The following is a 72,089-nucleotide window of genomic DNA, read 5'->3' on the forward strand; positions in this document are numbered from 1 at the left end:
CCCTAATTCTTCCTTGCTGGTGAAAAGGTATTAGTTTTGGTATCTTCGTCTTGTACTCAGCTGAAGTCTCTTATTATATATCATAGATTATAAAGTTGAGTCTCTTGGATTTTACTAGATAAAAATCACAATATCTCTTCAAAAGGACACTTTTATCTTTTCCTTTCCAGTGTTTACATCTCGTTTACTTTTTTCTTGTAATAATGAAATGACTTGTCTCTCTGGGAAAATAATGAGTTGTGTTGGTTGCACAAACTATCCTTGATTTTTGCTCTGGGCTTTAGCATATTATTTACCTGACATCTCGCCATTAAGTGTAATGCTTCCAAGAGTTTTCATTAAATTTCCTTTATCAAGTAAAAGATATTTATTTCTATTCCTATATTGACCTATATTTTGTATTGTTTTATTTTAATCATGAATTCGTGTTGAATTTTGCGAGTTTTTAAAATTGTGCTCATATGACTTTACTCATTAATTTGTTAATATATTGAATTACACTTATAGACTTTCTGTTATACCATTCATGCATTCTTGGTATCTTTTTAATACAATGATAAGTTTATATAGTATTTTATTCAAGAATGTTAAATCTCCTACATATATGAAATTGGAGAACCTTAATTTTCTGGTACGATGCTGTTTAATATTCTTATGCTGTACCAATGTCCAGTTTGGATATCAGGGTTATGCTGGCCTTATAAAAATGATTGTACCCTGTGTATCTTTTTTTGAAAAAGCATTTAAATAATATGTTTTTCTTTGTATTGTTAACAAAATGCAACAAAATGGATATTTTTTCCTCATTTGAACATAATATAAATTTCAGAAAATTATAATTTCAGGCATTTTAATATACCTATCATGGAAATTGACATGGGTTTTCAGGTTTTGGTGTACATTTAAATATGACTTTTCATGCTTTGTTCTTTACAAATCGAACTGTAGGGTTAAAAAAATGAATTGCAAATGAAATAAGTCATTCACAAAAGACCACATGACCTATAATCCCATTTATATGAAGTGTCCAGAATGGGCAAATCCATGGAAACAGAAAGTAAATTCTTAGTTGCTTAGAGCTCAGGGAGAGGTCAAGGAGGTGATAGCTAAAGGATATGGTGTTTCTTTATGTGGTGACAAAAATGTTCTAAAATTCATTCTGCTGCTGGTTGCACATATCTATGAATATATTAAAAGCATTGAATTGTTGATGTTAAATGGGTGAATTTTACAGTGTATGAATGTATGGTGCATGGTGCATAACCTCAATAAAGCTATTATTTTAGAAAATTACAATTTAGAAAATGTTGCAGAGCTTTCCATATTTTCCTATGTTCTGAGTTGTAGAAAATACCCAAGCTTCCTTGAAAACCTTAATACAATTTGCTTGAAAACACAGCTGGGCCTGATGGCACTGGGATCTATCCAGGTTTTCTACTCCTTAAGTCAAGTTTGTTATTTTATGCTTTCTTAGAAAATTATCTACTTGTTCTGTTTCATGTCACATTAGTTTTCTTTTTTCTAGAATGTCAGATAAGGGGAATTGTATTAGTAACTTTTTGAGACTGTCTTCTTTCATTCAAATGATGCCTTAAGACTCATCCAAGTTGCTGCATGTGTTAATAGCTCATTTTTTTTCTGTTGGTGAGTAATATTCAATTGAATGGATATACCACAGTTGTTTATTCATTTAGCCATTGAATGATATTTGTATTCTTTCCACATTTTCTGCAATTATGAGTAAAGCCACAATAAATATTTATGTACAGTTTTTTACATGAACATACATTTTCATTTCTTTAAGATAAAAATACCAGGAATAGGATTGCTGTGTCACATGGCAAATGTGTTTTATAGAGTGGCTATATGGCTTTGCATTCCTTCCAGCAATGTCAGAGTTCCAATTACTCTGCATCTTCACCAACATGAAATATTGTGAGTAACCTTTCTGGTAAGTGATATTTTGTCATGGTTTTAATTTGCATTTGCCTAATGCCACTTCAACTTTCTTTTGATTGGTGTTTACATAGAAAATCTCTTCCATCCTCCAACTGTCAACCTATTTATATCATTATATTCAAAGTGAATATTTTGTAGATAGCATATGTTTCTGAATCCATTTTTACTATTTTTGTCTTTTTTTTTAACATGAGCAGGCACTGGGAATCAAACCCGGGTCTCCAGCATGGCAGGTGAGAACTCTGCCATGTACCACCATTGCCCATCCTGTCTTTGTCTTTTAATTGATGCATTTAGACCATTTACATTTAATGTGATAGTGTTGTACATATACAATAATATTATGTTGACATTAAAATGTATCATTTTATTATTTGCTTTCTGTGTTTGTTCTCATGTTTTTTTTGTTCCTGTTTCCCTTTTCTGTCTTCTTTGGGTTATTTAGACACCTGTTAGTATCATTCTTTAATTTATCTATTGTGTTTTGAATACATTTCATTGTGCTTGCTTTTGGAGGCTGCTGTCAGGATTGCAATAAACATACTTAACTTTTCATAGTCTTTTTAGAATGAATGTCTTATTGCTTTAAATGGAATATAGAAACATTACCACCATATATGTCACTTTACCATTAGCCCTTTATGTTTTTAGCTATCTTATTATCACATCTAAACATATTTAAAACCCTATCTGAATGGAAAAACACAATAATTTAGATTAAAAATTCATGAGATACATTTATGAGTAGATTGAGCAAGTGTACACTAAAAAATAGATCAGTAGAAAAAGTCTGAATTGAAGAGAGTGTGCCAGTTTGAAGCTATTATGTACCCCTAGAAAACTCATATCTTTTAATCCTCATTCAATATTGCTAGGTGGGATCTTTTTTACTGTTTCCATGGAGATGTGACCCACCTAGTTGTGGGTGGTAACTTTTGACTAGATGGTTTCCATGAAGATGTGTCTCCACCCATTCAAGGTGGGGTTGCTTACTGGAGGCCTTTAAGAGGGAACCATTTTGGAAAAAGCTTTAGAGTCACCAGAGCCAGCTGAGCCCACACAGCTACAGACTAAGTAGTTGTGTGAAGAAAAGAAATGCCCCCAGGGAAGCAACTGAAGAAGCCTGGAGAGAAAGCTAACAGATGTCATCATGTGCCTTTCTAGCTGAGAGAGAAAAACCTGAATATCATTGGCCTTCTTGAACCAAGTTTTTTCCCCTGGATGCCTTAATTTGAACATTTTTTATAACCTTGCCTTGATTTGGACATTTTCATGGTCTTAGAACATGTAAACTTGCAACTTAATAAATTTCCCTTTTTAAGAGCCACTCTGTTTCTGGTATATCTCATTCCAGAAGCTTACAAACTAGAACAGATTTGTAAAAAAGTATAGAAAATACAAAAAATAACATAAGGTAAATATAGGGACATAGAGAAAAGATGTAACATGCTTGTAATTAGAGTTCCAGAAAGGGAGGAGAAAGAAAATGGAGCAGAGGCAATATGTGATGAGAAAATGACTGAGAATTTTCCAAAACTGATGAAAGACATCAAACTAAAAAATCACGACTCTCCATGAGTGCCAAGAATAACTACAAAGAGAAAACACGCCTGTGTCTATCACAGCAATACTGCCAAAAATGAAATTCAAAGAAAAAGTCTTAAAGGCTCCAAATTAGAAAGACACATTACCTCAAAGGACTAAAAGACTGACAGATAGGGTTGCCAGATTTAGCAAATAGAAATATGAAACATCCAATTCAATTTGAATTTTGGGTAAACCATGAATATGGGGCATACTTATACTAAATAATATTTATCGTTCTTCTGAAATTCAAGTGTAACTGGGCATCCTGTGTTTTATCTGTTAACCCTATAAACAAGTGACTTTGCAACAGAAATTGCATTATTTTTACTATCTAGAAGACAGCAGGGTGGCATATTTGTTTAAAGTGCTAAGAGAGATAATGATCACCTTGGAGTCTTAAGTGAATATTCTTCAAATTAAATTTCCTTCAACACGGAAGCAAAATTAAGAGTTTTTCAGACAAACAGAAACTGAGAATTCATCACCAGCAGAACCAAGCTAAAAGCAAAATTTTAAAAAGTTCTTCAGGAGGAAGGAAAATGATTCCTAGGAGAATCACAGGAATAACAACAGAAAGAATAAATATGGGGGTTGATCTAAAGACATATTGACTATATAACAGTCATAATAAAATCTTGTGGGGGTATAAAATGTATGTGAAGTTAAGACACCTGAAAACAGCGAGACAAAAGCCTGAAGTGGAGATCTTTAGGGTCCTTGCATTGCCTGGACTAGATTAATAATATACGTGGCAATCTCCAGTAAGAATAATAAAAGAATGTATACTTCAAGCTAATAAAGAGAAATTGGAATAAATGCAAAAGAAGACAATAAAGTTGAGTAAATGAGAGAAGCCCAAAAAGGATTAATAGAAAACAAATGGTAGCATAGTAGACATACCCCCAATATATCAGAAATTAGATGAACTGTAACTTGCATGAAAACTTAAATTGAAAATCAAATATTGTAAGACCAAATTAAAACAATAACAGCACAAACACCTATGCATGTTGCTCACAAGAGACAGAACCTTATGTTTAAGAACGCAGGTGCACTGAAGGTAAAAGGATGGAAAATGATATTCCATGCAAGTTAACTGAATGAAAGTTAGTGTGGTTATGTTAATAACATAAAAAATAGACTTAAAAGCAACAAGTATGTGCTGGTTTGAAGCTGTTATGGACTCCAGAAAAGATCCTGTTCTTAAAGCTAACAGTGGGTATAAACCGATTGTAGGTGGGACCTTTTGATTAGGTTGTTTCAGGTGACGCTTGCCCCGCGTGGGTCAGAATTCTCTTACTGCAGTCCTTCCTGATGAGAGAGGAGAGCCAGAGAGGCTGAAAGAGACGCACAGAGAACAGAAAGAAACCACGGAAACAGAGGGGAAGCCGCTGAAGCCGGAAGCTGGAAGCAACGAAACCCGGGAGCGAAAGGCCAGCAGACGTGCCACGGCCTTGGCATGTGACGGTGAGGCTGAGGACGCCTGGCAGGCAGTCTTCCGGGACGAAGCCCCACCTGTTGGTGCCCTGGTGTGGGCATTCTCACAGTCCACAAACCGCAAGCTTGGAAGTTAATAGCAACTCCTTGATAAAGGCAAGTTTCTGGTCTACTGCATTTCGTCAACTTCAGCAAACTAAATAGAGCATTCCTGGAGAGACATTTCCTAATAATTAAAGTGTCAATATAAAAAGAAGAGATAAGAATTCGAAGTTTGTAAATATCTAACAATTAGCCTCAAAATATGTAAGGCAGAAATCGACAAAACCAAAATGAAAACTGAAGAGTTCCAACTATGAGTTAGAACTTTTAACAGACTCCTCTCAGGAGCTGATGGAATAGCAGGCAAAAATCAATAATAGAAAAAATGTGATTAACAGACATGGCCTAATTGAGTTATTGAGTTCACTGTGTCAGACAATTTAGAATTCACATTTTTAAAAAGGCCATGTGGAATATTTTCCAAAAAGTCTGGGCATAAAGCAAGTATCAACAAATATCAAAAGGTGGAATAAAATAAAGTGTGTTCTTGACCATAGTGGAGTTAGGTTAAAAATAAGTAACAGATAAACAGAGAGATCAATCAAATGTTGGTAAATTAAGATATACGCATCTGAATAACTCCCGGATCAAGAAAGAATTAACAATGAAAATTACGGGAAATTTTTCACTGTGTAGTGAAAATATAAAATGTCAGAAATTGGGGACTGCAACTAAAATTGTGCTTCAAGGAAAATTGATAATATCAAACGCATATGTTAACAAGAAAGAAGGCTGAAAATTAAATGACCAAGTACCTAGCTCAAGAATTTAGAAAAAAGAAAAGAAAATTTAAAAAAAAGCAAAAGGAGGGAAACAATAAAGACAAGAGCAGAAATCAATGAAATATAAAGTGAATGTACAATAAAGAAAATAAACAGGAGTGGGTTCTTTGAAAGTCTATTAAAATTTGATAACTCCCTAACAAGACTATTTAGAGAAGAGTGAAGAACATAAATTACTAATTTAGGAGTTAAAAGAAGACTTCATGACAGTTCCAATAGTCATTGAAAAGATGAGACCATATTATGAACAACTTTATGCCCCCAAAATTTTAATTTCAACTAAACAGGCAAATTGTTGGGTAAATATGTCATAGAATGGATGCAAGAAAAAATAGTACTGCCTGTGTTTTAAATTTTGAATCTGTAAATTTGAAATCTTCTCACAAAAATAACTCTAGTCCAGAGTCTTCACCAAACATTGAAGGAGGAAATAACACCAACATTACACAAAGTCTCCAAAGAATGAAAAAAGAGTAAGCATTTCCTAACTTGTTTTATGAGGCCAGTATCACCTTGATACCAAAACCCGATAAGAAAATTATGCACATGAGTACATGCACGCACACATGCACAATTATAGGCCAAGCTCTCTCATGAAGATAGATGAAAAAATAAAATAAAAAGATAAATAAACAAAGAAAATATGAGCCAAGTGAGTCCAGCAACAAATATGAAGAACCAGTTTGCTTTATTCCAAGAATGTAAAGTGAAAGCTTAGCTTAGCATTCAAAATGTAATCAATTACATTAATTGCAATTGCGGAAAAAAGTCATATGATCTCAAAACAGATGCAGAAAAAATTGTTATAACTAATAGATGGATTTAGTAAAATAATAGGAAACCAAAATCAATATAGAGAAATCAATCGCATCTCTATAAACCAGCAGCATACAAAAAAAAAGAATGAAATGATACCACTTATAACAAATTTCAAAAAAATACCTAGGACTTAATAAAATATGTACAAGACTGCTAAAAGAAGAATAACCAACATCATTGAAATGTAAAAATTCTTAAATAAATGTAAGTACATACTATCTTCAAGAATTAGAAAACTCAAGAAAGTAAACGTATCAATTGTCCCCCAATTGATCTGTAGATTCAGTGCAGTCCCAGGAGATTGTTTGGTGGAAATCAACATGCTTTTTCTAAAATGTGTGTGAAAATACAAAGGCTCAAGTTTGTAATGAAAAACTTGAAGAAGAAAAAAGGTGGAGGACTTATACTAAGCAATAATAAAACTTATTATAACGCCACAGTAATTAAGACAGTGGCACAGAGAAGTATATAAATAAATGGAATGGAATGGCAAGGCCAGGTAGAGACCTTCACACATACACCTCTGTGATCTGGACAAAGGTGACACTACAGTGCAGTGGAGAGAGGATGATCTTTTCAGTAAGCAATATGGGTGAGTTGGAAATCTATATGGAATTTAAAAAACAGAAGCCTTTGCCTTTATATCATAGCAGAACATAAATTTCAGGTGGATTGTAGATCTAAATGTGAAAGGGGAAACCATAAGACTTCTGTAAAGGGCCAGAGAATAAATACTTCAGGACCACCAGGTCTCCATAGCAGCTGCTCAATTTGGCTGTTGCAGCATGAAAGCTTTATTTACAAAAAATAAGTGGCCGGCCTTAATTTCCCAACCCCATTCTAGAGTATGCATTCTCAAGAGAGGTGATACTGCCTCCAAGGGAGGGAAATTGGTTCTTAAGAAATGAAAAATATCTTATTCTTTTCATGTTTAAACTCAGATATACCTACAGTACATAAATAGAGATACACTTTACTTTAGTATTAAAGATTCACAATGGGGAAATGTTTTGGTAGAAAAAAGGTTAATGAATTCTCCTTGAGGGACATGATGTTTTAGTTATCATTTGCTTCGTAACAGTATGATCAGGGCTGGGTCATCGGAAAGCTCAACTGGAGAAGCATCCACTTGTGAGTTCATGTGGTTATTGGCAGCGTTCAGTTCCTTGCAGGGTTTGGACTGAGGACCTCAGTTTCTTGCTGGCTGTTGCACAGAGCCTGTGCTCAATTCCTTGCATATGACCTTCTCCACAGACACCTAACGACATGGGAGCTTACTTCTCCCAAACCAGCAAGGGAGAGAGTCTACCAGCAAGAAACACGTTACAGTCTTACGTGACATAATCATGGAAGTAAGACCCCATCATTTTTGTCATATTTTACTTGCTAGGAAGGAGGCCACAGGCCCCACTCAAACTCAAGAGGAGGGAATTACACAAGGGAACGAATACCAAGAGACAGGAATTATGGGGTCTGGCCATAGGCGATAATGCAAAAAAGGTGAAGAAATTTTGACCTAGAGTAGAGGAGAATGTCTTTATAACCTTGGGGGAGGCAAAAGTCACCTAAACATATTTGTGTGACACCTGAGACTTGGAGTTAGAGCTCTGAAGCTATGAAAGTCAGCATTACTCTAAACAGAAACTGTTAAAGAAGGTGAAGAAGTGATCAGGCTTCAACCAGAGAGATGAATGAAGCAGATCTAAATAGGACTACGATAATCAGAATACAGGGTAAAAGATTCAAACACTATAGTTATACGGAATCATGAATAGGAAGTGAGATCTTGATGGTTTGTACAGATTTGTGTGATCCCCCAATACATCCAAGTATAATTTAGGCAGAGAATAAAGTAGTATTTGCAAAGTCCCCTTGGTAAATGATACCAGTTACATTAGATTCCCAGGGGGCTAGGGAGAAAGGAGGAAATATTAAACTTTCCAACCTGGGGAATTCCTGATATTCTCACAAGCATTGGGTACAATCAGTTTAATAGGCTGAACCCTCAATCTTGGGCTCACCCCTATGAAACTTATTCCTGCAAAGGAGAAGTTACGCTTACTTATAATTATGCCTAAGAATCACCCCCAGAGAATCTCCTTTGTTGCTCGGATGTGGCTTCTCTCTCTAATCCAACCCTGCAAGTGAATTCACTGTCCTCCCCACTACATGGGACATGACTCCCAGGGGTGTAAATCTCCCTGGCAACGTGGGACAGAACTCCCGGGGATGAGCCGGGACCAGGCATCATGGGATTTAGAAAGCCTTCTTGACCAAAAAGGGAAAGAGAGATTGAGACAAAATAAAATTTCAATGGCTGAGAGATTTCAAACAGTTGAGAGGTTATCCTAGAAATTATTTTTTATGCATTGTATAGATATCCATTTTTAGTTTATGGTGTATTGTAGTAGCTAGAGGAAAGTATCTGGAACTGTTGAGCTGTGTCCCAGTAGCCTTGATTCTTGAAGATGGTTGTATTACTTTATAGCTTTTATAATGTGACTTTGTGTAATGGTGAAAACCTTGTGTCTGATGTTTCCTTTATCCAGGGTATGGACAGATGAGAAAAAAAAAAAAAGGGCAAAAATAAATAAATAATGTGGGAAGGATAAGGGGTTAAAAAATTAGGTAAATTAAAATTACTAGTGGTCAATTAGAGGGAAGGGCAAGAAGTATGGGATGTATGGGGTTTTTTTTGTTCTTTTTACTTCTTTTCCTGTAGTGATTCAAACGTTCTAAAAATGAGCATGGTGATGATTACACAACCATGTGCGATGATATTGTGAGCTAATGATTGCATACTCTGGATGAACTGTATAATACATGAAGATATCTCGATAAAAATATTGAAAAGGAAAAAAAAAACCTTACCTAAACGGTACACAAAAAAGCCTAATCACAATGGAAAAGAATTAAAGTAGGCTACATTAACATTTAGAATTTATTTTCTGAAAAGGCAAGCAACGGAGTGGGAAGAAATATTTACAAGATATATGTGTCATGAAGGAAGTGTCTCCAGAATATAGAAAGAACTCTTATAAATCATGAAAAGACAGATACTCCAATAGAGAAATGAGAAAAATACTTGACTAGGCATATCACAAAAGAGAATATCTATATGATCAATAAACACATGAAAAGGCATTCTACATTATTAGTCATCAGGGAAATGCAAATTTAAAACCCAATGATGTAAACACTGAGGGTCACGCATGCACTGGTGCACCATGGGTATCTGCTGCCATATGCCAGACTCTCCACTTTTTCTTTCTAAAATTTAACCCTTCTCCATTCTTGTCATGTTTGTATCCTTGGAAATAAATACCATAAGAGAAAAGCATTGGGGGGGGGACAGTATAAAGATTTATCTGTGCAGGATGAACATTTTCTAAAAATGAGATTGTTCCCTCCTTCCTCCCCAAAATCAGGGACTTGGCAAAGTGTGGTACATTGAATGTTTAGGATTTTACATAAATTATTTGATGAATTTTTTTGCATTGCAGTTGTGACATCTCAGAAAGGAGCAGGAGATAGAACAGGTGAAATACTTGGCAAATCAATCGAGCGAGGTGACCTCAGGAAGACTGCATTCTTCTATAGTGGTGTTGGGCCATTCAGGATCTCCAGCTCTCACTCTTTAAATCCACTTTCTTGAAACATGTTAAATAGTATAATCAATGCATACTCTGTTGTTGGGCCCAGACATTGTTTTATATCTATTGATTCAGATACTGGAGACCAACAGACTAAAAACCAAAACAAACAAGCAAAAAGCACTAAAATGATAAGGCAGTCAGGCCAACTCACCTGGGACAGAACAGTCTCTTCAATAGATGGTGCCTAGAGAACTGGATATCCATATGCAAAAGAATGAAAGAGGACCCGTATCTCACACCCTATACAAAAGTTAACTCAAAATGGATCAAAGATCTAAACATTAGGTCTAAGACCATAAAACAGTTCGAGGAAAATGTAGGGAGATATCTCATGAAACTTACAATTGGAGGCGGTTTTATGGACCTTAAACCTAAAGCAAGAGCACTGAAGAAGGAAATAAATGAATGGGAGCTCCTCAAAATTAAACACTTTTGTGCATTAAAGAACTTCATCATGAAAGTAGAAAGACAGCCTACACAATGGGAGCCAATATTTGGAAATGACTTATCAGATAAAGGTCTAGTATCCAGAATTTATAAAGAGATTGTTCAACTCAACAACAACAAAAAGACAGCCAACCCAATTACAAAATGGGAAAAAGACTTGAACAGACACCTATCAGAAGAGGAAATACAAATGGCCAAAAGGCACATGAAGAGATGCTCAATGTCCCTGGCCATTAGAGAAATGCAAATCAAAACCACAATGAGATATCATCTCATACCCACCAGAATGGCCATTATCAACAAAACAGAAAATGACAAGTGCTGGAGAGGATGCGGAGAAAGAGGCACACTTATCCACTCTTGGTGGGAATGTCAAAGGGTGCAACCACTGTGGAAGGCAGTTTGGCGGTTCCTCAAAAAGCTGAATATAGAATTGCCATACGACCCAGCAATACCATTGCTGGGTATCTGCTCAAAGGACTTAAGGGCAAAGACACAAACGGACATTTGCACACCAATGTTTATAGCAGCGTTATTTACAATTGCAAAGAGATGGAAACAGCCAAAATCTCCATCAACAGAAGAGTGGCTAAACAAACTGTGGTATATACATACGATGGAATATTATGCAGCTTTAAGACAGGATAAACTTATGAAGCATGTAATAACATGGATGGACCTAGAGAACATTATGCTGAGTGAGTCTAGCCAAAAACTAAAGGACAAATACTGTATGGTGCCACTGATGTGAATGGACATTCGAGAATAAACTTGGAATATGTCATTGGTAACAGAGTCCAGCAGGAGTTAGAAACAGGGTAAGATAATGGGTAATTGGAGCTGAAGGGATACAGACTATGCAACAGGACTAGATACAAAAACTCAAAAATGGACAGCACAATAATACCTAATTGTAAAGTAATCATGTTAAAATACTGAATGAAGCTGCATCTGAGCTATAGGTTTTTTTTTTTTTTACTATTATTATTACTTTTATTTCTTTTCTCTATATTAACATTCTATATCTTTTCCTGTTGTGTTGCTAGTTCTTCTAAACCGATGCAAATGTACTAAGAAACGATGATCATGCATCTATGTGATGATGTTAAGAATTACTGATTGCATATGTAGAATGGTATGATTTCTAAATGTTGGGTTAATTTCTTTTTTTCCGTTAATTAATAAAAAAAAAAGCACTAAAATATTTTATGCTGCGAGAACCAGGACACACATTTCCCCAATCAGCACTTGAAATAACCTTAAATCCTGCTTCTCGACTCTTCTCCCATCATTTTTTCCCCAGAAATCATCTCTCATCTTTTCTCCAAAGAAAAAGGAAAACCAGTTGCACCTTAAACCGTGGGTATTTTTCCTCAATGGCTTCAAATAGTTTCCTGTGCAACGTGTCTTGTAGCACAAATTAAATCCTTTTGATTTAAATCAAATTGAAAGTTGCAGTACATTTTATTCAGATATTTTAACCTGTTAAAGTGTAGTGTGTGTTTTCTGTACCCAAGCAAACTTTGAATAAAACAAAAATAAAAAATAAACTCAGTGAGATGTATGTACATCCAACAGGATGGCAAAAGTCACAGAGATGAAAAATGCCTAGTGCTGCAAGGATATAGAGCAACTGGAATCCTCAGGCGCTGCTGAGGAAGTATACATCAGACAAGTTTCTACTAAGTAGACAGTTTCTACTAAGGGTGAACATTTGGCTACCCCAAGACCTAGCAGCCCAGAGCTAGGTGTATACTTACCAGGTGTGCATACCTGTATGAAACTGAAAGATGTGTACAAAAATGCTCAGACTAAATACAAAAAAAGTAAAAGAAACCTAAATTTAAAAAAATAATAAAAATGCTCAGAGCAGCACTACTCATATAGTCCAAACTGCAAGCAACCCAAATGTTCAACAAGGAAACAGATAAATACTTATACATTCATACAGTTGTTTGGGTTTGTTAAACGCTGTCAGAATGCAATATACCCGAAATGGAATGGCTTTTAGAAAGGGAATTTATTAAATTACAAGTTTACAGTTCTAAGGCCATAAAAATATCCAAACCAAGGCATCCAAAGAAAGGTACCTTGACTCAAGAAAGACTGATCTGGGAAGCATGTGGCTGGCATCTGCTGGTCCTTGCTCCTGGTTTTGTTGCTTCCAGCTTCTGATGCCAGTGGTTTCCTCTCTAAGCATCTGTGGACCTTCACTTAGCTCTTCTGGGACACAACTCTGGGTTTGGCTTGCTTAGCATCTCATGGAAAGGCACATGGCAATGTCTACCCTCTCTGTCAGTACTCCAAGCATCTCCAGATAGCTGCATCTCTGTCAGTTCTGAAGTACCTTTCTCCAAGCATCTGCATCTGAGGTTTCTCCAAAATGTTTCCCCTTTGAAAGGACTCTAGTAAACTAATCAAGACCCACCTTGAATGGTGGGGTCACATCTCAATCTAATCAAAAGAACACACCTACATTTGGGAGTGCCACTTCTCCATGGAAGTAATCTAACCAAAAGGTCACACCCACAATTGAGTGGGTCAAACTCCATGGAAACAATCTAATCAAAGGTTTCCACCCTAAACAATAGGTCTGGCTCTACAGGATTAGATCAGGATTAAAGCATGACTTTTCTGGGGTACTGAGCTGATTTGAAACTATTATATACCCCAGAAAAGCCATGTCTTAATCCTAATCCAATCTTGTGGGGGCAAATGTTTATCTTGATCCTGATTCAACTTTTGATTAGATTATCTCAGATGGGGGCACAGGAACAGACATTTGAAAATGCAGATGCAGACGCTTGGAAAGCAGTTACTTCAGAGTTGACGGAGACATGGATGTTTTGAGATGCTTAGAGTACTGACAGATAGAGCAGATGCCTAGACATGACCAGAGCCCAGAAGATGGTGTCACCATGTGCCTTCCCAGCTGACAGAGGTGTCCAGACAACATCAGTCTTTCTTGAGTGAAGGTAACTTCTTGTTGTTGCCTTAATTTGGACATTTTTATGGCCTTAGAATTGTAACTTATAACCTAATAAATGCCCTTTTAAAAATCATTCCATTTCTGGTACACTGCATTCCAGCAGCTTTAGCAAGCTAGTACGGGCATACAATAGTTTCAAACTGGCACAACAATGTAAATCTGTATAACAATGAGAGAGAAAGGATTACTGCCTCATGCAAGGACACAGATGAATCTCCCAAATTAACATTGGGCAAAAGAGCATAGACTGTGGTTCCATTTACATAGATTTCAAAAATAGGCAAAATTAATTTTTGGTAATAGAGACAGAGTCACCTTGAGAGGGGCCAGTGACTAGGAGGGATCACGAAGGGACTTTGCTTTCAGGTGCTGGAAGTCCTATTCCTCGATCTGAGTGCTGGTTATAGAGCAGTGTTCCCCGATCTCTACACATAAGAATGTGCAATGGACAGCCACGGTGGCTCAGTGCAAAGTTCTCGCCTGCCATGCCAGAGACCTGGGTTCGATTCCTGGTACCTGCTCATGCAAAAAAAAAAGATCTGTGCACTTCCCTGTATATATGTTATGCTTCTATAAAAAGTTTACTTAAAAATTGTATTCCTTGAATTGCTGAATTTCCAATATAAAATCTAATTCACTCGTGGACAGGGAAATGCAGATTAAAGTAATAATGAAATGTCACTTCATTTAGAAACACCTATTCCTAGAGGAGACATGGAGGGGAAGGAACACTAACATACTGTTTGTGGCAGTGTGAAATGTTGCAGCTTTTATGAAAAGCAACTTGCAAATGCCTATAAAATTAAACCATGTATATACCTACAACCTAATAATTTCACTGCTGGGAATGCAGCCATAGCGTCAAAAGCACTAGTCTATAAGGATATAAGTTCAAGAACATTTATTGCAGCATTGTTATTGTGGCCAAAAACTGGAAGCAAAATTAAAGCCTATAAATCAGGGAATGGCTGAGAAAAAAAAATTATGGTTCAGCCATCCCATGGAATATTATGCAGCTGTTGTGTGTGTGGTTTTTTAAAATGAGACTAGAAATATATCTTTCGCCTTAAAGGGCTTTCCATGGGAGCAAGATGTGGGAAAGGATAAAGAATAGTCTCTCCTTATATGTCTATCAAAAATGGCAAAGAAATACAAAATTCTCATTATATATATAAGTATATACATGTGGGGGGTGCACACTCAGTAAACGCTCATACTAGTTGGAGAAAACCACGTAAGTTTACACACAGTTCATTAACATGGGTTAGAGCACCACTGGAGATGAGAAAAGGAAAGAGAAGCTGAAGAAAAAGCAGAAAGCCAACACATTGAAATCAGGGCTTGCTGTGTGCCCCCCCCCGATGCCACAGGAAGCTGGAAAGAGCTGGAGCGGGGGCAGGAAGGAAGGGCTGGGAATGGCTTCAGGTCAGTGTGAAGCTGGGGGCTGTGTTGTCGCAGTGCAGGCATGGCTGTTTACTGAGGGAGCCAAATGGAATTATGGTTAAAATCTCATCCTCTTGCCTCTGCCAGAGTTGAGCTTGATGCTCAGTCCTCAACACCCACTTCTGATGGAGTTTGCTGGGTCAACCATCTCCTTGGAGTCATCTCCAGGTTCTGCAAATGGAGTTTTGTCAACGTGGTTCTGCTGAGGGAAAGTGAGATTCGAGACCTTGTGATGCTGCCAGCAGGCCCCAGTACTGATGTTTGCAGAGGGAAAGGCTGGCCAAGAGCTCCCCGAAGGCCCGTCAATACCTAAGATTCCCAGGTCAGGGCGTTTCTGAGTCTTTCGTGGGCTGAGAATTCCTCTTCCGTCTTCTCTACACACCTTGTGTGACTTTTCCTGGCAATTAGTTGCCTTTTTCTTTTCTTTTTTTTCTTCTTCTTTTGCTTAGTGAACTAATCCCTCTTTCCCAGCACTCCTCAAACTAGTAATAATAATATAGTTGTCATTTGCTGGGTTATTACTGTGGCCCATTTCGTGGTCATGTACCGCATTTCCCAGATGGAGAAACTGAGGTTTGGAAGCATAATGAACACAAAGCCATGCTGCTGGAGGGGGCACAGCCCCATAGTCTGCATGCCATACTTCTCTTTAATCCCGAGCTGCTCAAGGCTGACTCCCACTCTAGGGAATAGCATGTGTTCACCTCCTGTGTCCTCGCCATCCCTCAGCACCTGGCTCTGGACCACTGCCTACTCTTCAGAGTGTTGCCTTTGATTGGCTCAAGATCCCTGCCCTCCCTGTCCTGACTCTTCCCAGGTGTGGGACCACAGCTGCCCAGCCGTTCCTCTGATGACTGGAGCCTGAGAGACAGCCCTGAACACAACCTGGCTTTAGCACAGGCTTTGAGAGGGGGGACGACCTGCAGGTGCTTTCACACTGACCATTAGGATGGCTCCCCAGAGTCCCCAAGCCTGAGCCCCTTCATAGGGACCCACTGCTGCCCTCCTGTCTCCCTGGATCTGGCCTGCCTCACGGGGGAAGAAGTCTGTAGCTTGTCATAAGGAAGTGTCCTTGAGTGTGACACCCCAGCCCGAGATCCCATCAAGTCATTCCCAGGCCTATAGACAAGAGGCAGTGTAGCTCACTCAATTCTGAGGTCCACCTTCAAGTTCTCATTTTCCAGTCCTTTGGTTGACCTTTTGCCAGTAGGAAATCAGCTTCCTCAGTGAAATCCCAGCCCCACCCACAGGAGTTACAGCCTTGCCCTTTGGCCCTTAAAGGATACTTGAGCCTGAAATTACAAATCAACACACTTCCCCAAGTCTACCTTATTTAGTCTTGAAAAATGCCATCTGTGAACCCTCAGTAGTCCACCCCAGCCAGAACGATTCTTTTTCCTCCAGCAGTGGTGTTGGCCAGACCTGCACAGACTCTCTGTCATCTTCAGGGTCTCTTCCAAGATGTTGACGAGTAACATAGAAACACCTCCCAAGAACAAGAGATATTATACCAAGTAAAACAGCCTATTCCAGTAGTTGTGAAAGAAGCATTTCTTTGAAGGAATGCCTCCCCACCCCCACCACTCTCATTCAAGATAACCTGTTACATTATCATGCAGAGACATTTTGCTCTTTGGAAATCCACTGCCTGTGCTTTGCCTAACCAGAAGGACCACTGCTCAAGAACCAATCCAAGGACCCATCACTAACAACAAAGAAAATCACTTAAACCTTTGAAATCATGGTTCTTTTTCAGCTTCAGCCTTCCTTACTAAGACAAGGCAAACCCCAGGACCAAACCCCAGCCTTCTTTTCCCTCAACAGCCTCTGCAAGAAGGAAATTTCTGCAGCGGGGAGTTCAGAGTGATAAGACCATGCAAAGAAACCTCACCAAAGACTCTGTATATTTTCTCTCATTTTTCCCTTAGGAAATGAAACTCAGAGGTTAAGGGATTTCCTTGAAGTCCTATAGCTCATAAGTGGAAGAGCCACTATTTGAACCCAATCAGTTTGGCTCCAGCCCTCTTAATTGTGATCTTCACTGTCTCCCAGGCTGGGAATGACAACCTAACTTAGGGATGAGAGCAACTGCAGACCTGTTCACCTTCCACGGCAGACCCAGGGGCACTAAGGCATTCCCCTGGCACAGCCTGAGAAGTCAGTAATCCTCCATGGTACATCTAACTGACGTTCAGTGTTTAGCCTGCAAATAGACACTAAAACTTCTTGATCAGCCTCAACCTGCAAAACCTCTCTCCTGCCTCCACCCTAAACCTGGAGGAGAATGGGGCTCTATGATACAGCCTCCATTTCCCCCACTCTCAAGGAGAACAATCAAGTGCGGTTACTTTGGTCTTCTGTTCAGCATTGTTATTTCTGCTGGCTTTGGCTCATCTCCCTGGGGCTGGCAGCTGCTGCAGAGGCTGACTTCCAACGCTTCAGTGGGCCCTGCAGTCACTGAGGGCTCCTTACCTCAGTTCCCTATCAACAAGGTTTCTCTGAATGGTGAGTGGAGGAGTGGGGCGGGGGGGAAGGCACTGGTCAAGGGCAAGCAAGAGTGGAACTCAACCCCAACTCAGTGGGGGACCCCAGCTTCTAAGCTCACCTCTCTAATTTTCTCTTTCAACAGAGGAAAGAAGATTCTCTAAAGGTTCTCTTTCCCCTTTAGTTCCCCCTTAGTTTGCCAAAGGCCTGGGCGATTTGTTTTGGATCCAGAAGTGGAGACTGACAGCTGTTTATGGTGTTTCTTGATCCAGGCCCTGCAGCACCCTCTGTTCAGTAAACACTCCTTTAGGTCTGTGATGTTGGCTTGAGTAAGTGTACAGGCCCTTTGTTTATATTCTCTTACACAGGAGGCAGTCTTACTTGAGTTCAGGTCTTGAATGAATAAAGTCTCAGAGCACCAAAAATTATGGCAAATGTGATTACCAAACCAATGTTGATAATGATCAAGAGGTCACAGGGAACTAGGGAAGAACCACAAAACAGGAGATTGACAAATGCTGAATATTTTTCACATGGATGATACAGAATTGGGAATTGGATTATAATGAGGAAATTGTAGACCGATGAGTGTGCCGTCTCCCCATCAAGGTGCTCCAATGGATTAATAAGCAGATGGCTTTGCACACTAAATCACCATGTATAGACATGGGGCCACAAGGAGGAACTCGTGCCAGATGACCTCATCTCTTTCCACTTGGTTATTTGACTTATGGATCATGGGCGTGGCTCCTCCTGGATTTAGTTAGCCATTTGACAGAATCTCTCTCGAAATAGATATGGTGGAGAAATGTGAGTTGGTTGCCGGTAAATTAGATGAATTTGTAACGGCTGAACAACTATACCTAAAAGTTGTTGATACAACATGTTTTAATCAATAACTCAAAGTATTTATGACATGCTTATCAGATTTACAAATTATGCCAACTGGAGGGACAACTAATAATTTAGATGACAAAACTGGAATTCCAAATTCTCTTAATAGACTGGAACTTGGGCTGAAACTCACAATAACAAAATGAATGGGGCAATAAGGTTTTTAAATTTTAGGTTCAAAAAAACAACAATATAAAGCACGGAAAGGTAGATGTGAGTTAGCAGTAACTCTTTGTTTTAGATAGGGAAGATTTGGGCTGCAAGTAACAAGACCACTTAATTCAAGATGGATACAGCAATCTATCATCTCTTATACAATGGAGATGGGGGAAAGCAGCTGCAGGTGTGAAAGCTTCACTTTTCAGAAATAATCTAGGCTTGAAGTTCTCAATTGAAGAAGAGGTTTTACCTTCAGGAACATTTGACAATGTCAAGGTTGTCTTCCCATACTGGTATTTGGTGGGTAGAGAGAGGCTGGAGAGGGTGCTCCCTACCCAAAGTTACATGGTGGAACAGTAAATATCTGAACAAAAGAAAGGCTCTCTTAGGAAGGAAGAAGGGGAGAGATGGATATTGTAGAGTCTACCATCAAGACCAGTAAGTATTACCCTTAAAAATATTGAGTCCTTTAGCTGACTATGAGCCAGGGTCACTGCTAGCCCACAGAAGGTCTTTGTTTGAATTAGAAAAGGCACCCCCTTCATCAGACACTTTACTGCCATCTGCTGGAAATTATTATAGAAATATGTAAATCTATGATTTGTTGTAAATAGAGCCCCCTAGAGTTGTGCAGTACATAACCTCACAATAATTCAGAGTATCTCTGCTGTGAGACTAATTTGACCCAGCTATGTAAAATGGCTGTCAAAAAAGTGGCCTAAGCCTGCAGACACAGAACTGTATATCCTGAGTAAGGAAAGTTGAAATCTCACTGTATCCTACATTGGTCAGCCCACAGGTGGAATTAAATGATGGATTCCATAGTTTAAGGTAAAGAGTGACCAAAGGAAGTAGGACTGGAGGAGGAAGAATCAAAAGGACATATTATATGAGAATTGGCTTATAAGAAAAAGGCACTGGTGATATGGAACTTGAAGAGGAAAACATTAGAAGTGAACTGGAGGGTTCTTTCCAAATATCTAAAGGATGTCAAGGAGAAGAGAGGCCAGGCTAAATCTGTTTCCCCAAAGGTCAAATCTGGATCCAATGAGTTGAACCACAGAATCATTAGATCTAAGACTAGAAATGACTTTGATAATCAAGTAGCCAAACCCTACAAACAACTCCTCCCTTCCTTCTACAGTACTTCCCAAGCCGTCATCATGCTAAGGCAGTTTTGGTAAAAGGGTAGCCTTGTCCATCTTTAGGAAATCCTGAAGGTTTTCTTCATTACATTGAGCTCTGCCTCCTTTGACTCCCATCCAACATTTCCTGTCTAATCAGCTGCTGTCAAGAAATGAGTAGTTTTCAAAGTCAGAACTTGGCTTTATCTAGGGAAGAAAGTTTTATGCCAGTTTCCACCTGGGGCTTCTAAAAGAAAGTGGATAACGTTGCCAGGGACCAGATTCCTCATGTATAAAGTGAAAGGGTTAACTTAGAAGATCTCCACATTCTTTTTTTCCTACTATAAAAGTGGAGCATAGCATCTGGGCTATAAAATTAGGAGTGTGGTGATATTCAGAGACAGACATGTTGACTGCCCAGATTTTTCCTCTCAATCCCTCACCCTCTTTGTACACATTTGCACAATTTGGTATATTTGAATTTTAGCATAATTAATTTAATCAATCCCCCAATGAATGGATTTTTGGATTGTTACCGATTTTTTACTATTTCAATACTGCTTCAATATACATCCTTATATATAACTTGTGGGCACTGATGCAAGTATTTTTATAGGATGAGTTCCCAAGGATGGAATTGCTGAGTAAAAGGGATAGACATGACAACTTATCCTGCTTACGATTTGCATCTGTTTATACTTGTACCTACACCAACACTGGGCAGTTACACTCTTGATCATCTCCATCAGCCTGATAAATCTCTATTTCGATTTGAATTTCTTTGATTATTAGTGAGGTTTTAGTTTCTTTGTTAGTAAGGTTGAACATCTTTTCTTATGTTTATTCATGAATTGTTCTTCATAATATTTGCCTGTTTTTCTGTGACTTACCAATAAAGTTCTTTATATATTGTGGATATTAATAATTTATCAGATATATATTACAAATATTATTTGTTTTGCATTTGTCTTTTTTAAGTCTGTTTAGATCTTTTGCTGGACACAACTTTCTAACAAAATCAGTTAAGTTATGCTTAGAAAGGTGTTCCAAATGCAAAGATTATGCAAACATCCTCCAATACTTTAATAAGATATTTTACATTTAATTATTTAATCTACTGGAAAGTAATCTTTGTGTATGGTATCCTGTGGCTATTGAACTTAATTTTTTTCAAATGAATTACCTGGTTCAGCTTCCACACTGCTAAAATAAATACTTTACAATGGGTTGGCTTAACAAAAGGAATTTATTGGCTCAGGTTTCAGAGGTTAGAAGTCTTGCCTTCTCCGAGGGTTGGTATCTTCTGGCTGGCTGGCAATCTTTGGGGTTCCTTGGCTTTTCTATCATGTGGCAATGCATGAGGTGGCATCTCCTTTCTCTTCTGTGTTCCGTTGGTGGTGCATTGGCTGCTACCAGTGGTTTCTCTTTCTGTGTATCTTTTGCTTATCAAGACTTTAGACATATTGGATTGAGGCCCCCTTATTCAGATTGCACACACCTTAAGTAATAACATCTTCAAAGGCTCCATTTACAAGGTCCCATTTACAGGCCCGGGGTGGGGAACTGAGAAATGCTTTTTGTAGGGGACAGGATTCAATTCCTTACAATATTCACATATTCTGATACCACTTATTTAAAAATTATTTCTCTACTGATATGATTACCACCTTTTCACATACTTAGTTCCCATTTGTACATGTGTCTATTTTTGCACTCTCTATTCTATTCCCTCAAGCAATTTTTTTCTCCTACCTCTGTTTATACAATTTATATTAGTATGGCTACATAGCAGTTTTTGACAGCTGGTAGAACAAATTCCCCCTTATTATTCTTCTTTTACAAAATTAGAATTGGTTTGACATGTTCAAATGTTTAAATCCATTGGGACTTTTATCAGAGTTAAATTGAATTAACAGAGCAATTTGGGAAGAACTGACATTCTTATGCAATTAAATCTACCCATCCAGGAATTTATGTCTCTCTGCTTATTAATTCCAATGTTCTTCTATATCTTTTAAGAAAACTGCATAATATTTTTAATCTGCATCTTAAACATTTCTACCTAAATTTGTTACTAGCTATTTTGTAGTTAAGCACGCTCTTATGAATGAGATTTTTTTTTTCACATTCTATTTTCTAACAAGCTATTATTGCTGAAGGAAAGCTAATGATTTCTACATTTTTATGGCATTTTAATCTGGTCACCTCCCAGAACTCGCTTTATGGTTGACTCTCTTGGATATTCCAGTTACATCATCCATACTAATGACAATTTTCCCCTTTCTATTTATCATGTGTGTTCTTTTATTGGTGTTCTTATCTCATTGTGTTGGCTAGAACTTTCAGAACAACGATAAATAATAGCAGTGACGTCATGTGTCTATATTTTGTTCTTGATTTGAATGGTTGCAGATGCTTCTTATGTTTTACTGTTGAGGATGATGGTTACAGTTGTTTTAGGAAAAATCATCTTTATCAAGTTAATAAGCTTTCCTTATTTTTCTGGCTTCTTAGGAGTTTTCATCAAGGATGGAATTCGAATTCTGTCAAATAACATTTTGGCATCTAATGATATGATTATATATATATATATTTAACCTATTAATAAAACAGATAAATGGGTCATCTAATATGGAACCAGCTTTGAACTTAGGAATGCTTGGTCATGGCATTTTTTAATCCTTTAACAAATTACTGTATTGAACTTTCCAATAATTCATTTAGGACTTTTATACGTCTACAAATTAGTCTATATTTTGGTGCTATCTTTGTCAGAATTTGGTATAAGGGCTTCAGGAGTCCCATAAAATTATTTAAAAGGAATTTGTCTCTAAGTTACAAAATTTATTTGCTCTTTGGAGATCTGATGGAAGTCAGTGATAAAATCATCTGGCCTAAAGATCTTTTGGATGGTAAACATTTTATTACTTTTGCACCTTTTTCTGTGGTTATTGATTATTTTAGGTCTTCTGCCTCTTCTTGAATTTTACGTACGTTTTTCATGAAATAGACCGACCTGAACCTATACATGGTATTACATTTTTTAAATTCCCCTCCATATCTGTATTTTTATCCTCTTTCTTATTTAGAAAATTGTGTATTTATTTTATTCACTCTTTTCTTTTCCTTGCCAGTCTTGAAAGATATTCGTCTACTTTTTCAAATGTTTTCAAAGAAATTTCCCCAGTACAAGAATCCCATCTACCATGTCCACCTGTGTACGCCTCTTGGTTTTGTGCAGTTCTTGGCACGTGTGAGACACACAATAAATATTTATTGACAGGGTAAATCAATAGAGCATTGCTTTTGTTTTGTTTTGTTTTGTTTTGCTATTTTTTATTTCTATAAGTCAATTTCTTCTTCCTACTTTCTCATGGTATGTTCTGTTGCTTCTTTTCTCATTGCTAAGGTAAAAGTCTTAGCCAGGGTGGGCCACAATGGCTCAGCAGGTAGAGTTCTTGCCTGCCATGCTGGACACCCAGCTTCAATTCCCCGTGCCTGCCCATGCAAACAAAAAGTCTCAGCCGGTTCTTTCTGATCATTTATCTTTATTTTAGAAAAATTAAAACAATGAATTCTACTTTAAGTGCAGCTTTGGCTTCACTCCATAAGTTTTGCCATATTCCGCTTCCTTCGTTGTCAATTTTTAATTAGAAATATTTTTAAACAATCGTTCCCATCTTTAGATATCTTTTTGTTTTCATTTATTATTTCTAGTTTTATTTCACCGTGCTCAGTTTGGAAAATTTTTGAGAATTTGTTTATATACTTGTACATGGTCAATTTTTGCAAGTAATTCATAAGTATTTGAAAAGAATTTTTTTCTATTTCTTTTTCTAATACATGCATGAAGTCAAACCTAGCAGGTATATTATTTGACTCCTTTTGATTGTCTTATGGTCTTTCCAATTCTGAAAGGGATGTGTTAAAATCTCCCACAATAATTGTGGTTTCCTTAAGTGCTTCCATTTCTAGCAGTATTTACCTTTCTATACCTAAATTGACACCTAATACTTCATTAATATTGTATATTTTAATGGATTATAGCATTTACAAATGAAAATAATTCCATTTTTTCCCAATCTAGTTTTTGCCTTGAGTTCTACTTATTCTGATATCAATTTTGTCATCTCTGCTTCCGTTCTTTTTTCTCTTCCCACCTACATATACACACTCACTTTCAAATATATCATTATTTGTGTCATTATTTTCCATTTTTTTTATCAATTCAGCTAAGTCATTTCCCTTAAATACAGCACAATACTGGCTTTGGCTTTTATAGCCAGTCTGAGTTTCTTTTCTTCTAAAAAGAGAACTCAGCATTCTCACACTCTCACTTTTATGTTTGATCTTATTCCTAACACTTTATTTTCTGGATTTTGTTTGTTTGTTTGTTTAATAAATTCCTTCTTTTCTCTTTCTGTAGTTTTACTGGCTAAATTCTTTGTTCTTTTTATTCTCCAGCCATTTCAAAGTCCTACATTCTATTTCTATCATACTGTTGGTTATCCTTAAATTTTTAACAGATCCTCTGAACAAAATATGCACATTAGTGAATGGTATCTCAAAAAGCAAGCAAAAGATTTAATATGCTTTCTGATTGTCCTCTCTCCATCTCTCCCCACCTCTCAGATTTTTGCATTTACGTTTTTCTTCTTTATTATAATCTTTCCATAATGGCTGCGTTAAATTTCAAAATCCTATTCCTAATACATTTATTTAGACTAAACTATTTCTTATGTCCTTGATCTTCCCTTTTAGCTGAATTTATTTTTCTCTGATTCATTTACCTCTTTGCTTTAAATCCATTTGCTTTACCCCTCCTTGTCCTTTCAGAAAGGGTATGTCGAATTTTTTTTAGAGAAGTCTTGAATTTAAAGAACGATCATGCATAAAATACAGGATTCCCATCTATCCTCCTATTATTAACACCTTGCTTTGGTGTGGAATATTTGTTACAATTGATAAAAGCACATTTGTATAATTGTACTATTAACTCTAGTCCATGATTTAACATAAGGTTCACTGTTTGTGTAGTGCAGTTTCATGATTTTTTTAAAAAATGTTATTCTATTACCATCTATAAGAAAGGGTATGTAGACATTTTCAATTGTGTGTCCTTGAAACGTCTTTCTTTGTTTCTCACGTGAACAGCTGGGCAGCTGTGGACTTCTAAGCTCACGTCGCTTCCTCTAGAAAAGATAGGAGAGTAATGGCCCCCAAGCTCCCGGGCTGGGGTCAGACTGGGGTGGAGATTGGGTGGGAACTGACTGACTTGGAGGATGGGAGGGCTTGGGGTACATCAGCAGGCCAGCGGCCCCAGCGAAGGCCTGTGGCTGTGAGGACTTGTGGCCTCAGCTGGTATGGACACCCCTCTGGGCGGTGGCTGAAGAGACCAGAGAGCACTGTGGCTAACAGCTGGGGTGAGCAGCTCTGAGCAAGCCTGGAGGACCATTTGATTGTTCCCTGCTGGTGGCTTCTTGACATCCTACTCAGGGTGTTTAGGAGCACGTGTGCCTCTAACAAAGTCGCTGATGTCAACAGGAAGAAGGAAAGGAGTTGCCGTGGGTGCCGAGGGCCTAAGGGAATTTCACCACCCTAGGGATTCCTTCAGTTCTCTTTGTTGTTGTAATGCTCAGAGTTGTCCACATCACGAGTCAGTAAGGAACACACGCAAAATGAACCTGCCACTCTAAGTGTGGGGAAGTGACCCAGTTTCTAATTCATGTTCTTTCAATTTGACAACTAAGACTGTCCCAGTGCACATCCTTGTTAGCAGTTCCTGTTGCTACAAGCATTGGCTCCTTTGGGGTTTTGCGGGGTGGCCTCTCTCCACTTTCAGGGCATCCTCTTACTTATGTTGCATGCCCAGCTGTGGGTCAAACAGCTTTTCCTTCATCCTGGCCCTATATACTTCTTTCTTCCAGAAATTCCTACTAATGTCTCCTCTTTCCGCAGCAGCCTCCCCTGTTTGTCAGTGCTGCTATAGACTTTTTCTAACTTTTGTCTTTGTCATTTTAGTGGATCTTCAAGGGGCTGAAAACACTCAACTTGTTATCTTGAGTCTGGGCATCCAGGAGGGGCATCCTGAAGGTCAAGAAGCACCTGTCCTGTGGGGCAAGGCAGGGAGTGGGAAATGGGCACCCAGCCCAGGAGAACAGGATGTCCAAAGGCAAGTGCTATGGAAGTGCATGGCCTGTGAGGACAGAGACAGGCATAGCTGGGCCATCAGCATCTTCTGAGGGAGGAGGGGTGTGGCCTGGGTGAGGGGCAGGAGAGGCTGGCAGGCAGGGATCAGATCAGGAAGGGCTGGCCTGCAATGCCACAGTTTGAGCTTTGTTCTGTAGGCTTTGAGAGTCTTAGAAATGGGAGTGAAGTAATTGGGTCTTGCATTTTAGAAACATCACTCCAGCGACAGGGTGGAGGAGGTTGGGTGGGTACTGGGGAAACCAGAGGTGGAGAGAAGGAGAAAACTTCCCAAATGAAGCAGGAGCTTCTGAGCACCTGAACTAGGGTAGTGGCTGGGGGCACGGAGAGGAGGAGACAGATCCCAGATCTATTGGATATGGGGGATAAAGCGAGGGAAGAGTCAGGGATGACTCAGGTTTCTGGTTTGGGCAACTCAGAGGATTATGTTGCCATTCATCAAAATAGAGAATACAGGAGGAAAAGCAGGTTTGGGGGAAGAGAATGAGTTTGGTCTTGAACTTATTGCTTTTAAGTTGCGTGCAAAACAACAAAGTATTGATGTCAATAGATAGTCGGGGTTCCAGAAGGAAGGTGCATTTGGGAGTCATTAGTATGTGTGGAAACTATTGCCAATATGGATGAGGTTGTCCTGGGAGCATGTAGAGTGAGCAAGGCCAGCTTCATGGGTGTGCAGTGTGTGTAGTCACACCTGAACTCCATGTTTAGAAGGGCTCCACACTTGGTTTAATGCTCTGCTCTTGCCATCTTGACATTCTTGATACTTTTTGAACAAGGGGCTCTGCATTTTCATTTTGCACTGGGCTCCACAAATCAGGTACCCCGTTCTGAGACTGAGAGGACAAAGACAAGATGTTCCGAAACACCTAGCTGAAAGGGATAGTTAGTGCAAGAGAAGCCTGGTCAGACTACGATGGAGTCCTGGACCAGGTGCAGGGGGTGCGGGGGGTGGAAGTGAAAGAAGTGAGGGTCCCGTGAGCATGCAGAGAAGTTGTTGATGGCCTTTGAAGGTGCAGATGAAGAAATGGGGGCAGGAGCCAGGTTGTACTGCTTGAGGTATTTATAGGGGGGAAACATGGAGATAAGAGGTAGGACTCGGAATCCAATGAGCTCTTACCTCCTCAGCTGCTGCTGTTGTGATTCAGCCCCTCATCAGCTCTCATCTGGGCTATTGCAGTATGGTCACAATTCATGCCCAAGCTGGCCCCTGATGGAAGCAGTCACAATGCTGACACTTCAGTCAGAACCTGTCATGAGGCTCCCCAAAACCCACTCAATGGCTTTCCAGCTCAGAAGAACATCAGGTCTTCACCATGGTGTCTGAGGTCCCATGTGATCTACTCCCTCTCTAACTTCCTCACCCACCACTCTCCTCTTCTCTCACTCAGCTCCAACAGCCCAGCCTCCTGAAGGTCCTCCAACATCCCAAACCTACCTCAGAGCTTCGCCCCAGCCAGTCCCTCTGCCTCCTCCTCCAGCTCAGATGCCCTGAAAGCTCCTTCCTTCCTTCAGGGCTCTGTTCCAATCACCTCCCCGTGAGGTCTTCCTGACCAGGCCATGCCACTCTCTCCCCCTTACCCTGCTTTATTTTCTTTATAACCCATAATAGCACCTAGTTTATTGTATTGTTATTTCTTTGTTTTTGCACCCTACCCCTTTGTGCAGCATTTATTTACCTGTCTGGTCTATAGGAGAATGGTGGCCCTGGGGACATCAGGCGCTATATGGACCATATTTCCGAAGCCAAAATGATGATTTATTGTCTAGTGATGGAACAGAATATTCATTTGTTTGTCTGTTTGTGTATATACCTCTTTGTGGCAAAAAAGGATTTAAGGCAGCTCATAAGAATGCATAAAATTCAGCAAGATGACATAAATTAGAAGCAGGTGAGAAAGAAAAAAGCAAAAAAACAAAACAAAACAGGGTAAAGTCATAAAATGGAGCCAAGGATGGGACTAATACAAAATAAACATACCATAAACTTTGATCCATTTGTTAAGGGTGGGCCACAAATTTGGCTCTAGAATTTCTAGCAGCCAGTGCCAAGATGAAACATGAGCAGCCACACAATTCCCAGGGTCTTCGAGATGAAAGCAAACCACTGGCTGAGGAGAAGCACGAGCATTTCTGGTGTCCCAGAGAATGGAGAGGAATGCCTCCTTAACTCCTCACAAAGATGTCAACATCTAAAACAATGAACCGAGTTTCTCTCGGTTCCTTGGCCAGGCTGATGGGAACTGGATCCATGGGAAGGGCAGGCGGGCGTTCGTCCGGAGCTTAGGATGGGAAGTTCATGCAGCTGCTGGAGCAGCTTAGTCTCGAGGTGGACGTTAGCACCAATGGCCTAACGTCGACAATGTACATCCCTCCGTAAGCCTTTGTGACGTCACGTGGATGTTGGGGGACTGTAGGTTCTTATGACCGGCCCCTTGACCGAGGCCATTCTAGGTAGTAAGGTTTGCTGGGAGACCCCAGTGCCCACCAGATGTCAATCTGGGGAGAGCTTTGGCATCTTTTTGCGAAAGCCAAGGAAGCCTCACAAGGACTTGTCCCATGTCTCTCAGAGATGACACAGGTACCGAGATTCTTCTCGGAAAGCAGTGACTGACCCAGTAAAATATATTGCAAGCAGCTTTAGCCTGGGAACATTTTAGAACCAATCCAGACAAACACATACCCGGCTTTTTAAAAAAGTGACATTAAGTCTCCTGGGATGCCTAGCTTGGAGCAGCCTCCTTCCTGTTGTACCTTCCAAAATAAACCGTTTGTGAAATGCACCCCAAGGTAACTGTGAGGAGACCTTCTGTGTGGGGTGATTAACTGCTGTTAAAAGCCAAAGGACAGCTCCCCAAAATAATGACTTCACTGATAGAAAGCTTGATCTGAAGTCTTCCTTTCTGGCAATAATTAAATAGCAGGGCCAATCATCTCCTGGGACCAAATACTGAATTCGAGCTGCCCCAGAAAATGCAGCGCGCAGGCTGGCAGCGGGCGGAGCAGAGCAAGACCGGCCCCTCCCTGCTCTGCTCTGATAAGGATCCCAGCCACCTCCCTCCCTCCTCAGGGTGTTGAAAGGCCCCAAGATAACACAGCGCCCCACCCCTGAGTCCCTGGGAAGGAAGACGCTAGGCAAATAAATACCACGAGATGGGACAAAGCGCCCCAGGAGGATTTGAATGGCAGGGCAGACTCGGGCCTCAAGGCAACCGCCTGCCCTAGCTCCCTTGGGCGCTCTCTCATCTCAGTGCCCAAGTCAGAGAAATGGGTTGGCGGCCCTTCTGGGAATTTTCCCTAAATCCTTCTTGGTGCAGATAGAAAACACCTCGTCAAATCCACAAATCCTGCTGGGCACATTCAGTGACCCAAGCACCGTTCACGGAAAGCCCTAAGGCAGCCTCTGCCTTGTAGGCGGTAACTTAATTGACTTCCTTGCTCTGCCGGAGTGGTTTTTGACCTCCTTACTTGGCCCCTCCATTCCTTGCACCTGCTTCTTTTCCCAAGCTGTCCTGCAGCACATCAGCCCACCTAGAGTGGCACAACTTTGCCCTCTCCCATGACTTCCGTCAGCCTCCTTGGTCAGTGTTCATCCAGCTTTGTGCTCTCCAAGTTCTCCCAGCCCCTCTTATGAGTCAGCCATCATAATCCTCCCATTGGCAGGACAAGAGGTCTCCTGAGACTGCACAGCTCCCGTGAAGAGATGGGCAGCTGCATGCTAATTGTTATATCAAGTTTACAAAGAATCTTTCCATGATTTTCCCACAGCCAGGCCATAAGTGAGTATCCAGGCAGGGAGCAGAATTCAAGCCTCCAGGCCCCCAACCTATAACTCACCATGCCTGCCCCATCCCCACAACCAGCCAAAGGAGGAGAAGCAGAGGGGAGGGCAAGCAGGTGGTGAGGGGGGCAGGAGGCAGGGATATAGAGGGATTTCTCTGGAATGCCATTGCTGCCATATTGCTTGTTTCATGGTACCAGAGACTGACCCATCCAGAGCTCTTCATGCCAAACCTTCACTTTGCAAATGGGAAACTGAAGCTCAGAGAGAGGAAGGAGATACAAACTTAGTTCTCTCTGTAGATTGCCCTCGCCATAATCAGAGCTGGGGTTGGTTAAGGTATGGGGTCCTATTCTTATTCGTCCCCGCACGAATAAGAATAAGCACATCTGTGCTCACATCTCCCCCTCTACCTCCTGAACATCTAAGACAGCCAATACAAGGCCTGGCCTCGTGGTCTTCTGGAAAGAACATGAGATTGGCCATCAGCAGCTCTTTCTTCCTGGCCCAGTTTGGCAGCTGACCATCTGGTTGGCCTTGGGCCTCTCCCTTAAACTTCGAGAGGCTGTTCTCAGCTCTCACCACAAAGAGTTAACCTGAAGGAGCCCCCAGGTCTTTCCAGTTTCAATGTTCATTCTAAGATTCTAGGACTTCCTTTGAGAAAGTAGCAGTCTCCCGGAGGTATCAGATGCAGTTGCACGAAGCGGAAACTCACGGAAGGTCAGAATTAAGGCAGTTAACTATTGGGTCGTGGTTGGGGCAGGGGTAGGAAGGCTGCCTTGAGGAAGGGGTGGAATTGAGAAGCAGGAGGAGGCAGGACACTGAGAAGGAACAAGAGCAGGGTCCCTCAGGCTAAGGTGAGACCCAGAGCCCATTGGGTCAAGGTCCACTGGGGGCACCACAGTCTTTAACATTGCAGCCCAAGGACCTGGACTCTCTGGATGTCCAGTCCCTTCTTCCTACAGATGGCAAAGCCAAGGCCCACCTTTAACTTGAATCAACCTTGAATGGCTCTTGCCAGACACTTTTACATGCACAGTCTCATTGCCACTTCACAGCCTACAGGTGCAATTATTAATATCACCATTTTGCCCAGAAGAAAACTGAGGCCAGAGATGCAAAGTCAAGAGAGAAGCAGGGATTGGGGAATCTGAGCCAGTGCCCTTTATTCTGTGTGTCCCTTGGTCCTAACATACCCTACACTTGTGACCAGATGCCCTTGTCTCTGAACTGATGAATGCAAACTCTTAGCTCAAGAAGAAAGGCTCGAAATCTAAGCCCAATTCTAGTTTGGGAACCAGAAATGTCCTTCCCCAAACATCAGTACTTTGTGCTCAGTATTAAACTCACCCATCCGTTAATTTTTATATTCATTTCACTCAATAACCAAGCAGTTTTTGAGGTCCTTTTGTGCTATACTGCACTATACAGTAGTTTTATATTCAGGGGTATGTGCTTTGGAATTATTGTGCATGTTATTTTATGCTGCATTTGTGCATAACTAGAATATTTGGGGCAAAGGGCTCCATTTGTATCCCAAAGCCCTCCTGAAAAGCTGCATCCTCTGACCCGTCTCTATCCTTAAGGAGCGGAGACTGTGGGAGTCGAGGAGGAGGCAGAGAAAAGGAGCCTGAGAGTGTTGTAAAAGTGAGGAGGTAATCTCCAGTGAAGCTCCTTTCCATCATTAAAGAGGATCTTAATTAAGGTCCCTGAAATAGATACTCAAAACAAGCAGCCACTGTGGGAACCAGATCTGGTGGGATAGCGCAGCCGCCCAGAGGTGCTGGGTGTTAGCTGGCCAGCCTCTCGCCTGTCATTAGGGAGTGCAAAATTGCCCCACATCAAAGCCAACTAGGAAGGAATGTGACAAATGCCATTCACCTGAAAAATGGTGATGAAAATAAAATGCCAAAGTCTGCCAACCATTGTGTGCGAAAACTCCCTGGGTTGGAGGATGATCCCCAGGGAGAGAGAAAGAGGCAAGGTGTGTCTGGCAGGGAAGCAAAGACAAGGTGCCTGGACCTGGGAACAGAGTCCTCCCTCGGCTGAGGCGGTCGCACTCTGGACACACCTGTACCTCTCCTGACCTCTGGCCTCCCTTTACCTAGGTGAGGCCCAGGGCAATCTGGGAGAGGGAGAAGACCCTGGGCGGCCCCCTCCTCCAGCCGTCCCACCACCCTACCCGATTGGCTATCGTGGTTCCTTCACTCCCACGGCTGCCTGGGAGGTCTTTCCCTGTCTTAGACACCCCAAATTCCCCTCTTATGGGAAGCAGTTATTTCCTCTTTCTTTCACTTGTGATGATGACCCCAGACCAAAAAAAAAACCCAAACTCTGAGCCGGTGGTACTTCATTAAAGCATAATCCAAAATGGTAGGGGTGGGGTGGGGTGGGGAGTGGCAGCAGGTTGGCACTTGAAGAGCAGTTCACGGCTGATGTAGCAGGAATTTGCCAGTGACGACCTGGGAAATGGATACCTGGGAGTCAGCTGAACAAAGCTTTTCCCCGGAGATGAGCTGGTACGGTCTTAGATGGAAGCCTGGAGACACAGGCCCAGAGATGCTGTACAATAAGGCCGTGTGCACACACTCGTCTGGCTAATACGGGGAAATTGCTAATCCAGTGTCCCTTGTGAGCCTATATCAAGAGGAAAGCAGGAAGTAATGGCAGAGAAACCACAGGACAAAAGAAGCACAAAGAGGGCCTGAAGAGAATTGGGCAGGTAGGTTGTGGCACACCAGCCACAGAGCGGTCTTCACTGAGACTTAGGCATTCACCAACTAGATTCTCTTTTGACCTCCAAATCCTACACCGAGAGAGGCAGCATCCTGTCCCAGCCTTTAACTCTGAATCCTGTAAGCATCCAGTGGCAAGTTCAAAGTGCAGTCCAACAACTCTTCCCATCCCTCCCTAAGCCAAGCATGGCCAAGGCTCCACCTCGCCTTCCACAAGGATGAACCCTGAACTGCCTAAGGTCTGTTTCTTGGTCCCTAAAGAGACCTCTTCCCACTCTGTCACTGCACTGTGGTCTCAGACTTCCGGCATCACAGGGGAATGGGGTGGGAGGAAGGAGAAACCCCGATTAACCTTTGGCCTACTTCATACACCAAAGGCTAGAGGAACTCACAGAGGGAGAGAGCAGTATTGGCTGAGGGGTCGGAGGGCTTCCCGGTGGAGGTGAGCTTTGAAGGATAGATAGGAGTTGGCCCAGAGGAAGGAAGGCACCCTTTGTATGGAATGAATTGGCAGTTGGGAGGACACGTAACTCTTGAGCCATAGTTGACAGGATGCGAGCCATGGTGGAGAATCATCTGCATGATCCTTGTAATCAGGGGCTGCTAAGGAGCAGGGATGGGTTCAGTGAGGATTTACATGCAGAGCTTTTATGGGCACTCCCTTTGGGTTTTTGAGTGCCTGCTCCTATTCCAAGGGGCTGGGTCTAAGGAATTGGCACCATAGGTATGTGGCTGTGCTAGCAGTCTGGCATGCCCAGGGACGGCCCTGGTACGGTCCCCATCTTTTGGGTTCTGGCCACTGGGATGCCTCGTACCCTGGGAAACCAGACCAGCCTCTTGCTCTGCATTAAGCATAAGGGCGGTGCAGAGGTGTGATTTGGCTGCAGCATGCAGGCTAGAAGTCTGGCCTAAAGAGGAACTTCCTGCAAGGGAAAATTTCAAGCTCCCACAAGAGTTAAGGATCATCTTGGAGTCCTCTGTCTTGACGGTTTTTCACCCTGTCCATGGAACCCTGGACTCTTGGGATGGGAGCTGGAAAGGTCAGAGTTTAGTCCCGCGGCTTTCACAGGCGCCATTCTAAATGCTTTTCAGGCATTATTCATTATCCCGTTCTCGAGTCGAAGAAACCAAAGAACAAAGGCAAGTAACGTGCCCCAAATCGCACGGCAGCTAAGTGGTAGAGCTGGATATTGAGGCCACGTTCCTAAGCTCGCTACAAACCTGCCCTCTTCATTTCCCAGGAGCCCTTTTGGTGCCCAGTTCTGTGTAAACGGAATAGAACTTAACCCGAAAAAAGTTTGCAGAGATTTCGTGAATATCTAAGGTGCTGCTGCATGGCATCTATGTATGTGGGGAAGTTTAGTGTCGAACAAAATCAAAGGGCCAATTTGTCAAGTCCCAAATACGACAAAGGGTTGAACACTGAATGCCGAGACCGGCGGGCAAGCCCAGGGTTTGTGGTTTCCGCTGGGCTCACATGGAAGGCTGCAGACGCTGAGCAAGGGGAGGGGGCTGGGGACCGGAGATCCCAGAGGTACCTTTGTGGCGGGGTGAGGAGGGGGGCCTGGCCACACCTGAGGGCTGGGAGGAGGGGGCCAAATGTGGGCCAGGCAGCTTCAAAGAGGGCCACAGCAGGAGCAGAGCAGAGACGAACACTATGTCTCCCAAACCAGGTGGCCCTAAGAGAGGAAAACTCCTGTGCGGGAGGATTCGGCAGGGAGGAGGGAGGAGCGTGGCTAGTCTACGGTGGACACGCCAAGGGCCTTGGCACCCTGCTGGAACCACCTTAAGCCTAGCCTTCATCTGCTAGCCCAGTCAGGTGGGCACTGTTAGGGCCAGCAGCAAAGAGATGTTAGAGTTGTGTCAACTATTCAATTGTCAAGACAAAACTGTTGGCTTTCTAAGCATAGACACACTTGTGGCAGAGAATAAAATAAATCAGCATGCATTTCTTGGTCACTCATCCAATAAATAAATCACAGAATACACTGTAAACTACAAGTTTGTGTGTGGGGCAAGGAAGGAACACCTTGCCAATACATGGAGCCAGGTTTCCTGGCAGAAGGTTCTAGAACCTACTTGACAAGTGGCATTCCCACTCTCATCCTGGAAGAATGGGGCACACAGACAGGATTAGCTCACCTTGTTTTAACAATCCTGAAGTTTTCCCAACAACCGGGCAAATCCCCAGCTGGGTGAGCACGAGGGAGAGGGCGTTTTGCGGGTGGGTGGAGGCCCTGTCCTTTCTCTGGTCGAGAAAGCCATTTATGACCTCACAGGATGAAAGGAACCAACCCAGGCCCGCTGAGCTGTTATTATAACAATTATCAAGACCTATCGCCTCCCTTTGGGAAATGTTCCCTTTCAAGTTGCAGTGCCCTCGTGTACCCTGGCTCGCAGCCGCACACGATCATTAGCGGGTGCCCAGGGCAACTGATTAATGCTTTCTTTCTGAGTCGGACGGACAGGATTCTGTTTAAAGGGCTGCAGCTTTGCGAGGGCTCGTTAAAGCCGCTGCACGGTGGTGGTGAGACAGCGTGTGCACCGTGCCCGCGCGAGGGCTGGGATTGCCGCGGCCAGCGTAGATGGCCCCCAGATCGTCCGGGTGACTCAAAACGCCAGCGTCCGGAGGTGTGTACGGCTTTCATCCTGCTCAGCCTCCCTGCTCGTGAGCGCCAGCAGGAAAGAGGGAGGAGGACAAGGGGAATGCTTTCCCAATTCTTTTCCCTGCTAGGTGACTCACCCTCACCGCACCCCAGCTGCAGAAACCTCCAAATACTTGAGTTCGGGGCTGGAGGGCATGCCCGACCCTATTTCCTTCTAGATGTTAACTCAGGGTCACAACTTTCCTACCTGGGATCTCTTTTCCCTGCGTCCCAGACCCCTTGGGAGGAGGAAGAGGAGGCCTTCTCCCTAGCAAGGAAATAATGTCAAAGGTGCATTATTTAGAAACATCTGCTACATGTTATCTCATGTTACAGAGGGGACGCAGAGGCTCAGAGAGGTGGACATCTTGTCCCAGGACACACAGCAGGCCAGCAGCAGAGACACAGCAGAACCCAGGGTTTCCATCTTCTGGAAGGGCCAGACTCCGGGTAACCACGTGGGAGGCTGTTCATGGTGTACTTAAAAATATTTTTGAGAAATAAAGACAAAAATAAATAAGTGTAAAGATGCAGATATAGGTAAAGGATGTACTTACATCTAATTATGTCTCTGGGTGATGTTAAATTTCTTCTCTTTCCCAAGCTGCATTTTCTCTTTTGTAATAAACATGTATTGCTTTGGTAATAAAAAACAAAAAAAAAAAACAAGAGTTTTTGAAATGGAGCACGTTTTAGAAATGCCCTTTTTATTATTCTTTAAAAATGTTTTTATTGAGAAATCTTAGCACCCATTCAGTCCATCCACAGTATACAATCAATGGCACATGATATCGTCACACAGTTGTGTATTCATCACCATGATCATTTTTAGAACATTTGCATCACTCCAGAAAAAGAAATAAAAAGAAAAAACTCATACATCCCATACCTCTTACCCATCCCTCTCACTGACCACTAGTATTTCCATCTACCCAATTTTTTTAACCCCTTATCCCCTACCCCATTATTTATGTATTTACTTCTCCTTATTTTTTACTCATCTGTTCAGACCCTGGATAAAAAGAGCATCAGACACAAGGTTTTTACAATCACACAGTAACACTGTAAAAGCTATATGGTTATACAATTACCTTCAAGAATCAAGGCTACTGGAACACAGCACAACAGTTTTAAGTTCTTCCCTCCAGCCACTCCAATGCACCATGAACTAAAAAAAGGATATTTATATAAGGCATAAGAATAACCTCCAGGATAACCTCTTAACAGTTTGAAATCTCTCAGCCACTGAAACTTTACTTTGTAACATTTCTCTTTTCCCCTTTTGGTCAAGAAGGCTTTCTCAGTCCTATCATGCCGGGTCCTGGCTCATCCTGGGAGTCCCGGCGGAGTTCCACGTAGAGGGGGAGGGAAATGCATTTTGAATTTACTGTGCATTGAGTCCTTTTGGATCCTGTCATTCACGCTTCACAATTGGTATGGAAGCTATCTCCATTTTAAAGATGAGAAAGCCAAGCCCCAAAGAGTTCCATGTTCAGGGTTACACAGCTAGAAAGTGGTGGGGTCAGAATTCAAACCCAGTGGGCCCCAGGCCTGCTCTCTGTACCATGATGTGGCGGCTCCCAGTTCTTCATGTCCCAGCCCACAGACAACTCCCCAAGGAGCCCCACATCTCAACCGCCCACCCCACCCCCACCCCCAACGGGAATTGCACTCTTCTCCCTCATCTTCCAGAGCTTCTTCACGGCCCTCCAGGTGTCCGGGCACCCCTGCCCCTGGCCCAGGTGGCTGGAGAACTGGCCGGCAGGCCGTGGCACTCCCCTCGCCCGAGCCCGGCGGGGCGCTTTGCACGTCACGATCCCTGACAGGTGTTTACAGAGCAGCAGGAGCTGGACCGAGACCCAGGCACGTCCTCCCTCGTAGCCATGCCCTTCCTCAAGCCCTAAATTGTCCTCTCTAATTCACCTCACACACTCTCTGCCTCACAATGACGTTGTGCTTTTGTTTGTAAAGATCAATTATTTCCCCAAAGAAGGAGCAAGAAGGGAGATTTGTCTTAGAAGGACACGCCCAAGAAAGCTCTACAGGCTCTGCTGGGGTGTCTGAAAACACTCTCCTCTGTCGGGCTCATCTGGCTTCCCGGGACTGTCAGAACTAGCAGCTCCTGCCCTGCCTGGTCCAGGCCCTCAGCTGGCTCCTGTGTGGAGTCCAGAAACTTCTGTCTCTTGCAGGTGCAGAGGCTGACCTGTCTCAGGTCTGGGGCGGGGTGCATTGCAGTGGGGGCCCAGGGCAAGGGCTAAGGGCCGAAGGGGGCAGTTAGGCCTGAGAGAAGACGGAAGGAGATAGTCACCCAGAGACAAGTTTTGGGGAAGGAGAGTGTGGTGTGGAGGTAAGGGAGAGAGGGGTGGTGGGGTCATAGTTGCTTCCTGTGGGAAAGAATTCCTATACGGTAGGAAGGTGGGAAGGGACAGGAGGAGATAGTGGAGAAGGAAGAGAAGGAAGGAAAAAAAAAGAGGCAAGAGAAATGGCCTGAAGTCCTGGGAGGGGACAGGGTCATCCAGAGGGCCGTGGTGGACCAGGTCTCTTGTACATGAGGCTGCCACTTTTGCCCTTGGAAAGGGCAACTTCCCAGGAAGTTTACCCTGAGTGAGGCCTGGGATGGGTAACGCTGAGACTGGGTGCGGAGAGACAGTGGGGAGAGGACGAAGCAGGATGAAGGTGGGGGGGCATGGAGAGAGCAGGAGAGGCTGGGCAAGGCTAAGAGGAGACTCCCCCCTCCAGGCTACCGGCCCCACGCCTGACCCCAGCCCTGCCTTTGTGAAAGGGCCCTCCCTTCCTCCTGGCCGGAGCAGGACCCCCGGGCAGACTCCCTCCCTCCTTTCCATCACAACCCAGGAGGAAGTGAGGGTGTGCTCAAGGGCCAGGAAATGCAACCACAGAGCTTTGGGGCATCACGGTCAAGAGACCCTGTGGTTGCCTTCCAGTGTCCCATAAGGGCAGGTGCCAGGATTGTCAGAGCACCTCGTGTGGTAGGTGAGGCAGGGATTCTTCTATCCATTGCATAGACAGAGAAACTGAAGCTTGGAGAGGCGAGGCCCTTGCTGTCAGTACCGGAGTGCTTAGAAGAGAGCCTAGGCATGCGGCTGGGAGGTGGGCAGCCTCAGCAGTGGAGGGGGTCTCCTGCACCTCACTGGAGAGGGAACGTGGCCCTCCTTCCAGCTGCGCTATCTGCACCTCCTCCTGGGGCCCCGGTACACCGAAGGGCAGAGGGGCAGGTGGCAGGCCCAAGCCGCGCCCAGGCAGAGCGTGCCAGTGGACCCAGCACCCTGGAGTCTTAGTCCAGGCATGAGAGAGCTCCAGAGTAGGCCACCGGGGAGAATCCCCGGGTGGGGAAGGGAGGGTGGGGCAGTCTTCTGTTGAGGCCCCAGAACGCACAACCAGGAGGCTTTTCAGGGCTCAGGCGCCTCCCGGGGCCAGGCCAGGTCCTGGGGACCCAGGAAATCACTGAGTGGCAGGAGGCGGTGCGGGTCCTCAGCCAGGGGCAGGACAGTCTGGGCCTGTTCTTCCCTGAGGGGGTGGCGACCTGGCGTCAGGCCCCGGGACCCAGGAGCCGGGAGGGGCGAGGGGCGGAAGATGACGGGGTGGAAGCCACACAGGCTTGGGATGCAGACCCGGCTGGCCACCCGCTTCCTGGCCGGGTGAGCTTGGCTGAATCAGCTACCACGAACCTGGGCGCACTGCCTGCTGAATGGATGCGCCAGTACGTTCCTGGAGACGTTCAAGGGGCAGCCGTGGCACCAGCATCCAGTGCCTGCGGGTTCCCTCCCCCTTCCTGAAGGGGTCCCTGCCACCCTCTGCCTGGTTCCTGGTGAACGTGTTGACCGTGGGCGCCGCTGAGAGCCTGTGTTGAGACCCAGCCGCCCGTGCAAGACGCTCAGTTAGGCTCGGGGCACCTAGAGGTGCCGGAACAGGTTACCAGGCTGACCTTAGTTCAAGAGACTGTTTGGACACCAGCAGCGGCAGGTGACAGGGGCCAGGATGTGGCTGGGGCAGAGGATGGCCAGTCTTGCCTTGTTCCCCACTGTCCCCCAGCTCCTGGCACAGTTCCCAGGCCAAGGCGGTCAGCTCAGACGGGCTGTGCACTGGAGTGGACAAGGCAGAGTCTGGGCACAGGCCTCCTGGAAGTTCAAGTTGTGAAATGTCAACATAATTATGAAGATGCAAACGCAGGAACATTTACTTATGGGAGTTAATGGTTTTTAATGAAGGTAATCAGATAAATCAAATCATTAACTTCTCCTACAATAGATGTATAAACAGGAACGTAATGAATTTGTTGATTGCTCTCTCCTGCTAAAAAGACATTAGAGTAGTCTGTGTAGTGTGAATACACACTTATCTGGGCTCCCTCCTTTGCTTGGGCAACACCACACACACACACACACACACACACACACACACACACACACACACACACACACACACACACACACTGGGACCGCTCCAAGCAGAGAATGTACCTCTCCCATCAGCTCAGAGGATCTCACAGGGTGGGACCCGTGTGCTTTGACTTCTTGTGTTTTGGGTTTTCCTCTCACATGCTCTGCCCAGCAGACAGTCCTGGGGAACAGGACAGAGGGACAGAGACAGGAAGAGGACGGAAGGACATTGAGTGCTGTGTACCTGCACCTCTGCAGCTGTGATCTCATTTAACCCCACAAGGAATTCTATTCCCGTTTCACGGAGTGGGGCACTCGGGCTCGGTGGGCACGGGGTGGTGGTCAGCGACCCCCCGTGCTCGCACAGCTGGTTGTTGAGGGGCAGCCAGGCCTGGAACCAAGCTCTGTCTGAAGCCAGAGTGAGGCCCGACTGAGCTGGAGGGAGCAGAGAGGAGATTCCCCAGAGGGAGGAGTGAGGGGCCACTGCGGCAGAACAGGGCAGCAGGGGAGCCAGCCAGGCTGATGGCCTATTGCCAGATTCTTTGTAAGCCAGAAGAGAAGATGGACAGTGGTGGTGGTGGGGGTGGGTAGCGTCCAGCCTTCCAACTCCCCTCTCCTGATTCACGCTGACGGCAACACTGGCCCCCGGTGCTTCTACTTAGGAAAGCGACAGAGGAGAAAACCCCAGGGCTAGTTCGAGAGGGGTGCTGTCTGCACCCCCTGTCCTGAAACACACACCCACACCAGTGCCAGTCAGGCCAGTGTCTCTCACAGGCCTGGGGCCAAGTGGGCTGGCCTTACAGTTCTATGAATAATGCAAAGAACAAGGGCAGGGGCTGGGGTGGGGGCCAGGTGGGAGCTGAGGTAAATAACGAGCAGACACTCCCAAGAGACAGCTCACCCAAACACCCTCCGAGATACCATCAGGCAGTTACACCGCAAACACAGCCGCTGGTTGGGGCAGCAGCAGGAGACGCTGCCATCTCTCACCCAGGCTTGCAGATGGGAACATTAGTCAGACAAAGGGAGGGAGGGATTGTGAGCTGAAACCACCTCAGGCCTTGGCCAGATTCTCCTGGTAAACAGACCAGCCGGAGAGGCTCTATGGTTTCATTCGTTGAGTGGCGCTGGGGAGGGACAGAGGGAGAGGTCCCGGCCTCTGCCCTAGGCTCATGGAGGAGACGCTGCCCCTGCCATCTGACTCCTGAGCCAGGGGAAGAGACAGCCCCACAATCCAACAGTCTTGGAGAACCAGGTTTATTTGGGGAACCACACTCCCTGCACTCTGACCCTTGGAGCCCACATTAGAGAGGCAATGTTCCCCATTAAGACATCCGAGGTTGGGAGCCATAGCTAAGAGACAGAAAGGGGGGGCCAAGAGGTGGCAGGAAGGGATTAGCAACACAGAAGGGTGTAAGAGGACCTTCTGGCCCACGGCCCCCCACCCCAAGTGAAAGGGAGGAGAGGCAGCCCCAGCCAGGGGACAGAGAGCTGACTCCATGGGCCTTGCCTCCACTGGCGAATGGCGGTTGCCTGGACTGTGTGTCCACGATTCCCTAATACAGTCTTCATGAGGAGGAGAGCCTGCTTCTAGAGAACTTGGTCATGACCTCAGGGTGCCTGGGCAGGCACGGTGGAGCTCTTTGGTAACTCCGGAATTCCTTCCCAGAAGGAACAGTTCTCTTCCCAAGTTGAACCTCATGATGTAGAACCAGGAAACTGAAAAACACGCATGTCGTGGGCCCAGCCCCAGGACAAGGTTTGCCACCAGGGCAGCAGAGTCAGGTCTGAAGAAGAAGAGTGAGGCCTCCTTCCCCGTCTCTGACCCCAGCCAAAAAGAGTTCCACCCTCTCTGGAACTCACATCACATATTGTACATTCCTCTACTGGCACAGTGTGTAGTAATTAAACATGAACCTCCTGTACGACATAATGAGCTGCTTGAGTGCAGGGATGGGGTGTCTGACTCAGAGCGAATGCCCAGAATTTGTTGTAGAGATGGATAGAAGAACAGATGAACAAGCAGATGGACGGACGGATGGATGGATGGGTGGGTGGGTGGATGGATGGGTGGGTCAGTGGGTGGGTGGTAGGTCGGGTGGGTGGGTGGATGGGTGGGTGGTGGGTCGGTGGATGGATGGGTGGATGGTGGGTCGGTGGATGGTGGGTCGGTGGATGGATGGGTGGATGGTGGGTCGGTGGATGGATGGGTGGGTGGATGGGTAGATGGGTGGATGGTGGGTCGGTGGATGGATAGGTGAGTGGATGAGTGGAAGGATAAGTGGGTAGATGAGTGGCTGTATATCCACATCCACCAGCATCCCAGTGGCCACAGTGTGGTTTACCAGATTCTTCCATTCAAGTTGCATCAGCGGCACTTCATTCTAGCTCCAAGCAGCTGATTCACATACCCATTCAGGTATCCTCACCCTGCAAAAGTCCCTCCTCAGACGTGAGTTAGACCAGTCCCCGAACCCACCCTCCCCAGGCTGGGCCCAAGCAGCATCTATTCAAGTTCCCAGACCCCTTACTGTCACTGCAGGCTCTTTCAGGCCTGCACATCTGCTGTTTCTGGCACTCTTAGAGGTTAGAAAAAAAAGAGACAACTTTCTCAGAATCTTTTCAGGACAGGGCAAAGAGGGAAAATCTCAGCGTGGAAAAACTCTACCATGATAACAAAATAAAACTTGAAAACAAGGGAAGATGGAAAATGAAGAAGAGCCACAGGACCGGGGAAAGCCAGAAGCAGCTTGTACTCTGAAAGGCAAGGAAATGTTAGAAAATGAGGGAAAGACAGAAAATAGGAAAAAGAAGGTAAGGAAATGCTAAAGGACAAGGAAAACCCAGAGAAGAGGGAAAGTGAGAGAACACAGGGAAGCCAAAAGAAGGAAATCCAGAGAGCAAAACAAGGGCTGCAGGAAAGTACCCGGCCGAGGATGATGTACCAGGAAAAGCAAAAAGAAAACCCAATAAAGGGCTGGCTGAATACCTCAAACACAAACAGTATGTATTGGAGCAATGAGGAGATAAGAGAATTTGATGAGATGGCTAGGGTAGAGGATGAGGTGAAAAAAAAGAAGAAATTGGTAGTGGGGGGGGGGCGGCGGGTTAAGTGGATGCAAAAAAGTATATAGAACCCTTTCCATGCAAGGGGTCAACAGGAGCTCAGGGGTGGTTGCAGGGCCCCACAAAGGGGCTTTGAAGACATTCCTCTCGTGTACTACCGTCGGGCTTCACTAATGTTTTGACTGATTAGAACATTGCCAACTCTGCTTTCTTATTCCTTGCATTTTCCAAGCAGTCATTTGCTATCCTCTGTGCTTTAACCTTATACTGGTACTTTGCCTTTAGATGCCCTCCCATTACCAGCAGCCTTGTGGCCCCACTGCAGCTGTCTGTTTCAGTAGGGGATTTTCATCCATTCCATGGAAAAAATGCTTACGATGCATTGTTAATTTAAAAATAACAAAACAAAACTAGTTTGTAGAACCATATACACAGCATCAGACCATTTTTATAAAACTCCGGATATTTACCTAGCGAACTATGCAAAGAAAAAACTCTGAAAAACAACAAAGGAAATGAATTAGAGGCCAGAGCCTATTTCCACTCTGCTAAAAACCTATTTGGGTTGTGGTCGCATCAGAGAACTTCCCCAGCCCTATAGGCATATGGGCAAGGAAGTGGAAAGACCAGAGTCAGGACAGGTAGAGGAATGGGGAGGATTCCAAAGGAAAGTGAGACACAGCCTCGCTGTCCCCCCACCCCCATTCAATGCTGACCTGACCTCCAGAGAGGGAGAGAAAGGCCATTTCAAGACAGGGGTCAGTGCTTCAAAGCTCCCGGCACTGCCCACACCCAGACCCCTGTAACCACGAGCTGGAACCACCAGTCAGGGGTGGAATCATGAACTAGAGTTACCCCAAAGCTAACCCAGAACCAACCCCAATAACAATAGATTAGCAAACACTTTCATAGCAATTATGTGCCAGGCACCAGTCCAAGTGCTTGACGTATGTTAATTCATTGAAACCTCACAACAGCCCTGTGAGGCAAGACCTCTTGTTATCCTCATTTTACAAATGAGGATGCTAAGGCCCAAGGAGGGTGTAGAACTTGCTCAAGGTCACACGGCTAATAAGTGGTAGAGCCGCGGTTTGAACTCAGAAAACCTGGCTCCCCAGTCTTTTCCTCCTGGCCACTATATCATATTGTCAAATGCAGCTCTGCTCTGGATTCAAACCCCAGCCTAACCCTAATGTCACCCTCCTCCTTGTATTCCTAACTCCATCGCCTCTAATTCACCTGTATGCCCTGACCCCATCAGTAACAGAATCCTCTAAAGATAAACCCCATTGTCAGGAATTATAAGGGATAGAGGACCAAAGTCAACGATGCCTGCGAGAGGCAAACCAATAAACCTAGAGCGTGGCACATTGCACGGAGCTACTGGCCCAGTGTCTGCAACAAATCAGTGGCATGAAAAACAAATAAATAGATAAAAGGGGAGGAAGAGATGCTTCAGATTCAGAAACCTAAGAATTATTGCAAGCAAATGAGCTGCTTGGTGCTTTTTTGGATCTTGTCCGGTTTGAATAAATTAATCACAAAAATACTTTTTCTTTTTTTTTTTTTAGACAATTGAGGTTGTTTGAGAATAAGCTGAGTATTGGATGACAAACCATAAGGAACTGGTGTCAAGTTTGTTGGGTGGGATAATGGCACTGTGGTTGGATAAGGAAATGCTCCCAACACTGAAGTATTCAGGAGTGAAATGGCACACAGTGCCTGGAATTTGCTTTAAATCACTTTGGCAGAGAGAGAGAGAGAGAGAAAAAAAAGATGAATAAAGGATGGAAGCAGCGAACGCGGGGAGATACTGGCCATTAGTCCAGGTCGTCCGTGCAGCAGACACTGGGGCGCGGTTAGAGGTGAAGGATTTTATTGGAGGAAACAGCTGCGAGAAAGGAGCTGGAGAAGGAGCCGACCGGCTAGGAGGGGCGTCAGTCTGGGTGCCAGGAGGGAGAGAAGGTCGAGTTCCAGCGTCGCCAGGGCCGTGCAGCCCCAGGAGTGTAGGGAGAAGTCGCGGGGGGCATCCTCGGATTCAGTGGGGAGAGTCCCCACTACCCAACCCGCCTGCCTCAGTGTCCCCACCCCCGCCCCACCCCCTGCCCCTAACTCTGGGAGCCCCACAGCTGGGCCCAAGGGCAGCCCTGCCCTCCGGGAGGAGGTCCACCAGTTCCCTTCCTTCACTAATCTCTACTTTGGGGTATGTTCGACATTTTTCCCTATGAAAAGTAAAAGAAAAAGGAATGGACGGAGCAGAAAAGTCTAGGGAAGGAGAAAACATAACTATTCACAGCAAGGTTTGGACGAGCCCAACTGGGACCAACGGGCAGCCGCAGTCCGTGGCGCGACCTCCCGCTCCAGTCCCCGGAGCGCGAAGAGCAGCGCTGCGTGGCCTCCGCGTGGCTCCCACGTGGCTTCCACCTGGCTCCCGCGTGACCTCCGCTCCTCGGGTTCAACTCAGGCACCCCGCAGAGGGGGGGACGGCAGGGCCTCCGCGGCATCATGCCTGCGGGACAGACAAGGAAATCCTTCTGCGTACCTGGCCTCACTCCGGTTAGGAAGCTTGCCCGCGTCTTCCAGCTGCTGGGGAGCAGGTGAGGGACTGGGCTCAGCTCTCAGGTCCGGGGCTCCCCAGGCTCTTCCGTGTCCAGGCCGAGAGCTGGGTCTCTCTGGCCCCCCGTGGAACTGCCCGCACTGCTGTGCCAAAGACCCCGGGGAAGGGAGAGGGCTTCTTTTGTAAGAAGACAGGTAGGGTTCAAAGGTCAGCCTGTGGAGGGGAAGAGTTAAAGCTCTGTCTGAGGTCAGGACAGGGTCGCCCTGAGGTCAGGGTGAAGGAGCTGACCTGGACCTGGGAGTGAGGTTCCTGGAAGCCATTCGGGCCGCAGTGCTAAGGAGCAGGTCCCTGTTGGCCAGACTCACGCAGCCTCCTAACCCCGCTCTAGATGGTCCCTCAAGAGCCGCCTGACCGGGTTTGAGGCCATTGACAGCAGACTACTGTGCCCTGCCCATTGCTGCAGATGTAAGTCAGAGCCCTGCAGCAGCAAGGGCCACCTTCCACCTCCACCCAGGGCCAGGAGGGGCCAGGCTTGGGCCCCAAGAGGAAGTTTCAGAGAGGCTGTAGCCTGGGAGGGTTGTTGGCCTCAGGCTAAACTGACCAGGGGAACCATTTTCTCAGACTGCCTCTCACTCCCCTTTCTGTGGCTGACCCCTGCAGCAGTATTCCCCCAGCACCACCACAGGCCGATTCCCCCATTCACCCTGAAAGGGAAGGTCTGGATGTCCCACCACTTTGCGAAAGGAAGCTGGAGGAGGCAATGCTTAATCCCAAGAGAGAACGCTGCTGTGCAACTGGCAAATCTGGAGCCCATTTCTGAACATGGGGTTCTCCTGGTGCCCCAAATAAGCCAGGTCCGGCCAAACTAGAGCTAGATCTTCTTCTACCTTCCTACCTCGGCACCTGCCCAAGGCCAAAGTTAAGGTGCTGCTGAATCGGCTGGCAGGGACTGCACTTCTTCAAGCCACGCTGAGCCCACCACCCACAGTCTGTGGTGCCCTCTCCTTCCCTCCCTCACCCATCCACCGGCCCTGGGAACACACCCCGGGAGAGCCCAGCAAGGCCAGGTTGCTTGGCCACCACACTGCCCTGGCCTTGGGGTGAACCCTTCTCTCTCTCCCGAGCATTGCTGCCTGCTTCTTCTTCAGCTGGTCACCCCAGCGCCTTGAGATTGTCATGAGAAATTGTACCCATTTATCCAGTATTTGAACTTTAGAGCTTGGGATCATTCAAGACAGACTCTAATGTTTATTAATGAAGGGTCCTGGGTCAATCCACAACTAACCTGCACCAAGTCCAAAGTTATCTTGATAACTGACATTGGATCTAACCAAAATGGGCCCGCCTGGCATGCGCACTGGCTTAGACTTTAACCTGTAAGTCACCTGCACCTCATTGTAATACAAAAACCCACGCCCACCAGCATACTAAGGCCACCATTTTCTTTCATATGTTCTGTGACTAATGTAATCGACCTGTGCGTGCTCAACAACTAGTTAACTTCTAATTATATCACCTGGGTCCATTGTGCCCATTATCCCAAACCCTGCCCCCCCATTTTTTTTTGGTGGTGGGGGGAGTGCATGGTCCAGGAATCAACCCACATGGAAAGTGAGCATTCTATGAACCACCCATGCACCCCTCTTTGCCCATCTTTTGAGACTATAAAACTATCAGAATTATTGCATTTCAGGGAGACAGATTTGGGGGCCCATAGACCATCTGATCTGCTACATGCCTAGTAATAAACTCTTTCTTTGAAGCCCTAGTGTCTCAGGAAAGGTCATTTGAGCGCATGGGGCAAAACAATCTCTGGCCTTTCTCCTGAAGCTGTCCTCCTCACAAGTCTAACGGAGTGGAAGAGGCAGCCATGGGCCAATCCAGACCACGTGATTTTCCTGAGGCCCCCCCACAAGCTGAGAACAGTTTTTACAGGTGAGCATTTGCAATCAATTTGTTGATAGGGTTTGCTAACTTTGAATCTTAATTAAGCAAAACCTTATCCCCTCCTCCCAATTCTATTCTTTGCCTTAGTCGACCTGTATTATTTTTTATGGATTATGGTTTATAGTGAAATTATATTTCTTCATCAATTTTTAACAAATGTGCCACACTAATGCAAGGTGTTAATAATGGGAGAGGGGTGGTATATATAGGAACTCTGTATTTTCTGCATGATTTTCTATAAACCTGCAATTTCTCTAAAAAAACAGGACCAGTTTCACAGTTGTTTTATTTAATCTTTAAAGAACATATAATTTCAAGTTTCTTAAACAATACTGGACCAGAGAAAAATGGGGTAAACTCCCCCAATTTATTTTATGAAGCCAGAATAACTATAATATGAAAGCAAATAAACATAGTACAAATAAACCCATAAACTGTCTCTCATTTATAACCATAGATACAAAAATTCTAAATAAAATAACAAAAATAATGTAGCAAACATTGAAAATCAGACTAAACAGTTTGACCAAGTAGGGTATATTCCAGGAATACAAAGGTGATTTGACATTAGGAAATGTTAGCACAATCCATTTCATCAAAATATTAAAAGAGCAACAAACTAAGAGTTGCTGAAATTGTTCTGTTAAAATACAGCAGTTACTCCCAATAAAAAGTCTAAATGAAATAGCCATAGAAGAAAACAAAAGAAGGTACTCGATATTATTATTCTATTTAAAATTTTGTCAATAAAAATTTGTGGAAATTTATTTTCCTTCTTGTTTTATAAGTACCCATAATATTTTCAATTTTCCCCCTTGGCTTGCAAAGTCTAAAATATTTACTGTTTTGCCCTTTATAGAAAGTTTGCAGACTACTGATCTAAAACAGCTGATTTAAAGGGTGTTCAAGTCACTTGGCCCTAAGCTCCCCCTGCTCCCCCCAATCCAACCAGACTACCTGGGTTCAAATCCTGGCCCTTCCATCTCCACCTTAGATGGTGGAAAAGTCTTTGTGCCTCAGTTTCCTCGTCTGTAAAATGGGAATAATAATAGTTTCCTATTCAATATTATGAGGTTTGAATGAGTCAATATTTATAAAGCACTTAAAAAATAATGCCTAGCACATGGTAAATGTATGTGTTTGATAAATAAACAAAGCCTCTTCCAATCTAGGGGCACTTCGAATACTCTGTTTACTCGCATCTCCTGCAGGCAGTTTCCTTCTCCTTCCAGGGAACCCTATCTGTATATCTTATCTCTGGAACACAATGAAAGCCCTGACAACACATGCACGCTATTCTCTGGGCTCTGTTCCCTGCAAGCTCCTTGAGGCCAGGAATAATGTCACCATGTCTTCTTTATTTCCCATGTGAGTCTAGAGCTGAGTATAAAATGAAATTTCACAAACACACCAAGGAAGAAAAGAGAAGTGATATTCAACAACTACTTGAATCAAGAAGAGCTTTAACTTAAAAGTGAAAAGAGTCATCGTAAAGGAAAATATTTTTGGTTTGATTGCTTAGAGTATGTCTTCTCTATGTCAAAAAACAACATAAGTCAAAATAAAATTAAACAGAAAAACAATATTTGAAACAAATGTGGCCAGTAAAGGGAGGGTTAATGTCCTCAATATACAAAGAGCTTTTGCAAATTAATAAGAAAAAAAAAACAAACCTAAACATACCCATTTAGCTATCTAAATATATCTATCCAGAAATAGATAAATGGGAAAGTGATTTAAATTTTAAAAAGTAGAAATATAAATGGCTAACAAGTCAAAATTTTTCAAATCATTAATAAACCATAGATGCAATTCATATGAATAAAAAAGATAAGTTTGCACATCAAATTAATAAGTGGTTTTTACAATAAGAGTTTCCAGGTTTGGCAACAAAACAGAAAAATTAACACTGCCAATAAAAGTGTAAATTAATCATCTCTATAAATTTGGCAATATGTATCAAAGGCCTTTTTAAAAATTCTTAACTTTGACCCAGTAGTATGACTTCTGGGAATTTTCCCCAAGGAAATCATCTGATAGGTGATAAAGATTTATGCACAGTGTTGTGGAAAATTGGAAATCACTTACATGTCCTACAATAGGGGATTGGTTTAATAAATTATGGTCTACCTATCTGCCAGGAGATTATGTAATCTTTTAAAATAATGTTTGCAAAGAGTATTTAGACATGAGATGCAAAATTGTACAGTTCTATTTCAAGTATGTTTACGTGCCTAGAAAAGAGACTGGGAGGAAGTACTCATGACTCCCCACCTTCTGGGACAGTACAGGGAGCTGAGCTGAGCCCGTACATGCCTGCTGCTTGTGTCTGCTTTGGGTGGGAGTCTCTGTGCCTTGGGGTGCCCTGGGGCCAGGTTGTAGCTGTGGTTGTATGGGAGAATGTCTGCATTTGTGAACTTGGCTGTGAAAGCACATGCCTGGGTACGTTCTCAACGTGTACATGTCCATCTCATGTACAAGTCTTTGTGCTTAAGCACAAATATTCCTTGTGGCACACACATTCCTTAGCCTACACCTCATTCCCACACTCTGACCACAAGTGTCCAGAGCACTTGGTCCCCAAGCTGTGCCCCCCACCCCGAGCATCGGCACACCCAGTCAGGGGGTCAGCAGCTCTCAGAGGACCACAACTGGAGCTGGTCCAGGCCTAGCTGGGTCTAATGATAGGTGATTTTGGAGATCCTAAAGTCCTAGAAGGAGGGGCAATTAATTCCCAAGGCCCAAAAGGCCTTGGGCTGCTCCCTTAGCTCACCCAGACCCCATCTGAGCACCGCCTGTGTCCGGGACCCACAGAGAGAAAGCCCACATGCCTCCCCAGTTTGCAGGCACGCCACACACTGAGTCACAGCATGGGCCCCGGCTCCCCCGGCCTGAGGTCCCTTTCTGTCCCAGTTCCCGTGAAGGGGCTGTGAGGTGCCGGGATTTTCCACCAAGGATGACCTGCACAATTGCTGGCTCTGCCAGGGCAGGGCTGGCTCCGCCCACTGGCCTGGTTGGCGATAAGTGGGCCCCACCTGCTCCCTTCGCCCAGGAGCAGGTGGGGGCAGGCTGCGGGGGGTGTGTGCCGTGATCCTATCTGGAGCACCCGGCCCAGCACAGGGGGTGTGGAACTCTCCAGACACCCAACGCCTTGCCGGGGCCCTGCTACTGACCCAGAATCCAACATGACCTCGGGCCCCTGGCCTGTCTGTCCCCTCTCTGGGCCCATCCTCCCACAACCAGGTCATCTTGTCTGTCCCTCTGCCTCCAAGCTTGGCTTACGTTCAACTTGGCACGTGTTTGTTGGGCACCTGCTCGGTCCTTGGGGAGCTCTCTCGGAGGCAGCCCAGCCACCCCGGATCCTGAGTCACGGCAACGTTCCTGTAAAACGAGGCAGGGATGCCTCAGCCAGTACGGCCAGTGTGTGCGGAGCCTCCAGAGGCTGGGCGTGTGGGGAGAGAGGACAGAGGAGCTTGGGGCCTTTCCTGCCTGCCAAAAAGAGAGCACGTACAGATTCCATCCACGGCCACTATGGGCCCTTACCTGTGTGCCAGGCACTTGCCAGGCCACTGACAACACCATTGCCTTCTTGGAACCTGTAGTCTATATGGGAAGATGTATCCATGAAAGAAAAGTGAAGCTTTAAGCCAAAGGCCATGGCACCAGGAGAGCCCATGGCAGGTGTCCTCCTGCCCACGTGGGGAGGGCGGCTGTGTCCCCCACACCAAGGACCCATGGACCCGATTTCCCAGCATGGGACCTTCACTTCCTCCTCCGAGTTCTCAAAGCCCCAGAAGTCACCATAAGGCAGGAGCCCGAGTCCTCCCAGTGCTGGCAGGATGTTCGTAGCCCCCCTACCCCAGGCTCCCTCTGGAAGGACTTCTACCAATCTCCAATGTCAGAGACAAAATAGAGGTGACATGGAAACAGGACGGGGTGGAGCTGCGGAGAGGAGGGGAGGCTCCTGGGTCCAAGGCTGCCTGAGTGAGGGCAGCTGGGAGACGGGCGTTCTCAGTCCAAAGCTGAGGACTGCGCGCCCAGGCAGAGGGGACAGCAAGGGAAAGGCAGTGAGGGGTGGGCACATGCAGCAAGGCGGGACATGAAGGCCGCCGAATGGTCCGGGGTGGAGGGGCAGGTAGGGGAGGCCTCCTGCCTCTGTGCTAAGCCTGCTGGGAAGCCACTGAAGGAATCTGAGCAGGTGATGGGATGAATTTTACATCTAAAGGCCCCTCTGGCTTCCGTGCAGAGGATTGTAGGAGGCCAGCAGAGGGGAGCAGGGGGCCCTCGGGGGCTCTGGCCACAGTCCAGGTGAGACGCCCCAAGGCCCTGACTGGGAGCAGCCAGCCACGGGGAATCAGGGCGCAGAGACAGAAGGGGGCACTAAGGGTTGGTGGGAGGGACAGACGCCCCCAGGGGAATTCGGCCCCAGACCCTGTGGGTTGGGATTGGGTGAAGTTTCTGAGGCCAAACCCCTCCGCCTGGAGCCCCTTAAGCCCTGGGGAACCCATGCATGGGACGTAGAGGGCTTTTGCTCACCTCTCACTGGCTCTCTTTTCAATCACACTTGTAGCCAGCACCACAGATGCGCACAAAGTACCGGTGACTTTGTCACCAATAGAAATCAGATATTTCATATCACGTTACAGTTAGGAAGATATCCGAAAGTATCATAAATGCTTATCACTACACTGAAATGATGGAAATTATTAGACCTGCTGGTAAATGTTGTTATTTAAAGCATTAACAAGAAGCACGCATCATTCCCAGCTGATGATTTAGTGGCAGCCCTAGCAGCTTTCAGCTGACCAATGGTTCCCACCAGAGAACAGGGCATCTGGTCAACCCAAGGAGACTAATAATTTGATATCTCAATAAACCATCAAAAATGTTTGTGTTCAGCTTTTATTTAGTGGAAATGGGCAGAAATGTTTTTCTTTTTGCAATTTATTCAGATATAGTCACACACCACGCAAGCGATCCAAAGTATACAATCAATGGCTCGCAGTATCATCACATAGTTGTGTATACATTCCCATGATCACTTGTAGAACATTTTCATTACTCCAGAAAAGACACAAGAATAAACAATAAATCCCCAATCCTCCCATACTATGTTTACCCATAGTGTTATACAGTACATTTGTTACAATTGATGGAAGATTATTAAAATATTACTGTTAACTCTAGTTCATGGCTTACAATAGGTACATTTTCCCTATATATGTCTCCATTATTAACAGATTTTTTTTATATTAACAGGTTTTTAACTAGTATAAATTGCATACGTTTTTCTTTCTGTTCAAAATAAATAATTAACTACTTGCAGTAAATGTAACATATTCTAAATTACTTGGGATTGGTTTTTTGTGGGTTTTTTGATGTGCTATTTGGCGAGGTCACATTTCATTATTTTTCCATGTGAGTTTCTCTTTATTGCAGCACCATTTATTGAATTTTTCTTTGGTTTTTGTTCGTTTGTTCTGCTTGTTTGTTTTTGTTTGGGGGGAATGTGCAGGACCAGGAATCGAACTTGGGTCTCCCACATGGCAGGCAAAAATTCTACCACTGAATTACCCTTGCACCCCTTTGGAATTGGTTTTAATTCATAATTTTCCCATTATTTGTAACTGGCCACTGTGGGTCACACCCTTTAGTTTACAGAAATATCATTATTGAGCCTAATTTACAATATATTGTTTCTATTCTGACTCATGGTCATACACTGCCCCAGTTTCTCGGGTTCTTGGTCTTCATTTTCCTAAACTGGACCTGTTTTTGAGAGCCATGTCAAAAAGTTTAAACTTTATATAAGAAAATATTTTCTTATGTCATTCCCCCAAATAAAGAGTGCTGCTGGCACCATGCACAATTTGGTTGCAGAATTTCAGTTGATTACAGCTTTTGACTCAGGGTCTTAGGTGGGAGGTGCGACATATAATTGTTTCATGCAAGCTGCACATGCTTATTGCAGAAACAAATAATCAAGATCGGTTAGCTGAGTGCTTTTTAATGCCACTTGAGGGCACGATTTTAGTGGGAGCCTGGCTAATTTACATTGTGCCCATTAGGTAAGGGATAGTAGGTGGAAGCCTGAGTTAGACAGCGCCACGCTTCCAGCTCAAGTCTTTGTGCTCCTTACAAGCTGGCTACTGACAGTTGCCCAGGCTGGCTTTTGCACATCCACCCTCACCCCAGTTCTTCTTGCCAAAGGAAACTGGGATCCCGAACTCACTTTCACAGCCCTTTTTACATCAGCTCCTATATTCCCTCTACAGGGAAGCCCAAGACCCACCAAGAATCTTATTAATAGAGGGTAGGTCTTGTCCTTACTGTTGGGGCATCATTGAAAGGTGGGTATGGGTTGTGGTGAAGGTTTCAAATGGCCACCGTCCTTGCACAACACAAGTGTGAAGGGGTCCAAGGTTATCTTGGGGGTTCTCAAGCACCCCTCTTCATCTGGGCTGCCCCTCTACTGCCACCTACCCTGAGAGTAATGTGTTTGATCACTATAATCAGGGGATTTGCTTCAGTCCAGAAGGACGAATCAACACAGCTAGAACTTTAAGCACCAAAAGTTAGGATCGTGGGCTTTCTGGGGAGACTTTCTGACATGTCTAGCATCACGCCCAGCCCACCTGTCCATTGGTTGGACCTACTTCTGAACTCTGATCCCCCTTGGGAAAGTATCTGAGTTTCCTGACGTCCTGTCAATAGGCATCTCATTCCCTGGGAGAGAGGGCATGACCCAGGAAGTCTCATGCTTTCTTTCTGAAGTACAGGCAGTGTCAGGAAGGGAGAGCTGGCCAGGGCTGAGGAACCAGCGGAGTTAGCTCAGGAAGACTTCCTGGAGGAAGAGGCAACAGTCTTTTGCCCCTTGCCAGCATTGCCCAGAACATTCCATCAGCATACAGAAACTTTTAGAACTTTACCCTTCCTTTCCACCCTTTACATACACCCTATGTTTCTGGCCCCTGAATACAAATCCTTTCCATTCCTCTGGCTACTTCCTTGCCCAGAAAGTCTTCTGCCCAGCTTGCTTCTCTGAAATCTTCAGAAGACTTCCATGAAGCTGTTGCTAAACACCCAGCCCACCTGAGTATTCTCCTATGGCTACTCTCCAGACGTTCCTGCACAATTGTCTACGAAGTTGTCCCTCAAAGTCCCACATCTCCTTCTTCTTGCATCCCCCGTAGTCCAAAGTAAATGGACAAATTTTTCTAAGGTCACAACTTGCTTCCCTGGAGAAGAGAATTGGAGCCAAGACTTGACAAATGATGGCCAAGTGAGGGGACAGGACAGGCACGTTGGGTTTGCACTCTGGCTCTCCAATATACTAACTGGGCATTCTTGAACCAGCCCCTTCCTCTCTCTGAGACTCGGTTTTCTCATCTGCAAAATAGGACTATTTGAAAGCGCTTTGTAAACTGCAAACTACTAAATACCTAAATGGAGATCATACTCAGGAATTGCTGGTAGGATGGATAGAGTGAATTCCAGGCCAGGGCAAGGATCTGGGGCAGGTGTGGGTGGCTGTCTGCCTCACCTTTGCACAGAAGCAACCCTGGGCCAGAGTTCCCGACCCTCCCTCCCCCCAAATCCAGGGATTTGCCAAACAGGCAGCTCTCGCCTGGAAAGAAAGTGACTCAGGCCTCCAGGAGGACTGGAATGAATCAGGGCGGCAGGGACTGAGGTTGGGGCCCCCACCCAGGGGCCTGGGGCTCTCCCAGCAAGAAGAACATGCGCCGTCCCTGGCGCCCAGCAGGTGAAAGGGCAAGCCTGCCGAAATGTGCCCTAGCCAGCCAGTGGGGCATGATGACAATCAACTGCACACTCACCGCCACATTCCAGACCTGTCAGGGCGCCTTCACAAGTGCTATCTTGTCCTGCACAAAACTCTAAAACCTGTGAGTCCAGGAGGTCTGTGCTCGGCATGGCCCCAGGCAAGTCCCCTGGGCCTCAGTTGTCTTCTCCGTTCAAGGCTGGTGGACTAAAGCAGCTGTCAATGGGAGGCAATGGACGCAGGAGGCAGGGGCACCTAGGACCCCTGGAGGGTTCGAGTCCCAGCCCTGTCATTTACAGCTGTGTGGCCTGACCCCTCCCTGCTCGTCTTCCTCAGCAATCCCTTCAGGTCCTTCCCGCTCTCACCACTGGTGGGATGCTCCAATCTAAGTCCTCAGCCTGGACCTGCCCTTCAGACTCCTACGTCCGGCTGTCCCTGGGATTCGCAATGGGCAGCTCACACTTGATATGCCCAAGACTGAACTCTGATCACCCCAAAAAGCCCTTTCTACCCTGTATCTCGATAAACAGCTACACCCTCCTTCCTGGTATTTTGACTCCTCTCATTCTCTCCACCTCACACCCAACCCTTCAGCAAACCCTGTCTCTACCTTCAAAACAGATCCAGAATCCCACTGCTCCTCTCGACTGCCTCTGCTCCCTGCTCCGGCTGCCCTGTCCCTCCGTCGCACCCTTGCCCTCCTTCTCAGCTCTCCACTCAACAGCCGGAGGGGTCTTTTATGAAGACATCAGATCAGGTCCCTCCTTGCTCCAAGCCCTGCCAAAGGCTGCCCATTGGTCTCAGAGCAAGAGCCAAACCCCAATAATGCAGTCATCTCCAATTCTTTTATTTTATTTTTATTGATAAAATTTAACATACAAACATACAAATATTCTTAACATCCAAACATTCCATACATGGTATACAATTAATGGCTCACAGTATCATCACATAGTTGTGTATTCATCACCATGATCATTTTTTAGAAGAATATCTATCTTTTTGTTCCTGACATTTCATTCAACCTGCAGCCCTAAAGTTCACTCACCTAGTTGCGTGCCCAACAACTTCATTCCTTCTTAAGGCCCGGCTTGGGAGTCCATTGTATGTATGCACCACAGTTGTCCTCAGTCGTTGTACCCTTAGGCCACGTCCATCTATTGTGGATCACGGCCACTGGCCAGAAACACCAGCGTGCCATCCTCCTCTTCTTAGCATGTAAACAACTTTATCTGGGGGAAAAAGTAAAATCCACATAATGGCCAGCAGGATCTCCTGCCCCGTCCTGGGTTACCTGTCTGCCCTCCTGCCCTGCTCCTCCCACTTCTTCCTCCACTCCGGTCACATCCACCCCCATGCTGTCCTTTGACCCGGCAGCTGGCTCCCCTCTCAGGGCCCATATGTGCCTCCCCCAGGTCTCTACATGGCTTCCTTCTTCACCTGCTACAAGTCTGGGCTGAAATGAGGCCTTCCTTGGCCAGCCCCCTCCTGATTTAAATTGCAACGACCCCTACCCCCACTCCTAGCGTTCCCAATTGGCTTTAGGCTCCTTTATTCCCCCCCCCCCCCACCGCTTATCACCTTCTAACATATCACATTATTTGTTATCAATTGTTTGCTGCCTTCCTCTCCCTGTCACATGCCAGTGCCAGGTTTTGTTCCCTGCTGTGTCCCAAGCACCTGGCACAAGGTGCACACTCCATAAAGAGGTAGGTTGTAGTGGTGAAGAGAGCTTTGGTAATCAGCTTAGGTTGAAATCCCAGTCCTGCCGTTTCCGAACTGTATGACGTAACTTCTTTGTGCCTCAGTTTCCTCAAGTATAAAATTTAAACTAATAATGGTATCTGACTCATGGGGTTATTGTGAGATTAAATAAGACAAAGCATGTGAGGCACTTGGCTCCATGGGTGGCCCATGACATGCTCAGTGCATGCTGACCTGACCTACACAGCCTCTCACGGGGTGCAGGGGGCTCAGACCCCCAAGCACAGGCCCTCCTGGGAAGCTCCCCTCAGCTCCCTGTGCAGGTTCCTCTTGCTCCCTCGCGCTGAGAAGCAGGAGTGTGCTTTGGGCTAGCAGGGGCTGCTCTGATACACTGCTGGGTCATCTTGGGATGGAGCCAACCCCTGAGAGGCTGAGTGTGACAGGGAGGAGGCCAGGCCAGCGAGCAGCCACTTTTTTTTTTTTTAACTTTTTTATTTTATAGCATAACATGTATACAAAGCAAAGAAATAAAAAAGCAATCATTTTCCAAAACACTCTTCAACAAGTAGTTACAGGACATCCCAGAGTTTGTCACGGGCTACCATACGATCCTCTTAGATTTTTCCTTCTAGCTGCTCCAGAATATAGTAGGCTAGAGGGCTTAAACTTTTTTTTTATCATCACTATTGACTTTTTTCCTTCTTTTTCTTTTTGTGAAAAATAACATATATATAAAAAAACAATAAATGTCAAAGCATAGCACCACAATTAGTTCTAGAACATATTTCAGAGTTTGACATGGGTCACAATTCCACAATTTTAAGTTTTTACTTCTAGGGGTTCTAAGTAACCCATGCTATTCCTATTTCCTGCAACTAGAGGCTGCAGCAGCAATTCGTTATCAGATCTTCAAGTTCCAGAAGATTCCATAGCCCACAGCTTGAATTTAACTCCAACCAAGAGGAAAAGATATACGATGTTCCCACGAATCTCTCTTGATGGCTTGTGAACATCTCTGGACTGTACTATTGGATTTATGATTTATATTCTACCTACTCACAAACACAGCATGAGGCGGCTGACAATAAAATATGCATCCAGTGCTACTACCAGCAAAAATTAGTAATAAATTAAAATTCAAGAGGAGGAAGACACAAATATGCCAACTATAGAGGCTGACATGCATAATTGTGATTAAGGATTAAATTCACACCTGAGTCCCCGACAGCCAAGGAATAAAGGAGTCTCCAGGAGTTCTATATCCACCCTCGCATCCTGCCCTACCTCCCAGCATCTGGAAACCTTTGAAGAAGGCTTGTAGGCTGACTGAAAAGTTGGGCGCCCCATCTCCTGGGCAGCCTCAGCTTACACCATATCTTTGTTCTCAGTCTCTCTCTGGAGACCAGTCCTGGGGCAGGCAGGGGGTGCCTGCTCTTACTCATCTCTCTCTCCTGGGAAATGGTCTGTGGGCAAGACCCCCAGCCCACCCACGGGGAGGGTGCCTCTGGCTCGTGAAGTCACGGCTGGCCTTGCCTGGCACCTGTCCTGTCCTCTTAATGAACCTGTCGTCATTAAAGGGAAAGTTCCAAGGGGCCAAGTGGAGTGATTCTAAATGACTTAATTTACTTATAATTTAAAGGGCAGGCAAAGGAACGAAATTCTTGCAAGGGCAGTTTGGACACCTGCTGGGGTCATGGGTGCTGTGAAGTCGTCCCCCAGCAGGAGGCTTTAGTTCTTGTGTCACCTCTTCCCAGGCCCCACACTGGGGTCCGCAGCGGGAGGGCTGCAGCAGGCCCTGGAGTCTCACCATCTCAGGAGAGTCTGGCAGCCAAGGGTCACAGCAAGGCTCAGCCTTTGTGACTTAACCTTTGAAAGCCAGGCCCTGTCAGACATCAGCCAGGGAGGCTTCCTAGAGAGGGGAGGGCGGGGTCGGGCTGCCCAGGAGGGAGGGGTACACGGAAGGCGGCAGACTAAGGAACAGGCCTTCTTAGGGTGGAGACAGGAGAGGAGCTCCAGATGCTTCCCGCACGCTCCGAGTTCCTGAGGAGCCACGTGGAGGCACAGTTAGCGCCCACCAACTGATCCTCTCCAGTGAGAAAAGACTGATTCTGGGGAGGGCGCTCAGATCTCAACCTTGTCAAGTGCCTCTGCCCCCAGGAACCTCCCATATAATGGGAATAGAATATCCATCACCACCAAACTCTGTGGAACACTTACGAGTGCTTCCCAGGGCTTATCCCATTTCATCCTCACAACCCAATGAGGTAAGTAATGTCATTGCTCCCATTTTACAGGTGAGGAAACTGAGCTCAAATGGGTCAAGAGGCTGGCCCAAGGACACACAGCTTGTAAATGGTGAAGCTAGGATTCGAATCCAAGTGGCGCAACTCAAGCGCCCAAGCTACACTAATCCCCACCTTGGGGCCCCCATGGATGATCAAGATGCAACTTTTGCCCTTGAGAATCTTCTGGCTCCTTCCATATGGGAGCAATAGTCAGAAGGGATAGGAGAAGGATGCTGAGAAGTGAGAGCCAGCAGATGCCATGGGCTCTCCTCCTCTATGGCCTGGGAGACCACTGCCATCACGGAGGGCCAGGCTGGCACTCCCCACCACTGCCGGGAGCTAGATGGTCAGACAGAGCACTCCAGCCTGAGGCTAATGGGGCAGGAGGGAAGGATCTGGGGAACAAAGATAGGAACATGAGCTCAGAACCCCCTGGCATCTGACACATCTGCAGCCAGGGCCAGAAGCCAGAACTGGGACCCCTGCTGAGGCCGTGGGTCAGTGTGTGGCCAGGGTTAGAGGTCAGCCCAAAGTCCTGGCCATGCATCAGTCAGAGGTCAGCTTGGGACTCAGCTAGATGTGAGGGTTAATGGTACATCTGAGACTGGTGTTGGGTTGGTCTTTGAGCAATGGACTGCAGAAGGGAGAGCTCGGTGGGCCCGTGCACTGAGTTCTGGATCAAGAGGCCACAGTGAGCCACTGGGGTGACCTCTGGAGTCCTGCTACCTGCAGGTTTCCTGTCAGGAAGGCAGGCCATGAAAGGCCCCAGGGTTAGGCAGGGGCCTGTACCCAGCCCTACAGATTCCGTGCCCCTCATTCCTCCGGGCTGAGGTCATTCCATGGGCCCGGCCACTCCAGGCCTGGGAGGGGAACAGAGGTTCTGAGGCAACTTCCGAGGAGCACCTGAGTCATGATCCCTAAAACTGCAGCTGCTGGGCCTGGCAGGGGATGGGGGTACCCAGCAGCAGGCCATTCCCAGTCCCAGAATCCCATGGGTCAGCACCAGGGAGTCAGCTAAGGGTTCAATCCCAGTGAGCCTTTCCTATGTGCCAGGCAAGGCTCTGAAGCTTTATATCCGCTGTATCTGTTAGTCCAACGATGTGTCATTATCTCCATTTTACAGATGAGGAAACTGAGGCACAGAATGATTAAACACGTGGCTCTAGCAATTAATCCAGGTACTGCCTTGAAACTAAGGCAGTTTGTGTTTCTCTTAACCACTCTATTACTTAAGAGCAAGGCAGAGACTGGCCCCCAACCACACAGCAAGCCGTGGCAATGCAAAAGCATCCGCCTCTGCCTCCCTCCCACCCCTTCCCTCCTGGAAGAAGCTAAAGCCAGGGTCTAAGTCTCCAGGGGCAGAATTCCAGCTGGCAGCGAGGGCAGGTCTTTTGAGCAGAGTAGACCCAATGCAGTTCTTACACCATCTTTCTTAAGACCTGAAATCTCCCCATCTGCATTTGTTTTTTTTTCTACTGGACACAGGAGTCTATCAGCAGGCAACTGGCCCTGAGATGTGTTGGCATCCTGGGAGGGCAGGTCAAGAGGCATCATACCTGGTGGGGCTGGAGGACACTTTGGTGCTATTTGGTGTTATTGACATTTGTGAATCTGGGCTAAAATACAGTATTGTTAGGATCGTTTTCCAAGGTCTTGAACAGGGAAGGACAGACCACTAAAGGCACATGGGAACTCAGGGCACTGTGAGAACCTCTGCACCCCATTTGAGCAGCACTGTGCCTCTCTCCAGGTACCTTCTAAGTTCATTAGAGTCTCACAAGACAGGAGGGGACCAGAGCCTGCTTAGCCAAGGCCCCATGAGATGAGTCTAGAAGACATGTTGGTGGCTTCCCAGAAGGCATGCCATCCCCACCCCCTTTTCTGCTGCTAGGAACCCCCTATTTTGTCCAAAAGTTGATCTGTCCTCCAGGTGATCAAAGGAGAGGTCCCCCTCCCAGCCCTGGGGCGAACTCTGTTGGCCTCAGAAGCCCTCTCATCCCATGGCCCCTTTTAATGGCAAGAACTTTGAGCCACCCTCTTTGCTCTGCTGAAATGAAATTCACAGATAATTTCAAAGGAAAACAACAACATAAGGCCATAGTTAACACAAAGGAGGAATAAGGGAGAAGTAATTTATGATACATGAAAGTGGTTCGATGTGGCCAAGCAGGACAACACCAGAGGACACTTGGCCACAGCGGCACCCAGACCTGCCAAGACTGCTGCCCACCCCACCCCCACCCCTCTCTCTGCCATGCCCTGCCCTGGCCACAGGAGCCCCACTGCCCAGGCTTCAGGGGCTCTGGAAGGGGTGGGCAACCCTCAGCCACGGTCCAAAGCAAACCAAGGAGAATTCTCTTTCGGTGCACCTAGCAAACCTCGGTCCAGGATACTGCTGGGAGGTGGACTCGGGTCTCAGGCATGGGGGTGCAGGGCCAGCCCCAGCATTGGAGGACATGCAGCCACCCCCAGAGGCTGCAGCACCCCCCTCACCTTGCCATTGCCCACATCATTCAATCTGGCTCCAGCCGTCTGAGGGCCAATGGTGCGGCCCCTCCCAGGGGTTTGTGCATTTCCAGGCTTGGTTGGTGGGAGCGGAGGGGCGCAGGGAAAAACTTTCTCGCTAGTGAAAGGCCAGGGGGACAGCCCCGTTTGTTCACCAGACAAGTGAGCATTCACCACCTGAGGGAGAGACCCTGTCCACCACCGCATTTGGCAGAGGAAGGAGAAAGATCCTGGGTCCTAGAGGGTTGAAGAGGACCTTGGCTTACTCAGTCCATCAGCCAAGGCTGGCCCTCCGTCTGGGCTTGTGCTGGGTGAGAGGACAAGGCCAGCTTGTCTGAGCTGCCTTGAGGTGGGCCTTTCTCACTGCTGGCCATGGGTGTCCAGACACAGGACGGGACTTGTCCAGACCCGGCGGCCACCGTGGAAACCTGAGCCCAGCTCCCTGGCCCTTAGATGGGGGCTCTCCCAGCCTGATCCTGAGGCAGGAAGCAGACCCTGAGCACAGGCCCGGAGTCTCTGCAGCTGTCCCCTGCCGGGCTGCTCACCTCCTCCTCTGACTCCAGCCGGGTGATTGGTAGCCGCCATCCCTCCCAGGTGTCCTCCTTTAATCCCTCCAGGTGCCAATCAGCAGCCCGGCTCGCCCCCACGGTTGCAGGAAGAGCCCGCGCTCCCTGTGGGTGACCCCGGGGCGGCCCCCTGCGCAGCCCCGAGGGCGGGTTGGAGTTGGCTGAGAGCGAGAGGGTGGGGAGATGGTCAAGGCGGCAGAGCAGCCCCTGAGGTGGGGGAGACCGGGCAGGACCCAGGCTGGTGGGGTGGGGGCGGCACGGGGCACAGCACCAGGGGACCAAAGCTGCAGCCCGTGGATCCCTGCGCACCTCCCTGGCTAGTGAGGAGCCGCCGAGGGGTTCTAAGCACAGGATGACTGGATCAAAGCAAGACCTCCTTTCCCTGGTGGCCCTGGGCATCTGTCCTGACGTCCTCACCCCTGCAGGCCTCCCCAGCTGGCCAGTGCTATGGCCTTGAATTTAGTCTTCGTTGGAGACCCAAATCCACCTGCCACTTTCTTGCGTGGACCTGGGCGATATCCCTTGTCTATGTCCTCTGGGTTCACTAGCCAGAGAAATGTACTTGAGCGTCAGCGGAGTAAGCAGTGTGCACGCTGCAGCGAAGCGTTGCTTCCTATTCATCGCTTGCAGCCCATCATCCCCAGGCTCAAGAATCTACCGTGGCTCCTTAGTGCCCATCGCATCACGTCCAAGTCCATTGTTGGGGCTCCAGTGGCCTCTCAGCCTTCTCCCATTTGCTCACAAACACCGGCACCCAAGTATCAGCAGGCTAACCTCCTGGCAGGGCCCTGGCTGTGTTCCCACTCGTACCTCCCCACCCTGCCTCCCACGAGCCTGGCGTGTCCCCCACCCCCACCCCACCCGACTCACTTCATCTACAGACCCCATCATTTCTCAACAGCTGGCTCTCTCTTTCCAAGCTCCTTTTGTGCAGCAGCCACAGCCCACGGGGGGCTCTGGTCCTCCAAACAGGTGGGGGAGATTTGGCTGCACGTTCTATTCCTGTCTTGAACTGTTATGCTCCTCTCACATTGTTATTCACCTTTCCGGGGTTTGCCTTCTGGTCCACCCCGCATCCCCACCCCACCCCCCCGCCCTGTGGTGAGCTCTCGGAGAATGGAGACTGGTCTTACTCATGCATTACCAGCACCTAGCACTGTGCTGGCACCTGCCTGGTAGGAGCTCAGAAAACGTTTTGTGGTTTTGAATTGCCCTAGCTCCAAGCAGTGACTCGGTGATGAAATGCTTTATACAGGGATAATTGGGTGGGGAGAAGCAGAGGGAAGTTTCCCTCTCTCAAATTATCATCATCATCCACGGATATTTGTTGTAGCTTTCTGTGGCAAAGTAACTGGGGAGGAGTCCCCCCCCCACCCCCTAACACCCAGTCTGTGGTGGTGGGGAGAGAACTCTGCAAGTGACAACAGGTGCAGACAGAAAAAGAGTGATGCAACCAGCCATGGGATGGATACTGGGCAGGGATGGAGGCAGGGACCCGGCTAGGGGGGCAGACAGAAGCAGGGCCAGGGAGAGAGGAAGAAAGGGGCAGTTGGAGAAAGGAACTGGGGTGGGTGCCAGTAGCTGGGGGTGGGGAGGAGGGGGACAGGGACCTTGAGAGACAAGCAAATAGGGAGGACACAGAGCAACAGGAAGCCCGAAAAGGCTGAGCTTAGCAGCCAGGCAGCCCGACAGCCAGCAGGAGTTGAGGCTCCCGGCCGCTGGCCCTCCCTCCTGGCTGCCTCTGCCAGCTGGGCTGGGCACTCTCGGAGCCGCTCCTGGAGCTCCTGCAGGTTGGAGCAGGGAGGCCGGGAGGAGCGCAGCCAGCTGGGCAGGCGGCCGAGATGAACCGTCAGAAAGGCGGGTGCCTGGGGAGGTGGCGGCGGGATGGGGAGACATTGCCCTATCCCACAACCTCCACCGACCAACCCAGCTCACTGAGCCGGGCTGGATGGGGAATCCTTCCCCAAGACTCAGCTGGAGGGTCTGCTGGGGACAGGGCAAGTTGAGTGGCCCCACCGAGACCACGGCAGCTGGGGGTGGGGGTTCAGGAATGAAAGGGAAACTGGAATTAAAGTCTTCAGTAACCTGCCTGAGCAAAGCAGCCGTCCTAGCGTGGATGAGGAGAGCATGAGGTAGGGAGGGCAATCACAGCCTCCTCCTGCCAAGCGGCCAGTTCACCGTCCAGGTCAGGCACCCATGGCCTAAGGGCTCAGACCCCAGCTAATAAGAATGGGGTGAGAGGGTGGGATCAGGATTTAGGAAAGGCTGGACCTGGGAAGGCCTTTGGAAGACATCTGTAAGCCCGGGAGAGGGAGAGAGGACATCAAGAAAGGCAGAGGCTTAGGGATTTGGGAAGCCTACCTGGCCAAAGTTTGCAATTCAGTTGTGTACTTAAGCAGTATTTATTGACACAGAAAAAAAAGACAGGGGATGTGGGGGGGAGATTCAACCAGAAACAAGCATCTGCAAACAAACCCTAACTCTGCTGGAGTCTGAATCCTAAATCTGGCCTCAGGCTGAGCTTTAACCCAGGCCACAGACCCACCCTCACGCTCACCCCTAATCCCATTCACCTGATACACTGAGATTAATTGTGGCTAATGGTCCCAGCAAGACTGTTTTAATCTCAAAAAATACAGGGAAAGAGCAAATAAAAGTTTCTGGACAGGCTCTCCCCACCACAAAGCAGCAGCTGAAGGGCTTGGTAGGAATGACATTTGACTGCACATCGTGTTTCCAGACTGTTCCATATCCGAGCCAAGTAGTATACTATGACTACATTTTCTCTCTTGTACAATTTTCAGTTCTTCCTGGAATTACTAACTGCCTCATTTAAAATTTTTACCTATTTTTCTAGATACTTATTGATTTCTTCCCAAACTCTGATAGAACTGTAAAACCCTCTAAAGAAGGCCAACACCTCAAGCCATCTTCCTTATTTTTTTTCACAAAAATTTGCTTATGTCACTGTGATGGTTAGGTTCTGTTGTCAACGTCACCAAGTGATGAGGCCTAGTTGTCTGGTCAGGCAAGTACTGGCCCGACCATTGCTGCAAGGATATATCATGGTTGGTTGATAAACCAGAAGGCTGGTGTATTAAACCATCAGTCAGTTGAATGCATCTGTGGCTGATGACATCCGCCATCAACTAAGTGTGCCCCACAATGACATAATCCAATCTGCTGAAGGCTTTTAAGGAAAAAGATTCTGTCACTGCTTCTGCAGTCGGTGAGACTCTCCTGTGGAATTCATTCAGACCTTTCATCTGAGATACCAGCCTCAGAGTCTGCCCTACAGATTTTGGACTCTTCCATTCCCACATTTGCGTGAGACACTTTTATGAATCTCATATTTATGGATAATTCCTGTTGGTTCCGTTTCTCTAGAGAACCCTAACTAACACAGCTTGGTACCAGGAGTGGTTCTTTTTTTTTAAATATACTTTCATAAGTATAATTTTTAATCATTGTATAATATATCACTAGTGAATTTAACTTAATTTACCTAATTATCCTCATCTTGTCTTATATTTGTGTTGTGTTTTTGTTGTTGAAATAAAAGCAGTATTTTTCAAAGTTTTTTACCTCTGTTCAATTATTCTTTTTTAAAAATATTTTTATTGACACATCTTCACACACGTACAGTCCATACATACTGTAAAATTAGTGGTTCACAATATCATCATAAGTTTTGAATTCATCACCATAATAATTTTTTAGAACATTTGCATAATTCCAGAAAAAGAAATTAAAAGAAAAAAGAAAAAACTCATATATCCCATATCCCTTACCTTTCCCTCTCATTGATCACTAGTATTTCCATCTATCTAATTTATTTTACCCCTTATTCTTCCTAATATTTGTTTATTTTTCATCCATATTTTTTACTCATCTGTCCATACCCTGAATAAAAGGAGCATCAGACACAAGGTTTTCACAATCACACAGTCACATTGTAAAAGTTACATCTTTATATAATCATCTTCAAGAATCAAGGCTACTGGTAATGATAACAGCTTTCGCAATGTGACGATATTTCACAGTCACAGTGCATATAGTTACCCTATATTCTCATCTACCTTAGTCCTACCAGGAGTCGTTCTTGAGAAACAGAATCTTAAAAATGGGTTTTTACAATTGGTTTCTACTCTAACTAGACACTAATAATTCTGTTTTCAATAATCAAGATGTCACTGACAATCCATGGGGTGAGCTGGCAAATGTGATACTCAAAATATCACCATTAGTTTCTGCTAATTGTATGCTTATATGAGGCAAGGCTGGGTGATAAAGTTTTTGACACCTTTATGGAGCTTTGTGGAATTCAGAGATATAATGATGTTGGCTGGTTGATGTTAGATATGCTGGATACAGTGATGAGGGAAAGGGTTGAGCTGAAGTCTTCACATTTGAAAGTTCAGTGCCATATGAAAGATGTAAAAGTTTCCATGTGTGCCCTGATAGAAAATCTCATTTCCTGTTGTCGCAGACTTGAGTTCTCTGAAAACCAGACACAAAGCCTCATTGTGCGAGTAGCAGATTTACAACGTAAACTAAAATCTCAACCTTGCAGGGTGTCTGCTATTGAAGTGGGGGTTTTGACTGGAAAAGAATATATCATGTATATCACATGGTGATATATGGCTTTATAACGATGGCGATGGGGAGACATGTTCCCTGAAATCTGCTGAGACTTGATTAGATAGACCTGTAACAGACTGTCCTGAGGACAGAGATTCCCAACCTCCAGCCTGCCTTTAGGAAACAGCATCACCAATCTCCAGTCTCCTCAGAGGAGTCTGCCATCCAGCCTCCACCTAGCAAGATTAACCCTTCGATGCCTACTAACCCGTAACCACTCCCCCTGGGGAAAGAGTCCTCACTCCTCTGTCTGGAGCGGCTAATCCTGTCCTGACTCACCAGATGAAACTGCAACAGAATGCCCTGAGGTAATTGGCTTGACAGACACTTCTATTTCTTTTCATGACCTACCCCCACTACCCTTCTTTTCTTCAAGACCTACAACTAGACTAAAGCCCCAATAGGCCCTGAAAGGAAGGTTCAAACTGGAACCCATGAGGAGGTTTGCTATACTGTTACCCTTCCTACAGAGTTCTCCAAGGAGACCTACAGCCTTTTACTAGGGTGACTGTGCAAAGAGGAAAAGGAGAAGACTAGATATTTCAGGGATTATTGGTGTGCAGGTTTGAAGCTATTATGTACCCCATAAAAGTCACTTTTTTCCATCTTCATTCAATATTGTTGGGTGGGATTATTATTATTATTTCCATGGAGATGTGACCCTCCCAATTGTGGGTGATAATTTTTGATTAGTTGGTTCCCAGGGAGATGTGTCTCCACCCATTCAAGGTAGGGTTGCTTACTGGAGCTCTTTAAGAGGGAACTATTTTGGAAAAAGCTTCAAAACCAACATAGTCCCCACAGCTAGAAATATTTGGAGATGAAGAAGGAAAATGCCCTCAAGGGAGCTTCATGAAACAAGAAGCCTAGAGAGAAAGTTAGCTGATGTCACTGTATGCCTTTCCAGCTGAGAGAGAAATCCTGAACATCATCGGCTTTCTTGAACCAAGGTATCTTCCCCTGGATGTCTTAATTTGGTCACTTTTGTAGGCTTACCTTAATTTGGACATTTTCAAGGCCTTAGAACTGTAAATTTTAACTATTAATTCCTCTTTTTGAAGCCATTCAAGTTCTAGTATATTGCATTCCAGCAGCTTGCAAACTAGAACAGCTTTTGGTACCAGAGAAGTGGCATTCTGCTGTCGTTTGCAAATACTAAACATGTTGGAACGGCTTTTTTTTTTTGCATGGGGCAGGCACTGGGAATCAAACCTGGATCTCTGGCACAGCAGGCGAGAATTCTGCAACTGAGCCACCATTGCACCGCCCTGGAATGGTTGTTTAAATGGATAAGGGAAAGATTTTGGAAGAGTTGTGAGGAACTTGATTGAAAAGGCCTGGAATGTTTTGAAGAGACTTTTGGTGGAAATGTGGACTCCAAAGATACTTATGATAAGGCTTTAGACAGACATGTTAAACATACCATTCCAAACTGAAGGAAAGGTATTCTTTGTAGATGGAAGGCAGAATTTGAGAGTAATGAACTTGGATATTTAGCAGAAGAAATTTCCAAACTAAATGTAGAAAATGCAGTCTGGTTGCTCCTTGAAACTTACAGTAAAATGTGAGAGGAAAGAGATAAGTTGAAAACTGACCTCTTGCATACAAAAAACAAAAACAAAAACAAAACACAACAAACAAACCATAAATTGGTGTTCTGGAATATTCTAAGTTTCCAGAAAGTGAGACCCCAGTGATTAGGGCTCCATGTGAGGATTTATCCAAGTATGGAAGCAGTCAGCCATTACAGGACAAGTGAGGATTGGAGATGGAGTTATCCAGAAAGGATTTGTGGAAAGTCCTTTCGTCTGATGGGCATGATCCCAGTATATTGCATAGAAAACCAACAAGAGTGTTGTGAGATCCTTATAAATGGAACCACTGCCAGTCTGGATGAAAAGCAATAGAAAAGGGACTAAGTAAAGGGAAAATGTCTTCACAGGCAGAATCAAGGAAGCTAAAGTCTGAAGCTAGGAAAACTCAGGCCTGGAGAACAGACCAACCCATACACAGGGAGAGGGTGAGTTTGCACCAAAGGCAGAGGTGGGCCTTCCACCTCCTTGCTGAGAAAGACTTGTGCTGCCTCAGGCCTTGGGGATTGGGGAGAGCCTGGCTGCCACTCCATTGTCCTAGAGGGGTTAAGCATGTGCCCTGGAGATGGCAGAGAGCCTGGGTGTGGCCCCAGTGTTTAGAGAGGGTGGGGCTGAGAAAAAGGTAGTCTCCCCAATGTCTCCCAAAGTTACTTTTGGAGAGAGCTGGGCCACTGCATAGGCCCTGGGAAAGGATGGGACTGCCACTTTCCAGAGCCCTGAGGATAAATGACTCTCAGACTTTGAAATCTTTGGATATTGGAGACAACATATTCCTCCTTTGGGTGTGCTACTCCGGACAATTTACCTAGTAACCAGAAAAGCTGATGGTTTTGAGTGGGGACTGAAACAAGAGGAGGCTCTATGACAGGTCCAGGCTGCTGTGCAAGCTGCTTTGCCACTTGGACCGTATGACCCAGCAGTTCCAATGGTGCTGGAAGTGTCAGTGGCAAATAGAGATGCCATCTGGAGCCTTTGGCAGGACCCTATAGGAGAATCACAATGCAGACCCTTAGGATTTTGAATCAAAGCCTTACCATCCACTGCAGATAACTACTCTCCTTTTGAGAAACATCTTTTAGCCTGCTAGTGAGCCTTAGTAGAGTCTGAATGCTTAACCATGGGCCACCAAGTTGTCATGAGACTGGAATTGCCTATTATGAGCTGGGTGTTGTCTGACCCACAAAGCCACGAAGTTGGGCATACACAGCAACACTCCACCATAAAATGGAAATGGTATATGAGATAGGTTTGATCTGGTTCTAAAGGCATAAGTAAATTACATGAGGAAGTGGCCCAAATGTCCATGGCCTCTACACCTGCCACATTACTTTCTCTTTCCCACACCAGAGCTATGGTCTCTTGGAGAGTTCTTTCCAGTCAGTTGACTGAGGAAGAGAAAACTTGGCCCTGGTTTACAGATGGTTCTGTGTGATATACAGGAACCACCCAGAAGTGGACAGCTGCAACACTACACTACAACCCCATTCTGGGATGTTCATAAAGGATAATGGTGAAAGGAAACTCCCAGTGGGCAGGACTTTGTTGTTCGTATTGCTTGGAAGGAGAACTGGCCAGAGGTGCATTTGTATACCGATTCATGGGCTGTTGCTAATTGTTTGGCTGGATGGTCAGGGACTTGGAAGAAGCATGATTGGAAAATTGGTGGCAAAGAGGTTTGAGGAGGTTTGTGGATAGACCTTTCTGAGTGGGCAAAGAACATAAAGATACTCCTGTCCCATGTGAATGCTCACCAGAAGGTAATTTCAGCAGAGGAAAGTTTTTATAATCAAGTGGATAAGATGACCCATCCTGTCTTGGGGATACAAGTCATCCTCTTTCCTCAGCCACTCCTGCCATTGCCCAATGGGCTCATGAACAAAGTGGGCTTGATAGTAGGGATGGAGGTTGTGCATGGACTCAGCAACATGAACTTCCACTCACCAAGGCCAACCTGGCTATGGCCACTGCTGAGTGCCCAATCTGCCAGCAGCAGAGACCCACATTCAGTTCCTGATATGGCACCATTCATATGAATTTGCATTCCCTGCATGTAATGCTTCTGCAATGACTACCATGTCTGGACTTACAGAATGCCTCATCCACCGTCTTGGTATTCCATGATCACAGCATTGCTTTCTGATCAAGAAACCCACTTCACAGCAAATGAAGTGCAAGAATTGGCACATGCTCATAGAATTCTCTAGTCTTTCCATGTTCCCCATCATCCAGAAGCAGCTGGGTTGATATTGCCTTTTGAAGACTTAATAATGATGCCAACTAGGCGGCAATCTATTGAAGGGTTGGGACAATGTTCTCAAGGAGACTGTGTAAGCTCTGAATCAGCATCCACTCTATGGTGTTGTTTCTCCCATAGCAAGGATACACAGGCCCAGGAATCAAGAGGTAGAAATGGAAGTGGCACCACTCACTATCACCCCTAGTGATTCAATAGGAAAATTTTTGCTTCCTCTCCCTAAAACCTTAAGCTCTGCTGGTCTACAGCCTTAGTTCCAAAATAAAGAGTGCTCCTACTGGGAGACACAACAATAATTCCATTGAACAGGAAATTAAAACTGCCACCTGGCCATTTTGGTTTTCTCATGCCACTGAATCAACAGAAAGGGGATTACTGTTTGGTCTGGGTGATTGATCCTGACTACCTAGGGGAAATAGGACTGCAACTATACAATGGAGGTAAAGAAGAGTTTTCCTAGAGTACAGGAGATTCCATAAGGCATCTCTTAGTACTACCATGCCCTGTGATTAAAGTCAATAGAAAACTGCAACAACCCAATCCAGGCAGGACTGCCAATGGCCCAGAAACTTCAGGAATGAAGGTCTGGGTCACCCCACTTGGCAAAGAAATACAGCCAGCTGAAATGCTTATTGAGGGCAAAGGGAACATGGAATGGGTAGTAGAAGAAGGTAGTGATAAATATGAAATATGACCACATGACCAGTTACAGAAATCAGGACTGTGATTGTATGACTATTTTCTCCCTATTTTGTTATTTTTGCATTTGTACATAAGCAAATATCTTGTTTTCCTCTTATCATATTACATACGTTGTATTGTTCATGTTATATATATATGTTCATGTTATATATATATGTTATATAATATTTAAGTCATAGGATATGAAGTTTAAGAGTGAATATTATCTAAGGACTTGTACCCTATTCTGGAGAGTTGTAGTGCATTTCTGGTTGTATGCAGGACAATTGAATATAATTAGGCAAAGCATATGTCTGTTTTGTGTTCTATTTAGAACTTAAGTGTGTTTCAAGGTGATATGTATAGCTGCCAAGTGGACAAGGGGTGGACTGTGATGGTTAGGTTCTGGTGTCAACTTGACCAAGCGATTATGCCCAGTTGTCTGGTCAGGCAAGCACTGGTCTGACCACTGCTACAAGGGTATTTCTTGGCTGGTTGATAAACCATAAGGCTGGTGTATTAATTCATCAGTTAGTTGATTGTATCTGTGGCTGATGACATCTGTGATCAACTAAGGCATGGCTTCCACAGGTAGATAATACAATCAATTGGAAGCTTTTAAGGAAGAAGAGAGACTCTTTCACTGCTTCTTCAGTCAGTGAGTTTGTCCTGTGGATTTCATCCAGACCCTCATTGGGTTTGCCCTGAAGATTTTGGACTCTTCCATTCCTATGGTTGCATGAGACACTTTTATAAATCTCATATTTACAGATATCTCCTGTTGGTTCTGTTTTTCTAGATAACCCTGAGTAAGAGTCAGGATTTACCCTGCCATCCCTTCGGGTCTGTTTCTAGCCTTCCACCTCA

At 45.5% G+C, this 72,089-nt stretch overlaps 1 long non-coding RNA gene and 1 pseudogene across 1 annotated transcript; one reads left to right on the forward strand and one right to left on the reverse strand.

The window, feature by feature from the left end:
- Nucleotides 1-25,612: 25,612 nt before the first annotated feature.
- Nucleotides 25,613-34,848, reverse strand: LOC143661600 (uncharacterized). Its single transcript, XR_013164719.1, has 3 exons — nt 34,745-34,848; nt 27,207-27,296; nt 25,613-25,992 (listed from the first exon to the last, which is right to left on the reverse strand). It is a non-coding gene; the product is annotated as an uncharacterized LOC143661600 (long non-coding RNA).
- A 6,707-nt stretch (nt 34,849-41,555) lies between these two features.
- LOC143661151 (transcription elongation factor A protein-like 2) lies at nt 41,556-42,892 on the forward strand (annotated as a pseudogene).
- Nucleotides 42,893-72,089: the final 29,197 nt, after the last annotated feature.

Source organism: Tamandua tetradactyla, chromosome 17, assembly GCF_023851605.1.
Source record: "Tamandua tetradactyla isolate mTamTet1 chromosome 17, mTamTet1.pri, whole genome shotgun sequence".
Classification (NCBI taxonomy): Eukaryota; Metazoa; Chordata; class Mammalia; order Pilosa; family Myrmecophagidae; genus Tamandua; species Tamandua tetradactyla.